This window comes from Cavia porcellus, unplaced genomic scaffold, assembly GCF_034190915.1.
Source record: "Cavia porcellus strain 051 isolate PalLab524CR breed Dunkin Hartley unplaced genomic scaffold, mCavPor4.1 scaffold_22, whole genome shotgun sequence".
NCBI lineage: Eukaryota > Metazoa > Chordata > Mammalia > Rodentia > Caviidae > Cavia > Cavia porcellus.
Genome location: NW_026947505.1, coordinates 25,455,047 through 25,515,994, shown reverse-complemented (window position 1 = coordinate 25,515,994; position 60,948 = coordinate 25,455,047). Strand labels below are relative to the sequence as shown.

Below are 60,948 nucleotides of genomic sequence, written 5' to 3'. Positions count from 1 at the left end.
TGTCAGTCTGGAGACTACACTCTTCCTTCTGTGCCATATTGGCCTGATAATGGTAGAACTGGGCTTTGGGCCCCATAGAACCAGCTCCTGTCTTAGACACGTTGCTGTCTAGCTGGATGACTTTGAACAGTTACTTAATCTTTATGACCCTCCTCTGAAATTGTGGGTGAGAAGAGCTTTCATCTTTCAGGCTTGTGTGAGAACTAAGTGAGGTGATGAGTATAAAAACTCTAAGAAAATATCCCACTATTTCTGAAATAGTTTTTGAGTGACTATATAGATGTGTTTTCAGTGCTCCTGCCAAGAGTCTATTCTTTTTATCTGACTCTTTAAAATTCAGTCCAACAGATAGCATAATAAATAATTAAAAGGACTTTTCTAGCCCTCCCCTTACAGCTGTGGTGACCATATTTAAGATGTTAGCCACAGTACAAACCTGGGTAGATGATTCCTTTTAAACTAGTTTCAAATCAGTTTAATAGCCCTTCTCTTTTAAGTCCTTTCTTTTATCTCGAGTGCATCAGTTTCACATCCCGCATACTTTTTCAAAGAACTAGCTTTGATTTGAAAACATCAGTGGTGATTCAGAACGTATTTTACGTACGACTTGACTGTAGGCTCTTCCTAGACATCAGTCTTTTGTAGACTCTGTGACATCTTGCAATTATTGAATGAACATCATTTATGTCTCTATCTTGAAGAATGTCAGTCTAAATTAAAATATGCCAAGTTTTTAACAGCACTAACAGATTTCCTAATTAACCTATGAAAACTGCCAATCTGTTAATATAGTTCTCTTGTTCTTTTAGAAACAAATTATATAACATTTATTTTATTTATCAGTTTCAGAACTAAAATGTTCCTTAGTGACAGCCAAAACTTCTTTTCAAAAATAAAGAAAATATAAGTAACATGAACCAGTTCATTAAGTTGGTTGATGACTTTTAAGGATCTAGGATTTCTTTTTTTCAGGCCACTGATGATCTTCAGTATAGATTTCATGACAAAGTTGGTGCAATGTTAATAATAATAATAATAATAATAACAATAATAATAATAATAATAAGGTCTCTAATAGCCTCCAGCACCATGACCTTGGTGCATAAAATTAAATTAACCATAGTTCTTGTTTCATGACACAGTTTCCATATTAATTCATATATGGCTCTTACTATTTATCATAATTTAATGGATACCTGAAAATCCACTACTGAACTCAATAACTAGAACTGGTATTTAAGTCTTGAACTGCTATAATCTGGAGGTGTGATGATGATATTCCAGGATGATGATGTTGGGAGATGATGGGATTTTTAGGAAGTAGGGCCTATTAGCAGTCTTTGGACCACTGGTGGCATGCTCTTGAAGGAGGGTGTGGGCTCCTGGCCTCTTCTTTTCTCTTTTGCTTTTTGGCCGTGAAGGGGGCAATTTCCCCTGCCACAAGCTTTCTGCCATTTCCATTCAGCAGCCTTAGAAGGCAAGATCAAAAGGGCCTCCCAGTCTTGGACTGAAAGCTCTAAAACCATAAGCCAAAATAAACCTTTTCTAAGCTAATTACCCAAGGTATTTTATTATAGTGACAGAAACTGATTAACACCAGAACACTGATAATAACATATCTACTTATATGCTTTTCTTCAATCCTCCCTCTCCATTCCTTAATAGGTCTTCTGGAACCAGGGTTTTTTTTTTTTTTCTTTTTCCTTTTTAGCTTGTTTTCTTAATTATTTATCATGTCCTAAGATTAATCCACATTGCATTAAGTAGCTATGGTTGGTTTTCAACTGCTGAATATTTGACTCTGCGGATATAGTATAATTCATATATTTGCTTTTCTATAAAAAGTGCATACAGTCTCCATTTTTACTGTGGCCATGGCTTGGCAAAATTATAGGACAAAAAAGCAGGACATTTGTCTCTGATGCCTTTAATATGTTTTTCCACTCTGTTCTCAGTGAATCATTTGAGCATCCAGTCGGGCATACCATAGGCTACAATAAATGTTTATTGATCCAGGATTGTAAGTGACAGATAAAATTTAGGGCAACTCTAGTCAAATGTGGTTGCCCAAAAGCATTGAGCTGAAGACTGTGCAGCCTCCTCTTGTCAGTGGGAAGAGTACCACAAGCAACAATTAGTGATGACGTCTGCATGGATGGCAGCTGGAAAAGGGGAACTTGGCTGCTGCTTATTATCACCCAGCTTCATGTTTTCCCTTCCTTGTGGACTTTTAAGAACCAGCTGGAGTCATGAGCATGGGTGAGAAACAAAGCAATGAAATTTCCATTGTAGAATTTTGGGTTTTAACCAATCTGGGTTAAGGCTGATTTGGGAGTGTTAGAACACAGGAGATAATCAGTAAGTTCCTGTGCTCTGTCTACTCACATGCTTTAAAGTTGATCCTGGTCTTTATTCTAAAGAAGACCAGTGAACTGGGGATGGGGCGGAAGCCCAGCAGTGTGCCTTTTGAAACCTCCGGGGTGATTCTCCTGCGCATTAGAAACACTGATCTGTTCTAAATCTCACCCTACAGTGCAGGAAATTGAAACAGGAGAGGTTAGTGACTGACAAAGGCTGACAACTAATAAGTTCATATTTGGGCAGTCACTTAAGGTGAGTTTATGGCAAAAAATTGGCATGTTTGTTTTTCAGTGTATATAGTGGGGTTTAAAATGGCTTATTCTTAATCTCTAAGTCCCTAGGCTACAAATATACCTAAAACCCCCATAATCAAGAGTTAATCCTTTCCTGCTATTCTGAGTATCTTTTTAAAAAAATGTAATTATTTGATACTATTGGAAGAGCCTTGAAAAATTCTCAAGATCCTTTGCTATTATTATGTCAAAACTTTTTTTTTTCAGAATTCTTTTGGAAACAAGGAATAGTGACTGTTCTTATTCAAAGTACTCCAATGTCTGTGAATAGTTTTCCCAAAAACACAGTACAGTACTTAGGTCTTGCAACATGGTGACACTAACATCTGCACATTTACTTCTTCAAAGTTTTTCTTTGTTTAAGAGAATACAACAGTTTATTGCTTTATGGTTCAGCTGAAGAACAGAGTATCATCTGCTCACCAGCTTCTCAAATGATTGAATACACCTAGATTCTTATCTCTTCCTCTAAGAAAATAAAAGGATCTAGAACCCTCTGCCTCCCCTACCTGGACACTAGCCAGGCCAAGTCCATGCAAAACTCCTCTTCCTCTGCCTTCTAGAACCAAGCAGGCCATATGGACTAGAGGATTTACGGTTTTCTAGACCTTTGGAAAAGAGAAATCTATTTTTCAGGAGTGTGGGGTGACTTTTTCTTAAAATTTTAATGACTACAGAGAAAGGGAACTAAAGTCTTTCATCCAGATCTCCTAATGCTTTTATACTTTACTGTCATTGTCATTAACTATAGAGACAAACAACTGGAATTAAACCTTAATTTGGCCTGTTTCACTCTTTGGTATCATAAACATATTGCAGAATGCATTAATTTTACTAGTATAATTTGTTAGCATTGGTCTGACCTCCTTAAAATAAACATATCAGTATGTGGACTATCATAGTTTTTAGAAAAACAACACCAACAGCATCAGTCATAAAATAAACATGAGCTGGCTCATGTTAAAATTGAGTTTAGCTATAACATTGGTGACTAACTTGTTTCTATCTGGTTCTAAACATTTTTTGCTTTCAACATTTAGGAACAAACTATAGAGTATTCATAGTTTTGGAATTCCAAAAGATTTCAAATCCAAAATGGTTTATAACATTTTAAATAATTTTTCCCTGAAATTTTGTGTATGTGACTTCTTTCTACTGTGTTGTATGTATCAGTCATTTTTTTCCTTCTTATGAGTGGAATTCGATTTCATGAGACACCATTTTATCAGTGGTTGGTGGTCATCTGAGTTGTATACAGTTTTAGCTATAGTAAACACAGCAGCTATAAATACTTAAGTATAGGTATTGGTATGGCTGTATATTTTCATTACTGCTAGGAGAATTTCTGGGTCATGTGGTAAGTGCATATCTAACTTTTAAAGAAACTGAAAAGCAGTTTTGCAAGTTGGTCATGTAAGTTTTTCTTTCTACAGCTGTGAGAGTTCTACTTGCTGTTCGAAATTGTTTCTGATGGAAGCATAAGGAGGAAGGGATAGGATGGTTTTTGTAAGAAAAAAGTGTGCTCAGCTGAGGCTGAGTTACTGTTGTTGTTAGTGGTGATCATGGCAGGTACTCAGAGTCCTTTCTTACAGTCTCAGAACGAAGCAGCTCACACTGGTCAGACTTTTACATCTGCCTCAGTGCCGAGAGCACTGCTGCAAAGAACAGCTTGAAGAGAGGGGCCAGATCTTAGTCAACTTTGTTGTCTCAACTCCCACCAATGCCTGGTCTCAGTGGGTCTCAACATGCAGTGTTTGCATTGAATAGCAAATATCTCTAGTGGTCACGCTGGTATTAGGGAAGGGAAATTTTCCATGGGTGTTGCGGTTTCCTTTACTTCTTACTTTCCATGGTGGACCATGGCCTCCAAGGTCATGGATTTTATCTAATGGGGCAGTGAATGTGGGAAAAAAAAACAGTAATGAATGTAAGAACATAAAAGTCAAGTATATTGTAATTATAAAATCAAGAAGTATGACAGACTTGTTTATAATACAATATTTTAAATGCCTCATGCTCTATATGCCTCAACGCCTAAGTGGACCTCGACACACTGGGTGAGGTGGAGGGAAGCAGAGCACTGAGGCTTTTTAGATGCTCCCTGCTTTCTTTTTTCTTTTTGGTACTGTGAGTTGAACTTAGGACCTAGCTCTTGTTAGGAAGACACTAATGCCGCTGAGCTATATCTCTGTCCCTGTTCCCTGGTTTCTACTGTGGCTGAAATGCACAAAGCTCTGCAGATACCTGCCTGTGGTTAAGTCCTACTCCACAGTGCTCCTTTCTGCATTATCAGTGATCTTGTTTCTAAGTAATTCCCTATCCTTGTCTTTTGTGTACTACGATTTAGACAGTGGAAGTAAAGGATCTAATTGAAGAATGTGTGTGTGCGTGATTCATTCTTAAAGTCAGGAAACCACTGGAGTCTCCTATAGATGTGCCCATTTAGCAGGGAAAACCATTTTCTTTCTCCTTTCTTGCTTGCCCATCTCTGCTTTTATCCCTGAGAGTAAATTTAGAGCCTTTGAGTTTTAAGCACCTTAGGTTAATTGGTACTACTGCAAGTAGTTGTGGCTGTGTGTGGTGTGTTTCTGAGTGCAGAAGGAATCTGCCTGTGCCCCGGAAGGGTTACTTATCTTCAGGTGGATTGTGTGTTGTTCTGTGAAATGCATTCCCAGCTGCCACTACTGCACCAGAAGCAGTCATACTCAGCTGTGAACTCAGAGGGGCTTACATAGAGACATTTGCTTATAGTCGTTTAAAATGAAAGTAAATCTTACAGGACAAGGTGTATGTAAATGACCACAACATGCAATGGTAGAAACAAAGAACTTCCATCAAGTGGAAGCTTTCCCAGAAAGATGTGTGTGCCTCAAAGGCCAGGGGTGCTTTACCAGGCAGCCCAGGTGCATATGGAGGAGAAAAGGGAGCATCTGAAGAGGTCACTGGGACTGCGGTGTGATGGGGCTTCGTTTCCAGAGCAAGATTCTAAACTGCTCTCTGCTCTGTGATTGTAGGTCATTCATTTAGAATTCCTGAGTCACAGGTTTCTCAAATGGCATACCTCAAATTTAAATTTGTTTTCTATTTGCTCAAATTGTTCTTTGTGTCTTGGTATCTCCTTTTTATGGATTAGGTATCTAAAAATCATTCCATGTCTTCTTTCTGTGAGCTGTTAAACTATATACATTTCTTCACTGTCTACCCAGGACCTGAAGATTACAGCAGCACTTAATTCAGTTCTAATGTAATGTTGCAATATGTTTCTTCCTGGACAATGCACAGACCATAAAATGTTTAATTGATGTTACTTTCAATCTTTCCCTTTATGCATTCTTTTCATGTCATTTATATATATATGAAAAATCCCACATTGTATCATGGCCATTGTTGTTTTTAACAATGTTCTCTTAGATTTACCCGCACAGCAATCCTTTTTCTTGTTCTTCATTTATTTCTGCACGTAGTAGACAGAATAAAGTCTCTCTAAAGGTGTCACATCCTAATCTCTGGACACTGTGAATGAATGAGATTATATGACCAGGAGTATGAAAGTTCCAGAAGGAATTAAGACTGCTGGCAGTTGCTCTGGATTGTCCTGGGTGGGGCCTGGGAGGTGTGGGTGGAAGAGGGTGGCAGAAGAGGCGACCTGAAGAGAAAGCAGCACGAGAGACTCAGCCTAACACGGCAGGCGTAAAGGCGGGGTGGGGCTGGGATCCAGCAGGAGACTTCTGAACCTGGAGAAGCAGGAATAGATCCTCCTATCTCTGCAACAGTGTGCAGCTCTGCTGGTGCCCGTGAGGGACTCCAGAATCCAAAATTGTAAGATAATACGTTTATGTTGTTTTAAGTTACTAACAGTTGTGTTAGTTTGTTGTGGTAGTATTAGGAAGCTAACACATACTGTATCTGTGTGGTTTCCTTTGGGATCATTTTGCTACAATCCAAAAGACTTGTTTTAATAATTGCCCTTAGAGTGGGACTGGGGATGACAAATTTTGTCAGATCCTGTTTGTCTGAAAATGTCTTGATTATGCCTTCAGTTTTCTGTTTGTAATTTCATAGGTTTCTGCTCTTGATTATCTCCTTTCTTTTGCTTATACTGGGTTTAATTTGATCTTCATGTCTATTTTATAAGGTGTAAACTTAGATTACTGATTTGAGACCTTTCTTCTTCCCTAATATAGGCATTCAATGCTGCAATTTTTTCATTAAACATTGCCTTAGTTGTACCCTACAAATTTTAATATGTTGTATTTTCATTTTCACCCAGTTTTAAATGTTTTCTAATTTCTCTGATGACTTCTTTGACTCATGGGTTATTTACAAGAGTGTCATTTATTTCCAAATATTTTTGCATTTTCCAGAAATCTTTCTGTTATTGATTTTTAGTTTAATTCCATTCTTGTCCAAGAGGCCACTTTACATGGTTTCTGTTCTTTAAATTTCTTAAAATATTTTTTATGGTTCAAATATAATCTGTTTGAATATTCCATGTGCACTCAGAGACACTCAGAAACACTGTATGTACTCTTTGGCAGGGTGGTTAATTAGGCCAACTAATAGTGTTGGTCAGGTCTATAATGTAACGGATTTTTTTTTTCTTTACTTGTTTAATTCTGAGTGAACAGTTCTGGAGTTTTCAGTCGTAAGTGTGGATTTACCTATTCTAGTTCCATTGGTTTTTGTTTCATGTAATTTGAAGTCCCATTGTAAGATGCAAAACTTTCGATTGTTTTATCCTCATAAAGAATTAGCCCATGATCATTATACAATGTCGATCCCTAATAACATCCTTTGTTCCTTTTTTTTTTTGTACCAGGATTCGAACTCATGATCTCACACTTGTCAGGCAGGTGCTGTGCCACTGAGCAATCTCCTTGGTCAGCTTTTGTTCTTAAGTCTGCTTTGCCCAATATTGACACAGCTATGCCAACTTTCTCTTGGTTAGTGTTTTTGTGGTATATTTTTTCATCCTTTTATTTTGTACCTATCTTTGCCTTTATATCTAAAGGAAATTTCATATAAACAGTATATTGTTAGGTCTTGCTAACTTATCTAATTTATCAATTTTTATCTTTTAACTAGAATGGTTAGACTATTCATATTTAATATGTCCTTTGGTATAGCTGGATTGAAATCTATTGTGCTGTTAGTGTTGTTAGACATTTTCTTTTTTGTTTCATCTTTTTTTAAAGACCTCTTTTCTGACTTCTTTGGTGCTCTGTAAGCATTTAAAATTTTTCAATTTCATGGTTTCCTATATTGACATGATTAGTGCCTCTTAAAATTTGTTTTAGTGCTTGCTCTAGGGTTTAAATATACATATTTAGCAAGAGTCCATGTTTAAGTAGTGTTACACTACTTTGCAGTACAAGCATCTTACAACAGTTGACCCTCATTTCCTCCCTTCATCCTTTGTACGCTTGCTGCCATATATTTTCTCTTTACATTCAAAAACACATAATACATGGCTCCAAGTTTTCCTTTAGACAGTTATCTTTTAGATCAATTAAAATTAAGACCATTTGCCGTCTCTCCATTTGTTCCGTTTCTAGTATTTATTATTTCTTGGTGCAGATCATTTCCTGTTGGGCATCACAGCGCCCTGCTCCTTGGCTGGTATGGTTCTGGGCCCAGCACATGGTCCTGCCCCCTCCTCCCCATAGGGCCAGGTGTTGCTCACCTCGTTTTCTCAGACCAGCCGCAATGTGTTTTCGCTAGTGTCTGAGGAGCAGCAGTGTTGACCTGCCCTCAAGAAAGGAAGGGTTTTATTTCAGAAAGTAGATGGCAAAGGCTGAGGGTGGAGTGTGTTCTCTCCCACTGTGGCTGCTCTTCTCACTGGGTCCACTTCCAAAGAGCTCTTCTAGGGACTCTTTCTGACTTGTGTGAACTTTCGGTGCTATCCATAGAAAAAACATGCTAGCAGGTTGCGGAGTCCCCGGATTTGATTCCTAGGGCCTTCCCACACTTGCACTGCACACCAGATTTCAGCAGTTCACCCCCACCCTAGCTGAGCTCCTCTTTCTACTGTCCATTTTGATCCACCTCAAACTAGCAGTCATGTCTAGTCTTTCCCTGAAAGTCTGTAACTGCTTGGGTCGTAGGACACTTGGTTGCTCAGCAATCTGAATTCTGATAGTTTCTAGAAAATAACAAACTGTTAAATTACACAGCCTTTCCATTTTAGTGCACATGCAGTGCTTTGTATGGCCCTCTACCTCTCTAAGCAGCTTTCTTTCATTTTTTAAAGGATAATTTTGCAAGGTGTAGAGTTTGACAGTTATGTTCTTTCAGCCTTGTGACACTATCATTTTATTTTATTTTTTACTTTTTTGAGACAGGATCTTGCTATGTGGTCCAGGTTGGCCTTGGCTCACTTTGTAGTCCAGGCTGGTCTCAAACTTGCAATGATCTTCTTACCTTAGCCTCCTGAGTGGGATTCCAGGCTTGCGCCACTACCCCCAGGGCCATTATCATTTTATTATCTGATGGACTCCATTGTTTCTTTTGAAAAGTCTGTTGTTGACCAGTCTTGTTGTAGCTACGTTGGTGGTGATACACTCCTTTCCTCTTCTGCTGATTTTAAATAGAATTTAGTTTTTAAAGCAGCCTTAAGGTATACAGCAAAATTGCGCAATGAATTTTCATATTCCTCATCATCTTAATACATGCATATCTTCTATGACTACCAACAGCCTGATATAGTAAATTAATTACAGTTGATGAATCTATACTGATACATTGTACCCAAAGTCCATAGTTTGTATTAGGAAAATGACATTAGCTGATTGATGCATCAAGCCAGTGAAGTCAGTTAACAGGTAAATGACAAAGCACTGGGGTTGCAAGAGCACCTTGCTCCTTTCTGAATGTACAAGTAGTGACAGCTACCTTCCATCTGTCTTCTGAACCTGTCACAAAGCATCTCATAATGCACTCTGACCCTTGCTAAAGATGCAAGAAAACTCTGGTGAAAGCAGCATTAGCTTGGCTAAATTTGCATGGTACAAATTTTTCTCTCACCTAATTATCTCACCCTTTTCTTTCTGAGAGTCCAGTGACACACATTAGACATTTTCTTTTTGTTTTGTGTCCTCCATGCTCTGTTTTATACTTTTCATATTTGTAGATCTTTTTTCTACAGTCTGGATATTTTCTTATTAACTATTTTCTATTTAACTAAATTTCTTTTTTATTATTTGAATCTGTTGTTAAGTATATTGAGTTTTAAATTTGATTATTTTTCTGTTTGATTCTATTTGTTCCTTTTTAAAACCATTTGTAGTTTTTAACTAAAATTTTCCATATTTTGTGAATGTATTAATGACATACCTGTGTTATATAATTATATCAATTTCTTGAGGGCTTGTTTCTATTTATTTTTGTTCCTTTATTTGGCTAGTTCTTGTCTGATTACTGATTGAATCTGGCTACTTACTTTTTATTAGATTATAGGCATTATAGTTAGGAATTATACATACTATTTGAGATTGGAATGATTTTTTATCTTCCTCTCAAGAGAACTTTATTTTGGCAAGCAGTAAATACAGACTTTAATTAAAGGTTGAGCTGATATGAGCTCAGCCTTGGTCTTTATAAGAGATTCTATATTTTCATGAATTTCTACATGGGTGAGTAGGGATGCTCCTAAGTAAACTTTTAGGGGTCTCCATTGGAAGCCTCCTTTTCTGTGGGTCCTAAGTGCCCATTTTTGCTTTTCCAGCTCTGTGGAACTCCTGGACTCTTTTCTCAGCTTCTCAGCCCCTCTTCTATTTCTTTTGATTACCCACGACTCAGAGAAAAAGTGATGCTAGTATCTTCCTTCCTTCCTTCCTTCCTTCCTTCCTTCCTTCCTTCCTTCCTTCCTTCCTTCCTTCTTTTCTTTCTTTCTTTCTTTCTTTCTTTCTTTCTTTCTTTCTTTCTTTCTTTCTTTCTTTCCTTCCTTCCTTCCTTCCTTCCTTCCTTCCTTCTTTCTTTCTTTCTTTCTTTCTTTCTTTCTTTCTTTCTTTCTTTCTTTCAAAAGAGCTTGGTGTTTCCAGTCCTAGGAGAGTTGGTCGTTCTCTAATATTTTTGAACAGATATTTCTTGCATTTGTCCATATTACACCAAAGTGACATTCTTAAAAAATCTCAACATTTATTTCCAGTTCTTTTGGTTAATATTTAGTTTAGGGATTATGGAATTGATCATCTTGGAAGGTAAACTGTCTTCTGAATTCTGAGCTGTGACACTCTTAGGTTTAAGTAGTAAAATGCCCTCAGTGAAATTTCCGTGACCTATTATTCATTTAAAAAATCAGTTGTACTGTGCTATGGGGTAAGGAACTCATGTTTGAAACATTTATGTCACAGAGAAAAGAGACATCAAAAGTCTGAGAACAAGTTGCTGATGTTTACAAGAGACAATTGAAAAGCTGAAGAGTTTGGGTTTGTTAGTTACAATCTTAAACTCAGAAAATCGCACCCCTTTTGGTTTTCTCATAGATTTTTCTCTTTGTTCATACATAAAACATTTTTATTAATACATATTTACAGTGCACAGTGTTTACACTCCTTATGGGAAGTTGGCGCATGTGCATAATACATCGTAACTGTTTTCTTCATCCCCCTTCTTAGCTCCTCATTCCTCCTTCCACCTCTTGAGTCCCTATTTGGGAAAGATCTATCTCTCTACTTTCTACTTTTTATCTTTCATTTTGTTCTATATTTATATTTTGGGTTTTTCAATATTTATTCTTGTGTGTTTGATTTATTTATGGTATCAAGGTGTATCCATCAGTGGTTACTAGAGAAACAGATTTAATACAAGATGTATGAATATATAAGAATTTACAAGCTTGGCTTACAACGGCTGCCCAGAGTCAGACGCGGAAGAGCACGAAGATCTTTCTGAGCATTGGAGAATCAAAGGAGCCAGTCGAAGGCCTGGAGCTCCACGTAGTGTCCCCTGTGAGTCTGTATCAGGAGGCCGATGATGGGTCAGTGATAAAAGGCTGAGGAGTGGGTGCCAGAGGCTGGAGAGTTTTTGCTGGAAGCCAGGGGATAATGTCCAAGGTAAAGGTGAGGCCTGTCTGGCTGGGTGTTACTTACTGATTTTGACACAATTGGTTAACTATCACACAAAGTGCATCTATTTTCCTGCAAATGACTCATTTATCTTTCCTTATGGCAAAGTAGTACTGAATTTCATATAAATACCACATTTTTCTTTATCTGGCTATCTGTTGATGGACATATACACTGTTTCCAAGGTTAGCTGTTATGAGTTGTGCTGCCATAAACCTGGGTATGGGTATATCATTGTAATATGATGCCTTTAACTCTTTTAGGACGATACCTGGAAGGGATATAACTGGGCTGAATGGAATTTTTAGTTTTAGTGCTTGGAGGACTCTCCGTATTGATTTCCATAGTGGTTGTACTTGTTTACATTCATATTGACAACAACACTTTAGATTCCTTTTCTAGTACTGCTGGGTATGCTTTGGACTGGGAATTTGCTGATGTTTTGGCTTCTTGAGCTCCATCTCTGCGATTAAGAAGATCCTAGGTATTTCATCATATTAAACTTGCTAGATCATCTTGAATAAACTCACACCCAATAGAAAAATCAGCATATACTCAAGTGTGTGGAGGGATTCTTGGAAATGATTCCACTTTTCCTAGCTATTCAGTCTTCAGGTTTTAGTTTTATTGAATTCCAGTTTAGCTCTTCTATTTGTGGTCCTTTCCTCTATTGTCTAATGTCCTTGTCATCTATGATCCTAATTATATTCCTCCTTTGCAGCTCTGCATGCAATGCCCTCATGTGGTAACTTGGGAATGACCACTTTGGAATTATTTACATCATGGATTGGAAAACACTAAAAATCAGGTCTTTTATTTCCCATAGAGGAAGTTCTCTAACCTTTAGTGACACACCTGTACTATCATCCCTTCTTGCAAAAAACTACTATCAGCTCACAGATGAATGCAGGTCTTCAGAGTGGAGTTGGGTCACATTGTTGTCACCAATAGCTTAGAAATGGAGTATTAGCTCTTCTTGTTTATAAAACTTCCTTGCCTATTCTTGCCTCTATGAATCACTCACTCAGTTTCTTCTATTTTGTTCTTAGTCTAGCACCTAAGTTGTTGGAGAAGAGCAGGAAGGAAGTCATTCCTCTTGTCTTTTGTATAACCACTGCAGCATCACTCTCAGTGTACCGTGTTCTATAGCTTGTGAAGGAGGGAGGGTCTCCTGACAAAGCACAGGCCAAGGTGCGGAGCCCACATCGCTGTTCCCAGTAACATGCTTACCAGATCTGCCTTGGTTTATAATGCCATTAAGCTGGGGTACAGATCCAACTAAGGGTCACAAAGTCAGAATTACACTGGAGTACCATGTATGGCCTCAATGTCCCCAGATAAAACATCAGCAGAGCTAATGAGAAGACTCACCACTCTTCCAGCTGCAGCGGTGAGGGGAGGTTTTCCCTGGGTGCCCTCCCAAAGCATCAGTAGCAGGTCACAGTTGGGGCCAATATGTGGCAAATGATCAAACTGGGATGTCATTTTCCACATTGATTTGCAATGCATAAGTGAATTATTTTGTTTTCTACCTGTAAAAAGAGTACCATGTTAGTTGACTTTTCTGTCTCTTTAATAACCATATTGTGGTTTCATTACTTTATTTCATGGCTGTAAGACCCCTTTATGTAAATAACAATGAGATTGTTTTAGCAGCTGCCACTGATTGATCCTTTCCTATCTGCCATCACTGTCTTGGGTACTTTATACAAATTACCCTGTTTAATTCTCTTAAAACCCTGTAGGGTAAGTGGGATTGTAACTCAGTTTTCAAAGCAAATCAGGTGTGATCATTGTGTACTGTAAATATGTACTATAAAAAAGAACAAAAACTAAATCTACTAAACTTTAAAAATCATTTGTTTAACATATTGCAGAAGATGGTAATTAGGATCTGAACCTAATATAGGTCTTCAAAACATTAAAAAAATTTTTTTTGGTGCTGAGGATTGAACTCAGGCCTGATGCATGCTAGGCAAGGGTTCTACCTCTGAGCCACCCCCATCCCTCTTTAGTTTTAACCATAGCTGACTCTCAGGAAAGAAGAGAAAGTGGAAAAGACTACATAATAGTCCAATTTCTACCTCTCAGAAAGGAAAAGTGGCCCCTTGGCCTCCTGCTTTTGGACCTCAGTACTATGCTGTGTGACTATTGAGAGCAGGGACAGCACAAGGGCCTTGGGGGGCATTCAGACATGGCTGCTTGCCTCTTCTGCACCCTCCTTCCTCCTCCCCCTTCAGGTTTCATGCAGATGAGGCTGCTGTTCCCCAGGGAGCGAGGTGCTTCTTGGCAGCTCCAGTCTTAAATCGCAGCACTCAGAGGGGATTAGCACCATGGAATCGGTGTACAGACCAAGCTCGAGTGTCACAAAGCAAATATTTCACATTTCATGTTAAATCGTATCCTAAAACAAGTGTGAAGAATTGGGATTAAGTGAGAAACGTATATTTCAGGGTTTGAAATGGGTTTTGATCAGGGTGACAGCAACAATCACCTCGGCCAGTCCCTACCTCTTCTTGGGGAGCCCAGCTACCCTTTCCAAGTGCCCCTGGAGGCACGGAAAGGCGAGGTTCTGGGTGAGGCAGGGGGCCAGGGGGATGGAATGTGCCAGTCACATAGACTCGGACTTGGGGCAAAACAGTGAGGCTTGGGGTTCAAGAAGAGATATTTTTCTGCTTGTATATAAACACCAAGAGTAAAAGAAGACAGGGCAAGGATAGAAGCAGCTGGGGAGATGTAGCATCCCTGAGACCAATTCTGCATACTTTCAGAGTGACTAATCGTTCGGACAGCCCCAGGCGGCTTTTCTTAGATGCTCTTTTACAGAGCAGCCAGCAGGCTGGCTGGTGACACAGTTTTCACAAATGGTAGCGTGGAGATCTATGAGGTAGCCATGCTGCTTGCTTTTTTTCTCGGGTTTGGTGGTTTGGTTTCTATGAGTGCAGTGCACATCACATGCATTACCTCACTGCATGTGGTTCCTCTGCAAAGGCATCCTGGGAGAACCTCTGCTCTGAGCTCTTATTCTGCACATTTTCTGGCTGTGAGCGTGAGTACAGGGTTTGGAGGAAGGCAGGGCTCCGGATGCCCAGGAGAGCCAGAGCAATGACCCATAGTCAGGGTTGGGCTGGGAAGACACAGGACACTGTAGTCAGTGAGCCAGGCAGAGAGCCCAGAGCTCGGGGAGGGAAGCAGGTGACAGCTAAGACGACCTTGCAAGAGGATCCTCGAAACTCTGCCTGTGCTAACAGGAGGCAGCTTATTTTTAGTTCTCTCTTTTGATTGCTTAAGCATTGTCTTGTTTAACTAAAAGATTGTTGCATTTAAAAACTAAAACATATTTTATGTTGTAATTCTAGAGCAAACACTGTTAGAATAATTTTTGGAAAAGAATTGTTTTCAATTACCTTCAAAGTGTGAGGTTTCCCGTGTATTGTTATGTGCTTGACCCATAAATGCTCGGTTGCCTTAGCATCCTGATTGATGCCTGATGTGTTATCGATTGCCCCAATAATATCAGGGTTCCCTTCCCTTGCCACTTAATGTCAGTCTTCAGTCATGTGGGTGTGCGTACGTGACTCCCATCAGAGGGAGGCTCACCAATTCTTGGATGTCCCTGTCATCATCCTTATCATCCAGGAGGATTTTGCAGAAAACATGGCTCCTGTTCAGCTCTCCTATTGAAAGATCCCCGGAGGCCCCCACATACTCCCACTCAGGCCAGGTCCTTTAGCAGACTGCCTCACCCTCACCCTCAGCCTCTGGCCCTTGTCTAATGGCTTTTTTACATCTGTTGAGCTTAAGCACTAAGGCAGTCATCTGCCTAGGGTGTAGAACAAGGTTCTAGAACTGGGCGGACTTACCAGATGTTTTTGTTTGTTTATGAATGTATATTTGCAATCCACCACAGTTGCATTTGTTTTGGGAGCTGATGCATGTCTGTGGTATGGCTGGATCATTTTTCATCCTTTGTGTCCTCTTCCACCCACCCCCACTTCGCTTCCCCATCTCCTCAATGTCTTTTTGTTTCCTATCACCTCCCCTTTATTTTTACTCTTTTATTTATATTTTAGGTTTCTCATACAAGAGAATATGCAATATTTAACTGTGTGTCTGACTTATTTCATTTAAGATTATGGTCTCAAATTCTATTCATTTTCCTGAAAATGGCATGATTTGACTCTTCTTTGTGGCTGAATAACACATTCCAGTACAGATCACATTTTTCCTACTCATTCATCTGTTGGTGGGCAGCGAGGCTGTTTCCAGACCTGAGCAATTGAGAGTTGCACTGTTCTAAATGTGTGTGTGTGTGTGTGTGTGTGTGTGTATGTGTGTGTGTGTGTGTATCAACGTAGTATAATTCCTGAAAGAGTTAAAGACTTCATGGTTCTGGAGTTTGGAAGTTCAAGACTGAGCTACCAGCAGAGCTGGGTTTCCTGAGGTCTCCCACCTTCTTTTGTGAATTCCAAGCCTTCCTTCTCCTCCCTTCTCCCCATGTCCTTGGTGGTCTTTCCTCTGTGTGGACACCAGTTATACTGGGTGAGAGCCCCTCAGGTGACATCATCACAACTAATTTCTTTTTCAAGATCTTATCTCCAAGCACAGTCCCGTTCTGAGGTACTGGGGGTTAGGACTGCATTTGGCAGTGATGAGGGCGGAGGACACAATCGAACACTAACAGCAACAGCAGAATGGCCCGGGTGCCAGGAAGGAGGACAGGTAGACCGCTGAGGGACTCCGAGGGAGCAGGAAGCCAGCTCCAGCCCTCTGGGGTCACTCGCACCACACCTCGTGTCATTCCCTCCCTGACCACTGGCCGCCTTTTCCTTTGCTGCCTTTGCCTCCCTGACCTCTTTGGTATGCCTTGCTATCTACTTGGGACTCCCAGGAAGGGGGTCTTGGTGACCCTGAAATTCCAATTAAAATTGTAATCCTTTAGCTTATGGTGTAGACCCCAGTACACAATCCCTTCCATGCTGTCATGCTGTTGTGCTGGTTGTGTGTGAGCCTGAGTCTGAGCTAGTTTTGGTAGAGTTGGGTTATAAGTGGAAAGGGCTGCAAAGGGTAGAGTCCCCAATGTGTGTAGACCCCTCCAACTCAGTGTTTGTGGAGGCAGCCTTCTCCTGGCTGACTCAGAATCCCCTGAAACTGGCTAGAATCCTACCTCCTTGGCTGAATCAGAAATTTTAGAGGGACCCAGAAATCTGTGTTCCTAAAGAACCTCCCAGGCATTCTGTTGTAAGGTTGGGTTTGACACCCACCACTGCAAGGCCATGTGATACAGTGGAAGATATTGCTTACTGACCTGCTCTTCAGGGGCAAGAATGGATTGACATGGGAGAAGACAGACGTCCAAATTGTGATAATCTAGCTACTGGTGTTAAATGCAAACATTTAACTCAATTGTCATTTGACTCAACTGAGTAATGAGAAATGCTTGTTAATGATTGTTATATTTAGATTTTATATTATACTTTTAAGCTGTAGTGTTTGGCCTTTTATGAATCACTTATTCATTCACAAAAATGTATTGAAGATCTATTAAGAGCCAGTGATTTGCTACGTCTTGGATTCAATAATTAGCAAACTCAGAAAGGAAGGTTTTTTTTTTTAAACATTGAGAGTTTGTGGTGGGTGGAGAAGGGACAGATATTAAATGAACAAAGAAAATTGTGATAAACTCCTTAAGAAAAGAGGTAGCAATTGAACATCGAGGAAAATGACTATAAAATTATAAATCTGTTGCATTCTGCAAAGGAGAGCCAGGTAGTGGATTAACTAAGGGGCCAGGCAATGCTTTCTTATAAGAAGCCACTTTGAAGCTGATGCTCCAAGGGACTCCATAAGTGACTCCATAAGAGGTAGGGGTGGGTGCTGAAGAGGTGAAGAGAAGCTTGGCACACAAAAGCAAGGTTAATGTAAACAAGTGAAAGTTGGGTTTTTACACTAGATACAGATTTTGGGTTTTAGTTTAAGAGTAATGAGAAACTACTAATTAGCATTCAGTAGGCAATGCTGTGTAAAAAATGTGGGAAAAATAATCTCAGCGGTTCCAAGTAACAAATGCTTATTTCTCACTCATGTTACATTTTGTTGTTGTACTAGAGATTGAACTCAGGCTTTACACATGCTAGGTAAGTACTCTGCTGTGCAGCTATATTTTTAGCACTCTAATTTTTAAAAAAAATTTGAGACAATGTCTCACTGCATTGCCCAGGCTGGCCTCAGACTTGTGATCTTCCTGGCTCAGCCTCTCTAGGAGCTGGGTTACAGGCGTGTGCCAGCACCCAAGCTTATAGAACGTTTGACTCAGGTCAGCTATGGCTTTGCTCTGTGGATCTTACTCATTGTGATCCAAGATTGAAGAAGCAGCTTAAATCTGGGCATTCCTTTCTTATGGTAGAGGCCAAAGAGCCATGGCCAAGACCTGGGTTACTCCACAGGTGTGTGCCATCTTTGATCACATGCCACTGGCCAAAGCAAGTTGCTGGCCTGAATCTCAATGTGGTGGGAGGTTAGAGCTGGGCAGTGGGAGGGGGATTAGGTCCCCTTCCTCTGGGCCTTGAAAAGTTTTAAGTGTGTATGGTGCTGGTAGTAACATGGTAAGATCTGTTTCGAAAAGTGTAACGTTGGGTTGAAGCTGGCTTAGTAAGTAGTGAAATAGTATCTCACTACTTATGGTTACTACTAATGGTCACCTGGATTGAAGAGGTGGGGGGATAGGTGGAGAAAGAAGATCTGAGAAGTTTTTCAAAGGCAAAATAAATAACAGTATGGGTTTGGTTTGAGTGTGTTCAGGTTGAGATACTTGAGAGCCATTTATGAGGTTATAACACATCAAGTATAGTTGGGCACGTTACTATACTATTTGTAAGAAAATAAATTTCCAATTTCCTTTGGAATATGACTTAAAATTACCCTGAGAGTAACTTTCCTAGTAGAAATAGCCTTTGTGTTTTCATCTTACTCTTAAAGTACTTAGATATTAAAAGAAAATGTTCACCGGTTACAACTTTTTCTATTTTTGCCTCTGGTTATTCACAGAAGGTGAAGTACTCTTTATATTTTTCCTTTATTGCTACAAGTGTTCTTGCTTCAACACACACTGGAGAATATGCCTTTTTTTCCTGAGTGACGTACTGGGTGGGAGCCAAGGGAATCGGGGTATAAAGATGGCACCTCCTCCCAGCCTGTGTGTCTGTAGCCCTCCCAGACCTTGGGTCCCCGTGAATAGCCCAGGCATTTTGCTTTCTATTAGAAAATTGGCAAATATTGTCAGGGACAGGGAGCAACAGAAACTGAGAAGGATTCTGGATCACTGAGAGGGATTTTCTCCCCTTTAGAATCAGTCAACCTTCTCTGAATGTTGCTTCATTTTCTGTTTATTAGTCAAGTTAAAGAACATCCAGTATTTAGAATATGAACCAGGATGGATCTGAGCTCCTTTTCTTTTTCTGCATATTCCTAGAGCAAATATGGTCTCAGAAAACACCATGTGACTTACAACATCTCTAGGTTTGGAATCTTGATACCAGCTCTGGGTCCCCAGATGATGCCCTTTAAGACCTGACATTTTTAGAACAAGAGAGCAAATCTTATGGGATATCAGATATCTCTGCAATTATAAGTGAAGTTCGAAAATGCTTGGGCAGAATTTGTTAGTAAAAATTGAGGTACTGTGTTTTTCCACCTTATGCTATCCAGTAATATTTCTGGTTCCTTCATACTATACTATATTCAAAACTGCCCCATGATCCAAAACATAAACCCAACAAGTCACAGATAGAACTGAGCAGGTATGTATCAGGTGTCAGCTCCAGGGGGGCTGAGTCCTCTTCTTCTTGCTGACTCTTAGAGTACCTGTCAGGACTGTACAAAGAAGACGTCCAGATAAGACTCATTGAATGGAATCAGGGCTGCTGCTTTGGTTTGGGGACAGAGAATTTCCCTTCCCAGGGCAGCTTCAAGCTCCTGGCTAATTTAGCTCAGCAGTAGGCAGTTTGGATGGGCACTGAGGTCATTTCACTTGAGCGGAGTCCTGGCTGGTGTCTACCCTGTGTAACCCTGAGCTAGTTATATAATTTTAAATCCTGTAGTGTGTGTATAGAAATTAACTGATGTTGTGTGCAGAAAGCACATAGTGGGCTGGGAATGTACAAAGGCCCTGGTGTCAGTCTTCGATACTGGAAAAAAAAGCTCACAGATAACTAAAACTAGAGATCATAAACTATGATCATAATCATAAACAAAAGCCATAACGAATTTTGTTCGTAAAACAGATAAATATGAGAAATAGTTCACTTGTGAAATCAATCCCTAGTTGTCTGAGGATGTAGTTTTTGTTTGTTATCTGGCCAGGAAGCTTTACCAGTGTAAAAATATCTGGCAACTGTGTCTTCATTCTGTCTAGAGCCTCGTGGTTCAATCAGACCTCTCTGGCAAAGAGCCTGGGCATCTCCAGTGCTTGCTGCATACGTTTGTGATGGGATGAGCTGGCACATCAGGGTTTTAACTTTGTTAACCCAGCATGCAGAAGAGCTCTGGGAAGGGCGTGTCCCTTCAGGTCATAATAAATATAGTTATTTCTTCCTAGTTTTGTTTTTATCTCCTGCTTGGTTCATCCCAAGTGTGTTCATGAAGCGGACTGGATGCTCTTCCAAACAAGGAGCAATTTCTGCATGTCGCTGTGCAAAAGAGGCCCAGGGGGCGCCCAGGACGGAGGAGAGCAAGGACCGTGGGATGGAAGCCAGAAGATGGGCGTGTGAGTCTGAAATCTGTCCGGATGTTGTGTAGATTTGGGGAAAGAATGCGAGGCTCACACTCACAACTGAGAGTGACTGGAGTCGCCTCTCTGTTCTGTCTTTCTGTCTTCACCCTGGGACCAGCTGTAGGAGGGAAGTGGCCAGAGTCCTATTCAGCCACAAAAGGGGTGCTATTCTGACACCAACTGCAACAGGGCCGCACCTGGAGGACAGCTTGGGAAGCGAAGACCTCCAACAGGAAAGGCACACACTGTGTGAGTCTCCTTACAGGCATCCGGAGACTGACAGGAGGACAGAGGGCTCCTTCTGCACCCCAGGAGGGTGGAGGGGAAGAAGGGGGGTTAGGGTTTCCTGGGTCCAGAGTTTTAGTTTGGGGTGATGAACAAACTCTGGAGCTGGAAATGACCAACTCGCAGCTATGTGAATATATTTACTGCCAATGAAGTGCACCTAAACGTTGTTAAAATCATTAATTTTATCTTGGGTATACTTTACTACAATAAAACATGCAAAAATGGAAGGGTGTAAACATGTGACAGTATGAAATGTCAGGTGTCGTGTTTGCGTTCTTTTTACTTTTTTTGGCATGGGAAGAGGGACTGGCGGACAGATGAAGAGGAAATTGGGGCTCACTGGTACATCTGGTCTGGTAGAGCTGGATCTGATCTGGACAGGAGAGCCCGGGCTGATTCTCCATTCCTCGATGGTGACTTTGTGAGCTCTCTGATTCCCCTTTCTTCATCTGTAAAGTGAAGAGCTCATTGCAGCCGGTCTTTATGTCCCTCCCATACCCCCATAGCTCTGCAATTCTCAAACTTCACCTCTTGATCGAATTCCACTGTCATCTTTGCTTACTTTTATAAACACATAGGAGCAATTCATATTTGCTTACTGACTTAATTTAAAAAAAAAGAAAATAACCGTGTCGGTGCCTTCCGGTTCTGGAAAACACCCTTCCAGACACTGAACAACCCGAGGCGGGGCTTGTGCGTCCAGGCGGCTGGAGTCGCTGGCCCTGGAGGGGGCAGGCAGAACTGCTCTGCGGCGCCCTCTGGTGGCCGCTCTCCGGCATGGTCATCATGTACAGAGGGTTCTCCTTGGGCAGGTCGAGGGAGGACACAACTTAGGAAGAGAATTATTATGAAAAACGTGTGTCTGGTGCTTAGGGTGGAGACACAGAAAATGACATCCTTGTATTCTGGAAGTCTCTCTATTAGTGGCCGGTGATGAAGACGCCGGAAAAAGTGGCCCATTCATTATATTTATGTTGTATGATATTGTACCTCAGAGGGTAAAGTCAATGAGAAGAATAAGTAATTGAAACAAGCATTTTCCTTCCCTTGGCAGAAATTCAGTCATTAGCAATATACCTACTTTACAAGGGGAGATTAGATAAATTAGAGATTAAAGAAAGTGGAACAGATGTTTTTCCTCTGATAAGCATCATTCTATAAAAAACTCCAGAGAGTTAGAATCTGGCCAGGAAACATGAATGCCTGCTTCTTTTGGGATGTTTTTAAATTTTGAGAAGGCAAAGAAATAGTAGGTGGGAGAGAAAGCTGACGACCAGCACAGTCCCTTCCCCGGACAGCACAATGACACACCCTCAGGGCCATGCAGTCTCTTCTGGCTGTGCTCAGAGCACACTTGGTACCTGTGTGCTCTGCTGTAGGTGCATCTCAGACTTCACCTTTAATCCCTTTGATGGCAGCATTGCTGCAGCCAGTGCTGTCTCCATTTCAGGTGAGAGAGGAGGTGGAGCTCCAGGACTGATGACCTGAGGTGCAGGCCTGGTTCTCAAACAGCTTGCGGTGTCACCTGGTTAGAAACTCAGATCCTCGGCTGCGTCCCAGATCTCCTGAATCAGAGACCTGGTCACGGGGCACAGCCATGGGTGAGTATGATGCTGTGAAAGATGGACGATCATGGAGCACCTGGAGTCCTCTAGGAAGCCCAAATGACAAGACCACAGATGTGTGGACCCCAGTCTTAGTCTGGGAAGGGCACAGGTGGTTCTGCTGTGCGGTCCTTTGCAGTGTCAGAACCAGTAGGGTAGAGGAAGACCAGGAGGACAGGAGCTTAGGTCCGTCTTGTCTCGTTCTCAGACCTCTGCTCGGAACCTCTGCCTGGCTACGTCAGTAGGTCACTGCCTTGGTGGAGAAGAGAAGGAGGAAGACATAAATCTGACTCTCTAGACTGCAGAAAGGGCCAGTGCTTCCTCATGGGTCTGTCATCCAACCCAGGTTGGCTCCAGAATTCTCCTGTCACTCAGTGTGGTCTCATGACTTAAGGCCACCCATCTTCTGGGCCACCCATTTTCCTCTTAAGAGAGAGCCCCAGGGAAACAGCGCACACCAACTGTACACTGTCTGGTCTTCCTCTAAACCTATCTGTGTCTGGGAGTGGTGCTTGAACTCTTTAATTGCTGGGTTGGTGCTGAGCCCATCGGAGCGGGGCAGAAGAACGGGTCTTGATGGGGTGACTGAGGGCATAGAGGCCACTCTGCTGGTAGAGGAGAGGTCGCCTTCCCTCACTGGGCTGGACACCCAACCCAAGCAACCAGACTTCTCAGAGAACCCACCTAAGTCCCCTTAAGTCCCCTAAGTCTCGAGGCTGCACTTCCCACTCTGTCAGGTTCCCCAGCCACCAGGACTCTGGCTCGGTTGTCATCTCACCCGTCAGCTTGCCCATTCCTCTCACCTCCTGCCTCCAGCTCTCTTTCGCTTTGTGGTTATTTGTGGATGTGAGGCCTGAAAGACGTTCTCAAGAGACAAATGAGGAAACGGTGACCCCAGAAGGAGCAATACTTAAGGCTGGGTAGGTCCCAGGAGGGTGAAGGTTGGATTTCCCTGAAGTCAAGGCTCCTGGAACCAGACTGGGCCTCTAACCTTCTGTTTCCTTGATTGGATCTGAATTTTCTGGAAACTGTAATGTTGATTGATTCTGTGTCTCTCCAACTTCTGATGCCTGGAGGCGATTTACCCACATGTGCCTTTTCATTCTTGAAGGTGCCTCTTCAACGCTTCCTTCCCAGTTAGGAGGGAGCATCGTTTCCCTCTGGAGCCTTCGTAGTCGGCAAACTGTTACTAGAGAGAACCATTAATGATAATGGCAACAATACTAGTTTATTCATTGTTTGTTCAGTCATTTATAATTCAACAAATGTTTATTGTAGGTCTGCTGTATGTCAGACACCCAGTCCAATGAATTCGCGGGAAATTAAAGTGTGATTTACAGCACTGTCTGATAATAGGTTGTTATAAAGTCATTAAGAAAAGCTCCCAATCCAGGAATGGAGACACTGGGACTGTGCTGGAAGGCACGGTGGGGAGTTTTCAGGTGACACAGAGGGAGGGGACTGTAAGATCAGGATAGAGGGTGTGAGGTACGATATGGGGAGGACCTCATAGTCCAGGATCATTGCAGCAGAAAGTCAGTGAGCAGGAGGCTGGTAGAGGGCATCATTCTTCCATAATGAACTTTACTCTGAGTGCATAGGAGCCATCCGAAGAGTTAGAAGAGGGAGCCATACAAACAGGCTTTGCAAAGCAGAATGAAGACTAGAATTGATCTGTGAGTACCCATCATCCAATTTTGATACTAATTCACAGCCAACTTGATTTCTTCTTTCACCCCTCCGTCCTTCACTTACATTATAGATACTCCTTGAGGTAGAGTTTCAGTTGATTGGCTTGGGGATTCACTCCAGCGGATGGCAGAGCACACTTCTAGGTGTTTTTGGATGAGTCACAAAGACATGGGCTTGGGGTCTATTTCTGGTTTCCTGCTCCTGCTCTGGCACTGATCCTCTGTGCTGCTTCCCACCCACCATATACTAAGTTGCTTTGCTGTACGCTGTCTTTCCACTATGATGATCCTGCCTTGGAGCCAGCTGACTATGCACTGAACTTGCTCCAATCCAATAGCTAAATTAAACCTTTTTTCTTTTAAATCATGAGTGTTGGGTATTGTGTTCAGCAGTGGGAAAGCTGACTAATAAACTCCTTGATTTATGATGGGATTACTTATTGATGAGCTTAAAATTAAAAATATCATGATTCAAAAATGCATTCAATTCACCTAACTTAGCAAATATAAGTTGACTGAAACTGTCTTAAATGTGCTCAGAATACATACATTATCTATACTTGGGCAAAATCCAACACAAAATGCTATTTTATAATAAATTGCTGAGTATCTCATACTTTCTTACGATACTGAAGATGAAAAACAATGATTGTATAGATGTGCTGTTGCCCTGTTACAAAGTTGAACAACTGTAAACTTCACCATCATAAGTGGGCATATCTATATTGTGAAGCAAATCTCTGATATTGTCTCTTCTGTAAACATTTTAATATTTGTTTCTGAAGGAGAAGACCTTGGTAAGTAAAACAGAAGTGTAATATTGTATTCAAAAATTAACAATTCCTAAACAATAAACACTTACTGACTTATTAAATTTCCTCTTATGTTTTTACAATTTTTTTCACTTTGGTTGAGTCAGGATCTGATAAGTTCCACATTGGCTGACATATTTCTTAAGTCATTTTTCTTTTTGTTTTTATTTCTCTTTAATACATTTTTAAAACAGTGTTTCTTTGCCCTATATTTCTCCTCAATACAATAGATTTGATGATTGTAGCCATGTGGTGTCACTTAGCATGTTTCTCTGTTCCCTGTAATTAATGTAAACAACAGGGAGAAGGATATGTGGATGAGAATTAGGGTTTTTTTTTTTGATACATAAGCCTCAAAGGTAGTATTTTGGTCACAGCATTCTGGAATCAGTGATTGTTCTTTTCTTAGATTGCTGCAAGTGCCTAATGTAAGCAGAATGACGTGTTCGAGTCTTTGTACATTTTTTTTTTTCTTTACTTAGGGTGATGTTTTAAAAGTTCAGTCATGTTGCAGTATGTATTAGCACTTCATACCTTTTTACATCAGGATAATATTTCGTTGTGTACACATACCACATTGTGTGTACCCATTTATCTGCTGATAGACATTTGGGTTGCTTCTACCATTGGGCTACTGTGAATCATGCTACTGTGAAGACTGATGTATAAAAATCTGTTTGATTTTATCATGACTGATCTTAGTTGAATCTGGTTTGTTAGATTGCTGTTTTATATTGACAGATTTAATTTAAATCTGTTATGACTGATAGTATCAAGTCTGACAGTATGGGCAACTACACTGAAGATGACAAGATTCACTAGGATACCCACTCTGGTTTGATTATTACCTGCTTTTGAAGTTTTACACTGTCTATAATGTTTTGTTTTTATTAATATTGTTATGTACTGCTATGTTCAATTATACTATGTCTGATGATATAGACAATTCTATTGAATTGTCTCTATAACAAGAGACAACACAGTAACCATTGAAGATCACCTTGTACTGTGGTTTTATATAACTTTTTGTTTCAGGTTTTTCTAGGAATTTGTTTTGTTTTGTCTTGCTTTGTTTTATTTTTCCCTCTAACACAGAAAGGAAAGATATACATGTAGAAACTCATGAATGCGTAGAACCTGTAATTTATGAGAATGGATCATATAACACATGATGAAATGAACAACTACTTTGAAGAAAAAGAGACACTACTGTACCCAGTGCTGATTCCTTGGCGTCATGATGTGAAATCCAACAATACTATTATTCTTTGTTCAGAGTCATTTTAGCATGTTTTGTTTTGTTTAATTTCAATGTATGTGAAGCTATGGACAGCTACTTTGAAGAGAATGAGAGACAGCCATTGTTGACTTCCTTAGTGTCTGGTCTTGAAGACCTAAAACACCTTCATCATCCTGTTCAGATCAGTTCTAAACTATGTTGTTTCTTGTGAATTCTCTGTATGTGAAGATATGGACAACTATTTGGAAGAAAACAAGAGATAATATGATAGATGATGAAGATCTCTGGTTGTCTTGCTTTGAAATTTATGTTTCTTACATTGCTTTCTTATGTTCTGTTTTGTTGTGTTTAATTTTACCCTCTTTAAAATAAAAAAAAGGTAAAAAAATCTGTTTGAGTTCTTGCATTCAGTGCTTTCCAATATTTAAGCAGGTACTTCTGGGGAACCCAACTTTGCAGACATGTGATGCCCTGAAAGGAGTGCCTCTTGCTTTAATGAAGAAAGTCACAGTGGCCCTGAGCTTGCAGTCTGGATAGTATGGAAGATGCTTCTTTCCTTTGACAGCTTGAAATCCTCTGCATGTTCATGTGGCTCACCTACAGCCTAGAAACAGTTATATTTGAAAAGACTGTTGACTTGGGGAGGGTGGGAAGCTGGTGGCCCAGTAGGGCCAAGGTGACCGTCCAGGAGGGACGGGGTGGTGACCGGGGCTGAGGCAGAGAGAGGGGGAGAGGGGTTGAGTGACAGAAGTGACACTAGTGTTCAGTGTTTTGTGAGCAGGGAGACCTGTCCAGCGATGCCCAGACTGGACTCAGTAGGAAAGTGGGGTGTGGTGTCTGCGTAGCAGGGGATCAACCCAGCGGCCATTACCTTGGAGTCTTTCTGTCACTAACCCTGTTCACTTCTTGGCTGCAGCTTGAATCCTTTTATTAGCCAGGTGAGATGGCGCATGCCTGTGATCGTAGAACTCTGGGAGGCTGAGGCAGCAGAAACAAGTGTGTGCCCATCCTGGGAAACATAATGATTTAACAGGACTGCCTTAAAATAAAACATAAGGAGGACTGCGGATGTAGCTCAGAGTGAAGGTCCTGGGTTCAATCCCCAGGAACACACACTCACACACACCCACACCCATATCCACATACCCTTTGTATGGTTTCAAGAGCCTGGACAGATGGCAAGTGAGTCCATTTTTGCTTTTGCTTTGTGTATGTTTGGCTCTTCTGCCTGGAAAATGTCAAGTATCATCAATTCCATAGAGGTAAATTCAATTTGGGGTGGAATCCTGAGATTTTTAGAATACTCTTGCTTACCAGGTTGGTACAGTGAAATTTTCTTTTATTGCTACAAGTTTAAAGAGCGAGAGAGAAAAAAACCCAAACAAGTGTTTTGTCTAATTTCCAGGAAATAACTGCAAATTGCCTCTTTTTTCTTGTCTTCTTGAGACAGGGTTTCACTATGTGGTTCAGACTGGCCTTGGGCTCACTTTGTAGCCCAGCCTGATCTCAAACCTGCAAGGATCTGCCTGCCTCAGCCTCCCAAGCGCTGAGATTATAGGACTGTGCCACCATGCCTGGCTTGAAAATTGCCTTTATGATAGGAAACGCTTAAATCAGTATTCCCCTTTTATCCTGAGGATTGTGTAAAACTGTCACTTGCCTCCAATGATGCTGTTAAAATCGATCAGATGACTGCAGAAGTACTGTGATTGAGCCAGGGGTGAGTCCTGCATGATAGGATTGAGTCCCTGCTACCATCATGTGCTACTCTTCCCCAAAGGCACGGTTTGAAAGCAGCGCTGGCTTGTGTTGTATCAAGAGGCCTCCCCTACAGGGAGAGACCAGGCCCAGTCATGAGAGCAGTGGGAACCCTGTCCTGTCCCTGTCTGTGAGGAGGCCTCGTGGTGCCCACATGACCTCCTTCATAGTGCTGATTTGGGTCTCCGGAGGATCGTACATATGTGAGTGGGATTTTGCAGAGCACCAAGAGCAATATCCTAGGTCAGGAATCCGGGGGTGGGCGCACCCTGTGAACTGCAGGAAGTCAGAGAATTGGCACTCAGGGGACCAGTGTCTCCCTGAGCAGCAGTCTGTGTCACAGTGTCCCCAGCAGCTCCGAGCTCCCTGAGCCCCTCGGCCTCCTGGTGAGGAGAGTTAGAGTCAGTGCTAATAGTGTTTATTTTAGAGGCAACACGTCCCTCTACTTCATCATGCCACAATGAGAGGCATTTAGGTTGGACCATTCCGCAAATATTTATAGAGCACCTCCTAGGAGCAAGGCATTGTTCCACTCTCTGCCACCACCAGGAGAACAAATAGATATTGTTCCTGCTCAGATGGGGCCTCTAGTGAGGGAGAGAAGGACATAAAAAAGCAACAGCAACAGCAAATAATCCCCACGCTAATAAATATGTGACTCAGGGCCATGATAAATGCTGTGAGGGAAAAATGGGCAGCGCGAAGCGAGCTTCTAACGTGAGGGCTGAGATGAGGGGCTGCTGCTTGCTCCTCGAGGAGGAGGAGGAGGAGGAGGAAGTGGCTTTTGGGCTGGGGCCTACCAGGGAGGGAGAGGCACAGGCTTCTGGCAAAAACAGCTCTGCGAAGGCAGGACTGGAGGCCAGGGCAGACGGTGATGAACCAGAAGAGCTGGTCTGGGTGAGGAGCGGAGGACAGACCGCAGTGGCCAGGGTAGACTGGGAACCAGTTAGGAGGCTCTGGATGTCCCCAGGGAGGCGGTGGCTGTAAGTGGAGAGCAGGGTTGAGAGACCTGGGCTGCTGGTGGAGTGAGAGGCGGAGGCCTTATGACAGTGCCAGGTTTCTGCCACGTGCAGCTCAGTATAGGACGCTCCACTGATTGTGGGGACATGCGAGTCCAGGGCACTGTGTCATTTATTTTTTGTCTCTGTGACAATATACCTGAGAATTAATCACTTAAAGCAGGAAAAGTTTGTTTGGTTTACAGTTTTGGAGGTTAGTGTCCCAATAGCACCATCAGCAGGGGACGGAGTCTTCAACACAAGAGCTTATGAACATTTAACATCTAAACCACACCAGGACTGTGTGAGTGTCCTGGGGATGTTCTAGTTTGGAATCTGGAAATCTAAAACCAGGGCATAGCATCTTCTCTCCAGTGTCTGCATCCATCTTAATATGTGTTTCTGTGTCTCCCATGGTCCTACTGGGTTAGAACACCAGTCCTATTGGATTAGGATCCCATTGTCCTCCAGTGTGACTCATCTTAACCAAGTTCAGCTGCAACAACCCTATTTCCAAATAAAGTCCCATCAGAGGTACTGTGGGTAGTATGGCTTCAACATCGATTTTTGGAGGTTTTAGTTCAATGCTGCGAAGGTTGCATGCTGCAACCTTTGAGATGCACCTGGTCTTCTGGGTCAAGATTGACAGTTGAAGTACACAAAGGAGGTCTGAAAACAGAGGAGATCCCTAGGAAGAGAAGGCAGTGGAGAAAGAGAAGGCCCCGAAAGTCTGGCCTGAGGGCCTGCAGAGGCCAAGGCACTTGCAGAGGAGGTGCAAAGTCAAGAGAATGCCAGATACTGTGACTTGGTTTCTTCTACAAAGTAGACAGTTTTGAGGCTTGTCAAGTTTGAAGACTTCTGGATTTCAGAGGTCACCTATAGATTAGTCATAGTGAATGCTTGATATAATTCAGGCTCTTACTATTTTAAAAATTTTCATTTGTCTTTTTATAAAGCAAGTATTTCTTTTCTGATGAGAAGAATAGAAGAATCAGCCACTCAGTGCGTCTTTTGAGTTCACGATTTATCTCTTGGTGGAACCCATTGCTGCCGCTCTCACCGGGGTGGCGTCTGGAAGATAAGGAAGGTTACTATTATTCTAAAGCACTGATAGCTGATGTGCCAAGTGAAATGAAACTAGTTGTACACAGGCCAGGACTCTGCGAGCAACTTTCCATGGTGTCTGCCCCAGGAGGAGCTGCTTTTACAGAGGAATGTGATTGTTCAGATTTTGGTTGGGGTTGAGTGGGGCACCCAGGCAAAGGGTGTGGGAACTGATACTTGGTTGATGAGTTTCGTCCCTTGCCTCTGCCATTCCGGGTCAGGTGATAGTAAACCCTGATGCTACAAATGAGGTTTTGGGTGCACAAGAGATTAAGGAATTTATCCAAGTTGTACAACAAAGCTGAGATGTTTTCTTTTCCAAATTTTGCTTTTAGTATGTTTTATTTGATGGGTGTAGTACACCCACCCCTCATCACAGTTATGAGGTATGAGTTGACCTGGCTGTGGAATACAGTCAGGGTTTTTCCTGAGCCCAGGGCAGGAGAATGGGGTGTATGTCCCAGTTTGTATATTAGATAGGTGAAGTGGGGGGTGCTTTGAGATCTTTGTCAGAATACATCACTAATGTGCCGTGCATACCACTAAGCTTGCTGAATGAAAGTCTCCTGGCTAGGAGTGTGTGGGGGAGTTATTTTGGAAGTTATCCCTAAGCAATTTTGGCATAGAACTCTTTTCCATTGACAATACAGTTGTTCCTTCTTATCTGTGGTTTTGTTTTCCATGGTTTCAGTTACCCATGGTCAGGTGCAGTGAAAATACTAACGACAAATTCCAGAAATTATTTATAGACTGGAAGTGTAACTTAGTAGTAGAGTATTGAGTTCCTGGGTTCAATTCCCAGCACTGTAAAAACAAGCAAATAAACAAACACTCTTCCCTATTTTGTATGTCTAGATTGTTCAGTGTTTGGTGTAGTGTGAGGAAATCTTATATCATCCCTCTCTGTCCTACCTAAGAGCTGGCTATCATAGTATCACAGTGCTTATTTATGTTCAATAATCCTTATTTTATGAATTGAGCTCTAGTATTGCAGTGCTTATGTTCCCTCTCTCAAAGGTTCTGTTTCTTGGAAAACCCTTTAGTCCCAGCTGAGTTGGGACCACTGGTCACTATAAGCTTAGCACCGAGAAGCTCATTGTCCTGCCTCAAATCGTATTGCATGGGTACACCTGCCTAGATGAGCAGCTTTCTCAGAAGGCAGAGCGAGGGGGCCTTCCACCTCCTTTCTGTGTGATGATGACACTCCTGAATCACCACTGAAAACTAAGCTTTTGGGGCTAGGGATTTAGCTCAGCGGCATAAGCACCTGCCTTGCAAGCAGGCGGTCGTGAGTTCGATTCTCGGTACCGGCAAAAAGAAAGGGAAAAAAAAAAAAAAAAAAAAAGAAAACTAAGCTTTTTAAATTTCACCTTTGATTTCTCTGGATTTTCTGTGCCACCCTGGGGACATGTGTGATGCATTTGCAAAGTCAGTGGCCAGTGCTAAAGTACAGATGATGAACAGGGAATATTATGGTGGGGTTTGAAGCCTCTCGCAGAAGCAGGCCTCCCTTATCAGGTGGGCAAGCCATGGCGTTCCTCTCATTTTAGGGGCAGAGTGAGGCATTGAGCTTCTAGAATCCAGATCCTCACTGTAACAGGAGCTGAGGCTGGTTAATGACACCCCTATTAGACAGCCCCTTTCCATGCAAAGAAATACAGAGCTATCCACGAGCAGTGTATGTACAGAATTAAGCTCCTGAAATTGCGCTAAATTATTTGATTTAAGTACTGGTCTATCTAGGGATGAAGACCTAGGCAATGTAGATTCCCATTAATAATGAATGATTTTCCATATTCTAATCCTGTTAAGCATACAGTTCCTCGGTAAATGTATTAGAGGCGATGTGTGTTTGTGAATTAAGCCCTTGGTGTATCAGGTTTATGAGCCTAATTGTCTATTCAAAAGGCTATCACTTTATCACCTCATGAAAATTAAAAAGGTCCCTTTTGTTGGAGTGTTTTGTTAATCCTCTGAATGATATTTTCTCTTTCCTTCTCATTTTCTTTTTATTGAGCTTTATTATAGTTTAAATGCAACTGAAGCAAATCCTGCCATTACATTGAAATTGATTATTAAAATAACACTGATAATTATACATAGGTACCAGAAAGTAACAGATACATGCACTCACAGGGAGATTAAACATCCCCCTCCTGTTATGCTGGAAAAGATGCAGGGGACTAAAAATAGGAGAACAGTACAATATATCTCCGAAATGGGTTAAAGATTTATTGACTGCTCTACCTCAAGGAAGTTTGAGTGATTTCTACTAAAATTATCATCTGGGTCCAAAAATGACATCTAACGAGAAGGTATGAACAATTCATCTGAAGATATCTGAATATTAGGCTCTTAAATGGTTGAAGGACTTTCTTATTTAGCTCCTTTATTCATTTTCTTCCAACTTTATCTTTCTGTTCTTTAAAAGGAAAAAAAAAAACCTTTAGATGAAAAAATTTTGGTGCCTGTTCTCTGTAGCAAAGTTAGCACTCAGGGGGAAAGTTTTAGCTAAATTCTGCTTGGCTATATTTGAACACCAAAAGGAATTCTCTCTCTCTCTCTCTCTCTTTTTGGAAGTTAAAAAATAACCTTTTCGTTTGGTATGTGTTTAGAAAACTCAAAGGTATCTTTGTTTTTAAACTTCAACTGACTAAGGACTTGCAACTTTTGTTTGAAGTAATTTGCTTTTGAAAAAGCCAAGTTTGAGGAGGTGAGAAAGTGCACGCTCAGCGCTCTGCTTTGTACCCCATGTGGGTCTCCCTTATGCTTTTAGGAGCTGTGCAGAGTCTAAGTCTGAATGCTTGTAACAGTGAGCAGAGGGCCAGGTGACCACCTGCACACTGAGCAGAGATGGCACTTGAGACATTGTAAAAAGAGGACTTCTTTTTTTAAACCTGGGTGAATGTTCTTCCTTTAGAAATAGTCAGAGATAGTTGTGTTGGAAGACTAAACCTGTCTTCCGGTTAGGCTCCAATGAGAATTAGAATCGGAGATACTTTGGGTGGAAGGGACCTAGTTCAGACAAAATCTATGTCTTTTAGTATGACTGCAACTTTTTTCCTTGAAAAATTGATTAGGTATTTAAAAGTTGTCAACACCAGTTGAAGTCAAAGCTGGTAAATAAATTGACTCATAGTTGAGGAGAGCTGTTGGCGTCACCACTTAACGTTTGTTTCCCTTTTTCTGGTGAGACTCCCTGACATTTCTCTGGAAAAGCACACTGCTGGAAACCTCAGTCTTCAGGGAATAGCCAGGACACTTCCGCCACGCACTGGGCACGTGCCCCCACTAAGCCTGTTAGCAATTCTGTTGGTGGCTCCATACTGATTGTTCAGAAGGAGCGAATGTGACCCAAGTGAACCAATAAGATTTGGGCTGGAGTTGTCACCCGAAAGCAAGAGCCTGGGCTGCTGCTGGCTTTCTTGCCACATGAGGGTAGAGGCAGCTGGAGAATAAAGCAAACACAGAGGAGCACAAGGTGCCTGCCCCGCCTACCCTTAACTTGTCTATCTTTTTAATGTTTTTGCATTTATGTTTTTGTTCAAGCCTGTCTTAGTGGGGGTTTCTGTCATTTGTACATGAAAGGATTCTAAAACGATCTTCAAAGTGGATTAAAAAAAGAGACTTAAAGTAAAATAATAGAATGATATTTTTGCCTAACGTATGCAGTCTCTGGGTAAACACTATAAAAGATGTTGACTATCAGCTGGTATGTTCACTGGAGAACCCATCTTGCTACTGGAAGAACAACACTGTTTTGTAGAGGAAGGAGCAGAGTGTGCTTTTCTAGACTTAACAGAGACATGATTTTAAAGCGTAGTGGAAAAGAGGGATTCTAGGTGCATATAATAGGTGCTAAATCATGTTAGATGTTTATCTGAAGCTCTTACGCAATCCACAGAAACTCCTACATTCCCAGTCGCGAATTAGTGTACATCAGTTTGGGTGTCGAAATGACATGGTCAGGAACCACAGCCCTGTGGGGCATGCGCTTGTTACAGATTGATGTGTAACAAGTAATTACAACCCTGGTGGCCTCAAACAACCTACATTTAGCGTATCAAGAGTCTCCATGGGTCAGCAGTGTGGGATTACCAGGCCACAATTGAGGTATGGATGGGACACTCTGAGTTCCCATCTGAGGTTGATGCTGAGGTTCCCAGCTCGTGTGGCAGAATTGAGTTGCTTGTGACTGTGGGACTAAGGTTCTATTTCCTGGGTGGCTATCAGTGGAACAGTTTTCAGCACCTCACCAGGTGGCTGTTCTGCAACATGACAGTCTATTTCCTAAAGGCCAATGTGTTAGTTAGTGTCTTACTGCTGCTCCTAACGCATTATCAGAGACATAGTGGCTTAATACACCGCGAGTGTGTCCTTTCATTCTGCAATATGGCAGGGCTGGGGTCCTTTCGGGAACTTCTAGAAAGTAGCTGTTTCCAGCTCACTGCATGATTCAGTTCCTTGCCGTTGTTGAACAGGAGTCTGTACACCCTTCTTGGCTGTCAACTACGAGCTTCTTTTGGCTCATAGGGACCTTACTCTGGTCCTTGCATGTGGCCCATGTGCCTTAGAAACAGAGTGCTGAGTTCTTCACACCCTGGAAATTGCTCTGGGTTCCCCTTCCTGCATCTCACCTGCCCCTCTTCCTGCTACAACCAGAGACTCCAGCCAGAGAGTACACTGTTTTTAAGGCTTTATGGAATTAGGTTGGGTCCTCTTGAATAAGTTCAAATAATCTTACTATTGGAGGGGATCTGTATGCTTACTGATATGCACAGAATGTTTTTTGCCATGTAATATCACAGGTTTCTAGAATTAGGGTGGGAACATTTTTCTGGACTAGGGAGCATTACTGTGTCTGTCACAGCCTGCAAGTGATTCTCATTCCAGTCTGATAGAATGGATTCCTGTTTAAAGTGACATAGTCACAGGAAGAACTCTTACTGTTTTCTATGAATCACTTCTACCATTTTCTATGAGCTAGCCTCAAGTCATAATTTCTGCCTGCATTCAGGGAGGTGATTTTCCTTATGGTGTGTCTACCACAGAGTGTTAGCCAGTAGCTGCTTGGTACTGGGTTGTTGGTTGCCTCACAGTTGTTGGGCTGGGCGGCCATTAGGACTTGCATTGTAGGGGACAGAGAATCCAGTCTTTCCAGGGTATTCTTTCCCCACTGCACGTTGATCCCAGCAGCCTTCTCTTGTCCGACTCTCTTATCTCTCATTATTGTCCACCCACTATCTGGCTCAGGTATAGAATCTGCTGGAAATTTTGAGATTTTTCCTGGGAGTCATCTGGTCAGGCTTCCCTTTTACAGTGTAGACCCAAAAAGTCTGTTATTTCAGGCTGAGAAACAGTCCTGTGTGCTGATGTCTGAGGTTGTGCCGGAGGACTTACAGGGTAGGAGCCCAGGATGCACTCTTGGCCCCCTACCTGGGACAGGGAGGTGACTAGTGCTGAGAGGATGCATAGAGGCCACACTGTGCTTCCTGGAGGGGAATGCCTGAGGCAGGCTTCCAAAGCCACAGTGGGACAATGTTCTGATTGTCCCTGGCCTCATTCTTCTTGGCTGTACTTCTTAACTCTCTTCTCTCCATTTCTTCAAGAACCATTTGCAAATTGAGACATTCCTTACTGATGTTCCCAAGCAGTCACCAGGCGCAGGCACATATCTCTTCTCTGCATGTGGAATGAGCCCAGCTTAGTTACTGGAAACTATGCCTCTTTGTTAGGTGCAGGTTTATCATCACCACAGCGAGAAGGAGCAAAATGCCATTAACATGAGAGCCCAAACGTGTTTCCTGGATTTATATTCACCCACCAAACATAATTATGTTTCTCCCCAAAATAGTGATACTTATTTTGTATCTTTTCTGAAATAGACTACTTTGCATTTTGTCTTATCTAGAAAACAACCAGTTTAGTGCAGTAGTTCTCAGCAAAAAATATTCTGTCTCCCTTGCCATTTATTTAGTCTAAATAATCTACTCTATTTCACCTCACTGGGAGTTTTGAATTGTGCTTGTGCTGTGTATGTGTGTATGTTTATAGGTAGCAATCTTTGTGATAGGTAGGAGTCCAGAAATTGACCCTAAATGAATTTTATAACATATTAAAATGTTGCCCCCATCCATTGTCACTTGTTGTATAAAGAAGAGATATTCCACAGTAGTAGCTCTCATTTTGTGTTCAATTTAAAATTCAATTCAGTTCACATAGTTGCAATTTAATAGTTCTGAAAACGTTTTCCCATCTCAAATAAGTCAGAAATCCACACTTCTCCCATATGTGGAAAGGAGAGGAGAAACACACACACACACACACACACACACACACACACACACACACTGTCAGTTCGGGGTGTAAGTTCTGCTAGCACCATGAACTTGCTGGGGATCAATCTCACAGGTCTAATTTAAGCTGCAACACTAAGATAGAAACTGTAAAATGTAATGTGACTTTCCTGGTTCAATGGGTTTTTTGGGCAGATTAATTCTGAGATGTTTTTAACAAGATTGAAGCATCAGAGATTTTGATAGGTAAGAATAAGAACACTAAAAGGATCCTTTCATAAATGAAGACTTATTTGGGCATCTTATTTTGGTCCTCTGACAGAGCCATTTCATCCAAATGTCTAATCTTTTACCTTCATAACTGTATCCCTCTTTAGAAAGACGGTCTTATATCATTTTAGAAGTCCTGAACATTAAGATTCAAGATTGTTCCTGGTGCTGCTACTTCACGTTTCTGTCTTTTCCTGTAAAGACTAGTACGTGGCAGAGAAACTCAATTGGGCCCATGACTTTTGTCCAAGATTCCAAAGTTCCTGCATAAACACAATACAGAAATGTGTTTGCTGTTCGATGTTTACCGAGATGCATTTGCTGACTTGTTAGTAAATAGCCAGTTATGCCCCTAGCAGGGTGGAGTGAATCTGGGGGAAGAGGCTCCCTGGGGTGCCCAGCTGCCCCATGCAAGTTGCCTAATGTCCTAGGCTCTGCAGAACTTTCAAAAATTAACTTGCTCATCAAATATGTTTTTCTTGCTCATTAACTTGATAAAGCTTGCTGGTTTTTTAGAATCACAATAGCAAGTTGTAAATGATGTATGAAATGAAAAATCTTTTTTCACTCAGCAAGCAGGAAGAGAGCGCTGACAATGCTTCGTCACTGCTGCTGCTGTCATTTGCAATGACATCTAGTCATGGAGTGGGCTCAGGACCAACAGTGACCTCAGAAGGAGTCGGGGATGAGCAGGCAATAGATTCGCAGGCAGACCCCTGAAGTCTCAGGGGTCCACGGTGCCGTGGAGCTGCAGACACAGTGACGGAAACAATGCAGGAGGGGAGCCGGTGGCCTGCTCTTGGGGGACAGCGTGGCCTGCCCCTGTTTGTGAGCCAGAATGATTCTCTTGGCTCTATTGATATTTGAAGCTTTACCTTTGCATTTGGCTTAGTTTGTGTCACAAACTTGATAAACTAGCAAATATTTGCACACTCATATGCCTAAAATCAGGCCAGCATTGTGAGGTGAAAATAAACATAAGCACAGATACGTAAAATATAGAAACAGCCTCTGCGCTCAAGATGTCTGCTAGTCAGTTGACAGATTCACAGTTTTCCCCTGAGTGGAATTTTTTATTGATATTTTATTACTCTTTATTTTTGAGGTGCTGGGACTGGAAACCAGAGTCTCATGCATGCTGTGCAAGTGCTCACCACTGAGCTGCATCCCATCGCCTTGTTTGTATCCTTACTGTTGCCCTCATATAGTATCGCGATGCTTCTGCAGCATGACTGAAAATTATTGCACATTTACCAAATTTTGTAGCTAATATTTGTTCTTCATCCTAAAAAATGGGAAGACTCACAATGAGAAAGAGCAGCTTGCACTGGATCTGTCTGATGGGAATGGGTCAGTATTAACTGAACTCGATGCCAGGGCAGAGTGTCTAAACTTGGCTTGTGTCTGCTCTATTCCTAATGTCTATAATCAGTGATTAGAAAGTACAGTGGATGTTTAAATTGGAAAAAATTATAAGACGCATTGCCATTGGCTGTCCTCAGAATACTTCTCCGTGTTTCATATATGTGTCTCCTCGCTCTTGCCACTTTCTGAAGCAGTTCTGCAAGTGCTCTTTCACGTCTTTGGTTGAGCTGCTGTGGCAGGCTTAATGTCCTGCATCAATTCAAAACATTTACTTTTCACAGTCATTTTGACTTTGGGGAAAAGAAATACCATTTGCACTATGCTGGAGAGTACAGGACGCTGAATCCCGGGTAGGATTTCTGGAGGTGAAAATGGATAATGGTGACAGCCAGGTGTGGTGCTCACACTTGGAGTCCTGGCACTCTGGAGGCTGAGGCAGGAAGATTGCTGTGAGTGTGAGACCAGTCTGGGCTACAAAGTGAGCTGAAAGCCAGCCTGGACTGCGTAGTGAGACTCTATCTCAAAAAGATAAAAAGCAAAAAACAAAAAACCAGTCATGATGACAAGCCCTTACGTGGTTAAGTGCTTGACAGAAATGAGTGGACCTTACTTTAAGATTGCAAGAAAAGTGGGAATTAAACATGACTGTGAAGGTGCAGAGATTACATGAGGCATAGATGTATTACTAAGAATGTGTGTGGTGTCTAGATGCCTCCTGCTGCCTGGATCAGGTAGGGTTTTGGTTTTATTTTACCTTTTAGAGAAATTATGAAAGAAGATGCCTTGATGTCTCACCTATCAGTACATTGAATCTGCTCCAGAAAGCACATTGGGTTTTTCTATTTACATATCTCAACAAACTCAGTCTCTGTGGAAAATACACAGAGAACCAGCTGGAAAGAGGGAACCATTCACTTCCAGGCAGACTCGTCTCTTGGTCCAAACTAACAAGATGCTGCCTGTGTGCATGTTGAAGCTAGCTGGAAAGTTAGCTCACTGTGGAGTGCCCTGTTATCAAAAGGGACATTGCCCCTTAAATTTAGAGAGTATTGCACACGCAGACCACCCAGCAGTCGTGCTAACAGGGAATCAGAGGCACATGCATATTTATGACCCTCGCTTGTGTTTCTCCTGCCTTTCTTCTAGGAACTCAAAAGCTTCCTAAATGGTACCTCAGGGACTGTGTGCTAGGGAGTCGCAAGAGATCACCTGCTTGCTCTTCGCCTCAGGCCAGGTTGCCTGGATTTTTTTGAGCCTCCCAGCCGCTCTTATTCTGCAGTTTCCCAGGAGGGAGACCCACAATCCCCGTAGTAATCCATCTAATCACGGAATTGCTCCTTTCCCCTTGGAAGCCTGTTTGGTTTTCTGTCTCCGAAGAGACTTTAATAGCCTGATCACAATTTACACCAGAGGGACAGCTCTAAATTCACTTCAGCATTTTTTCCTAAAGCCTGCCAAATATTTTTCTCAGTTCTTATTCTTGGAATCATCTGGTTGATTTCCTTGCTTTCTTCTGCCCTGTGTGTGAATGTTGGACAATGTTTTGTTTGGGGCCTAGAGTGTGAGTGAATTTCAACTCACTGGCTGTGATTTGGGGTAAATAACGTGGCCTTGTTATGCTTTGGTTTCTTAGTTCTAAAATGGGAATAATACTGTATGTGTCTTAATCATTGAGTTATTACGAGGGTTCCATGAGATGATAAGGACTTTTATCAGGCACAGTGCCTGGCACAAGGAGCTGTTTCCTTGCTACATTGCTTTGAGATACACTGTTCCCTGTACTCTAAAACAGACATATTTTTGAGAAACTGTGTAAGGGTGCCAGTTTGGTGAGGGCAGGGGTGAGGAGTGGGCCATTTGTGGTTGGGAACTGTTTTGATGGATCTTGATTGTTTTCCTTGTGGTCAATGCTCATGCCATACCTACTGTTAAATATTTACAAATGAATGAATTGTAAGTCTGGCTGGGAGCCAGTTAAAAGAATATGCAATCATCTTGAGCACATGGTACTATTTGTGCAAGAAACTTGTTTCAAAAGGATGGACACTGATTTAATTTATATGAGGTACGTAGAGTAGTCGGAGTTATGGGGACAGAAAAGAGAACAGTTTACCAGGGGCTAGGACAGGGGATGCAGAAGTATTGTCTAATGGGGGCCGAGTTCCAGTGTGGGAGGATGGAAAGGTTCTGGAGATGGATGGTGGTCATGGCTGCACCTAGTGACCACAGAAGCGTACATGTTTAAAATGTCAGTTTCATTTTACATATATTTTACAATAATAAGAAAAAGATACACGACAAGTAATTTTATGAAGAGGAACTCCTTTGGATGCCACAAACAATTGGCTTTTTAGATTTACTGTGGCATATTTCCTACATATCAGGGAATCCATTCATCAGTGACAATGTGCTCCATACTCACTCTACACTGGGTATTTCAGGGGATTGTAAAAGTGGTTAAAGTCACAGCCCTCTGCCAGTTTTCTTGAGAAAAGGGGAGGGAATAGAAGATAAGGGTCTAACGATACACTGTGTGCTCCTCAGGATGCCTCAGAGGCAGAGAAATGACCTGGATGAGGAGAAGTCTGTGAGTAGAGGACAGGGGACAAGGGAGGCCAGGCAGGATGGGGAAACGGCTGGGCCCACGGCAGCGAGGTCCGCAGGAAGGCCGGGCTGCCTGGATGAGCAAGTGGGGAAATTAGAGACTTACAGGGGGGCTTGAAGACCAGGCGAAAAGCCTTTAGAACTGAATCAAGAAGGGGCCAGTTTTGAGAGGAGAAAATAACAGCATTCATGGAACCTGCTTTTGGCAAGGCCTGGTTTTCAGAGACGGAAGCTCAACTCGGTGGCTTGTGTTTCTCCTCTCTGTGGGTGCTGCTTTCTGCAGGGCTGTGCCCCTCTTTCTACATCGATGGCCCTACCCTGCCCCATGTGGGTTTCCAGCTCCCTAAGCACCTGCCTGGTGTGTCTAAGACTCTCCCCAAACCAGGCTTCCTCTCAGCTACCAAGTTTCTGTTTTGACAACACACTCCAGACGCACACAAAATACTAACAGTTCTCCTTCACCTGTGCCTTTCCCTCAGTGTTTATAATGTGGATATTGAATAGTTTTCTTTTTTCTTTTGAATGAAATACACACACACACACACACACACACACACACACACACACACACGTTTTACAAAGACCTGGAGCGGTACCCCAGTGTCACAGAAACTATGGAGAATAAGAATTTAAAAGGAGCCAATGGTTTTGGCAATGAGGTGATCACTGGCAACTCTTTCGAAAGTGCTCTCAGTACAGTGATAGGAGTGTCTCCTGTGAGACCTTAAATGGCAGCACAAAGCCTCACTAAGTGGCCTGTGGCTGAGCGGTATGATACCTCACCTGAGTCTTTTCTGAGAGGTTGCTTGTTTTTTTGCAGGGGCAAAAACCTGAAAGGAATCTTTTCATCACAGTCACCCAGCTCCCTTGTAACCGTGCTTCTCTTATTTCTCTGTGCTCCGGGCTGGGGATGGTAGAGGCAGACAGGAGTGTTCTGTCCCCACAGGCTGTAGGCAGTAGTGAGCACAACCTGAACTTCGCAAACCACTTGTTGGGTGACGTGCCTTTAAGGGCAGGTGTGATACAGGGGATGGATGTGAGGAGCCGTGCAATTTCCCTTTCTTCTGATGCTTTTATTCAGAATATTTGCCCTCTTGAATTAAATATTGATTAACTTTGAAGCCTTATATGAAACTTGTGGGTTTTTTTCTGCCCATTTTTAATAAAAACCATAACTATCAATGACCCAAGAAACAAAAGAAAAAAGCCTGAAGATTCTGTTTTGCTGTGCACTGCAGGTCTCACTGCTGTCTGTGCTGTGGCTCCCGCCCTGGGGGCTGACCCTGGTGAGGACCTCGGGCAGCAGTGTTGCTCTAGCCACAGCCAGCCCTCCAGGTTGGCTGTCTCTGTTGCCTGCCCTGCTCTGAGGCACTGGCTGTGACCACTCAGACCCCCGTTGAGTTCTTGGAAGAAGTTTCCAGTCATTTTGCTTTCCTGTCATCCAGTGCTCTCTCTCCTGAGAGGTCTCCAGATGTGGTCTTGGGAAATCTGCCATCTGGGCTGCCAGGCTCTGCCTCCTTTTCTCTTGGTGGAGGTAAATCTTAGGATGGGCTGGGGTTCAATTTGTTACAGATATTTGTTAAGTGGCTTTAAAAAATATGACAGACTGTGTAATTTATGAATCTAAAACTCTTTCCTGGGACATTTCTTCCTTCTGAAGTCCTTTGCTCTGGCCACAAGCCACTCTAACCTGCTTTAATACCCCAGATGATTTTATATGCCTCCTGTCTCTCACCATAGAGCCTTTGCAAAGGACTCTGTCCTCACCCCCTCAACTGCCACCTAGGAGGTCCTCATGGCACAAAAGATTATATGAAGTCAGGCCATGCAATTAAGCTGGGCCAACCAACTTATGTTCCAGATTCAATATGAACATGTGTTCATGGGGGAAAGGAGTGATGTTTGGTGTCAGGTGTATGGTGGGGAATCGCATGTCTTGGCAAGAGGGATCTTAAAAATGAGCCATGCAAACTATTTCCAGAGTCTCCAGTTTTTGGCTGCAGAACTGTGAGGTTGCTGCTGAGTTATTACAAGACGCGTATGAACCCATGCCAAACCTTGCCTATACAGAGGATAAATTTTTCTTTTACATGTAAGTCTCTCAGATGTATATTGGTATAACAATTAATAAAACAAATTTATTTTAAAATATAACTGAATTCATAAGTTGGTTTCTTAAAAATTATAGTGTGTTTCCTCAAAATGTAGCTATTACATTGTCAAGTAAATGTACTCAGATTTCAATAAATCTAGCTTTTAATCCTAGTGTCAACATTGCATGATTTTTCTTAGCCCCTCAATTCTTTTGCCTACAGAGTGAGATTTATAAATTAGAGTCCTCATACTTCTGTGAAGTTTAATGACACCAATACCAATGGCATTGAGTGTGTTCCAGAGCTTTTGCAAGAAACCTGTGAGTTTCCTTTTTTTTTTGAAAACCAAAAGATTTAGCCCAAAAGGCATGCCATTCACCAAAATTGTATGCAATTCCACGGCACAGTCAGCTGGATTCTCTGATAAGCTTACTGTAAATGTGTAACAGCTGGCACTCTGAGTATAGTTTTGATACGCATATTGGTTGATATTTTTGTTTATGTTAATGAGTTTTATGAAAATAAAGTAACAAAATTATGTTTCAGAACCACATTAGTCTGCAGCATCACTATATGTGAACATTTTTGTTACTGAATTGATAAAAATGTTGATTATTGGGAGAATATTTCTTTAATTTTTTTTCTATTCAAACACAACTACAGGCCATGAGTATGACACACTTTTATAGCTTAACTTGTATTATTAACATTTTCCCCATACTTTCTTTTTCTTAAACTTGTTTTTTTTATTTTAATTGTCCATATGTATGAGGCACGTCATTATAATTTGATACATATATACAAAGTATAATGGTTAAATCAAAGTAGTTAATATTTTCTTCTCAAACATTTCAAAATTACTATTTAAAATACGAGTCTATATGCAGGCAGTACGTCCATCACTGTCTTAAGTTTAGATCAAAGTCAGCAAAATTTTTCTGTAGGGAGCCTAATTTTAGGCTTCGCAGGCTGCAGGCTGTCTTTCACCTACCCAGTGATTGTAAAGGAAACAGCAAAAGCAGCCAGTGACGATGCTAAGTGAATGGAATTTGTTGTGTTCCATAAAGCCTCTTTTACAAAACGAGGGAATGTCTAGGTTGGTCCCAAGGGACACAGTTTGCTGACACCAGACCTAGAAGAATAAATCAAAGTCTGATCTGAGGGTTTGCAGACCCCTGTGGGGTGAGCACTCTCATCAAGGTTGATGGCCAGCGATCAGTGTGACATCACCACACGCTGGTGGCAAAGACGTGTAGCAGCGCACTGGGTAGGGAAAGTCCTCACTTCTTCACTTCTGACGCCAGTGCGTGGGCTCCCCCCGCTGCTAAACAGTTCTACACTTCTTGGTGCGCACCTACTGAGTGACTCAATTCTGATACCCACTACTCGGAGATATTCTCAAGGCCAGGCTGTTTCCTGCACTTTTGGCCCACTAACACTACATTGGAAGTTCCCAGGTTTGCTCAATCTCTAAAATGGGTCACAGAACTGAGAAAAACATTTTACTTATTAACTCATTATCAAAGGATACAATTCAGGAATAGCCAGTTGGAGAGACGCTCAGGAAAAGGTATGGGGTTTAGGTATGGAGACCCCATGGTTCTCTCCAGGTACACCACTTTCAGCATGTGGAGGTGCTCAGAGACTCTGAGAACCCTGTTCTTTGGGTTTTTGTGGAGGCTTCCCAATGTTAGGTACAGCCGATTACATCCCTGGCCATTGGTGACTAGGTCATTCTCTAATCCTTCTCCCCTCCCTGGAGGTCCGGGGTGGGCTGAAAGTTCCAACCTCTAATCACAAGGACGGTGCCTTTGGCATCCAGCCCCCATTCTGCGGTTACCTAGGGGCTGGCTTTCCAGAATCCACCTCATTAACATAAACTCAAGTGTGGTTAGAGGAGACTTGGGCTGAATGATAGAGGATCTTCTCATCACATAGGAAATTCCAAGGTTTTCTCTGTGCCAGGAATGGATGAAAGCCCAGAAATGTATTTCTTTTTCTTTTAAAGAGCACAAAACAAAATAAAACAAAGCAGATCAGAGCAAAACAATGCAATCAACACAAGGTATCAAAACAAGACATTAGGGAATTAACAGTAGTTACCATAATGTCTCTTGTTTTCTTCAAAATAGTTGTCCATATCTTCACACACAATGAATTCAAACAACAAAAGTAGTATAAAAGCATTCAAAACAAAAGAATGAAAGTGTTACAGGTTTTCAAAACCAGAAAATCAACAATGACTACCATAATGTCTCTTGTTCTCTTCAAAATAGCTGTTCATACCTTCATATACTGAAATTAAACAACATGAAACAGACTAAAACCAATCAAAACAAAGAATAAAAGCTTTACTGGTCTTCACAACAAGATGATAGGAAATCAGCAATGGCTACCATAATTTTTGTTTTTCTTTGTAGTAGCTGTTCATACCATCACATGTAATAAAATCAGTTCTTGTAAACTCGTTAGGACAAGTTCTAGTCTGTATAAGTCTATACATGTACATCTATCATTTCTGTATTAGAGGGAAAACAAAATAAAATAATTATGAGAAAAACAAGAAACAAAAGAGAAAAATAAATAACAACAACAAAGAGCCCAAGTGGTAGGGACATAACCAAGTTTGTTATTTTGCATAGTTATCTTCAAAGGAGTAACTCAGATTACCAGATATAAACAGGCAAAATTGAGCTAATCCTATGAATGTTAACTGTTGTGTTCTAAAAACTAATAGAATTAGTAGCACAATAACCTTAGCTATGTAAGTGTGTATATACAAATTTATATCTTTTTCATTTTCCCTGCTTTCTTTTCTCCTTTTCCCTGAGTTATTTTTTCTCCTTTGAGCAGTTTCTTACCCTTTCAAAATATTTATTGAAGATCTTGTATCTTATTTACTCTTTCAGTTTCTTACACTAGAGAGACAGTACGGCGTTTACATATGTGAGTTTGTTTTATTCCACTTATGAATGTGGTCTCAAGTCGCATCCATTTACATATAAAAGCCTCAATGTGATCCTTCTTTATAGCTGAGTAGTACTCCATCATATAAAAATACCACATCTGTTTTATTCATTCCTCAGTTGAAGGGAATTTAGGTTGTTTTCCCAAGATTTAGCTATAATAGACTGTGCTGCTATAAACTTGAATACAGTTGTATGATGTTTTCAGTTCTTCTGTGAATATGACCAGAAGTGGAGTAGCTGGGTCAAATAGGACTTCCAATCGTAGCTTTTTGAAGGACCTCCAGACTTCACAGTGGTGGTACCAGTCCCAACAGTGTAGAAGAGTTCCTTCAGAACTGTATTTCTTACAAATCACAGTATCACATACTTCATCATAGTATTCTCAAGATGCAGATCTAGGAAATGTGAAAAACAGCAGCACAGATTATAGTAAAATGTGGGCTAATACTTAGGGAGCGCTGACTTTTGAATATTCACTGCTTTTGTGTTTAGTACAATTTATTTAACTTTAAATTTATTTGGCTTAGTGCCTATTTAATATCATCTGGATATTTTTTTCTTCTCTTTCCATTGGTTCTATCATGCAGTATCTTACTGGATTTTATCATGTGTGGTAGTATAAACAAAATTTTTTTATGGACAATGAGATAATATAGTAGCCATTGTTCATTTTCTGTTATTTGGTTCTGAATGTCCTGTAATACTTTCATTTTCTTTAATGGTTTTATACTATTTTGTTATGTTTGATATTACTATAGTGAAGGTATGCTCAACTATTTCAAGGGAAGAGACATTATGGTAGCTACTATTATATTGGGTTGTCTTGTGGTGAAATACTGCATTGCTTAAATTGTTCTGTTCTGATCTGCTTTGTTATGTTCTCTTTTATCTTAATCTCTTTAAAATAAAAAAATTAAAAAACAAATTTATGTGGCTTATATTTAATTAATGACTGCATTTAAAAACTTCACAAGATTCTTAAAAGTTTAACAATTGGCTCTTGACAGGCAGAATGGGTGGCTTCAGCATGGCACTGGTTGCCTTCCTGTATCAAAGAGTCATCTAAAAATTCCAGGTTTACAAGGTGTCAAGAAAAAGGAGAAAGTGCTCTTAAAGCTTTCCATACAACAGTGTGCATGCGATGTCCTAGTTCAGGTTCTGTTATCCTTTTATCTTGAAATTTTGTTCTATGAGCTGGGTGTGGTAGCACACGCCTGCAGTCCCAATGACACTCAGGAGGCTAGGCAGGAGAATTGTCTCAAGTTTAAGAACTTGCAGCTTGTGCTACAAAGTGAGCTCAAGACCGGCCTGAACTGCATAGTAAGACCCTGTCTCAAAAAGACAACAACAAAAAATTATTAAGGTATACAAAATGATATTTGTATATACCTATAGAGGATACAGTGGTTACTATTGGCTTTGGGGGTGATCTGAGTGTTCCCAAGGGACCCTTTGTAACTGAAGACTTGGGTAGCACTAGTTGGCACTGTTGGAAGTGGTGGAACCTTTGAGGAATGAACCTAGTGTGAAGTCCTTGGGTCGCTGAGTCGTGTTCTTGGAAGGTAATTCTCATAGGATCTTTTGAATTTTTACAATATGTTGTTACAATAGGACCAGGCTTGGCGCCTTCTGTCTTCTCCTGGTTTGAGGTCTAATCACTTGCTTACCCTGATATATGTTCTTGTCCTTTCGCCCACCATATGTTGTAAGGCTCTGACCAGAACTGAATTAATGTGAAAATTAATTAATGAATTAGTGAATTAATGAATTAGTGAATTAATGCCAAAAAATGTGAGCTAAATAAACCTCTTTTTCTTCATAAGTAGCCAGTGTCAGGTATCTTGTTACAGTGTCAAAAAGCTAAACAATATGGTTGCTATAGTCAAGTAAGCTAACATATGCATCATTCCACATGACTATCATTCCCCCCCCCCCCCGCCCTTGTTTCTCCTCTGCCTGAGGAGTACAAAGATCTTACCCAGCTCCTCAGGCGCCTCTTCCTCCTTCTCTTCCTTTCCATCTCCCCTGTACTTTCCCGTTCCCCTTCTTCTTTGTGATACTGAGGGTTGAACTAAGGGACTCTGCAGTAAGTGACATGTCTAACCCATTTAAACATTTTGAAAGCATGAGGAAGGGTCTCACTAAATCACTAAGTTGCCCAGGCTTTTGCAGTCCTCCTGCCTCAGCTTTCCAAAATGCTGAGATTACAGGTGTGTGTCGTCGTACTGGCTGGCACTAGTCCTTACTATACTGTCTACACAGGGCTCTTCCCAGCCTCATCGGAGCCTTGTGTGGACCTGGCTCCTTCCGGAACTGCCCCTACTCAATCATCGCTATTTCCCCATCTCTGAATCTTCCCTCCCTCTCCTTGGGAGAGCCACCTGTCTCCAGCTTCAAGGTGTCTCCCCTTCAGCTGCACTTGCAACCAAAGCTGGGGAGACTCACCATCCAGGTGCCTGGACAACTTCTGTTTCCCAATTTGGAGAACTATCAGAGCCCTGCCTCACCCAGACAGAGAAGAAGGAGAAAGGGAAAGACACATTTCTTATTCTTTTGAGATGCCAACCATAGTGAGAATGAAGCCAGTACTGCACATCTAGAGCGTTACCTGCTTGCTAGTCTCTCCTGTTTAGCACAGTGCTAGGTTTTTGAACTAAGCTCTTGATAAGGTTAGTTCTCACTTGTAGCAAATATAAGAAATTGTCAATCTAGGTTGCATAATATATTTCATAGTGGACTTTAATAAAGAATTAGGTCAAAATAAAGGGAAAATTGACTCATGCTGTATATTCAACTTAGATTTCTAAAAATGCCTAACAAATTCATAAATTTAGGTTTAGGTCTGTGTAATGGATGGTGATGACCTAAGCCCATTTGCAGTTTCAGAAAACCATAAAAACCAGTAAGGGAAGTGCCTGCTATCTAAACTGCTGGTCTTTAAATTTCTTTATTATTTTAATGTAAATATCAATATTCAGGAGAAATTGTAGAGTTTTTTTTTTATCACTCTCAATATCTTTGAGAAGCATATTTGTCTTTCTGTCTTTTCTGTACTGTGATAAATTTTATTGCACCTTGAAAGGTATGCAGACAAAGAACCTCTGCTCACTAATGCTAAGAGCATATGTTGTGATGCAGTGCATGAGTCTGGAAAAAGTTAAATATATCGTACAGAGTGCCTGATTGCTAGTCCATATATCTTGGCTTGACATTGTACAAGAGGTGTCAGAGTGAACAGTGAGTATCCTTTAAAAAAATTATTACAGAAAAAGATACATTGCCAGTAACACCCCTGGTCCCTGCCCTTTGGGCTTCAAGTGTATTTATCTCATCATTCTTGCCACTTTCTGAAGCAGTTCTGGAGGTCTTCTTTCCTGAGTGTCTTTATGAGGTGTGATGAAAAATACGGTGAATGCTGCTGCTGTGTGCCATGCAGCAGAAAGGCAGTCTTGTGAAAACATCACGGTGCGTCCTCATCCACCTTCTTCAGTGGATCGGACACCCTGTGGTGTCTAGCTCTTCCCCAAAGTTGAGATGACCATGAAAGTTAAACACGTCATTGTCAGTTCAGGACACTGAGGTAGCCATGACAGCACCACTAACACAGCAGAGGCCTTCCAGAACTGCTTCAGAAAGAAGAATGATGGGAGAAGTGTGTCCTAGGGAGATTAGTGATAATGTGTTTTTACTGTAATACTTTTTCTTTTAAAAACTTTAACACTCACCAGACTTTTCACATATGCCTTATAAGCTCCTACAGTAATTCAGAGCATGTTTTCTTCCCTGTCTGGATTCGCTGTTGGTCTCCTAAATTAAAATGACTCCTGTATTTCTTTCCTTTCATTCCCAACCCTGTTAAAAAATAATTGATATAATGTTTTTTGGAGCAGTTTTCAGTTTATAAAACAACAAACAAAGAAACAAACAAACAAGCAAAAACTGAGCAGCAATTGAATCCCCATGTCTCTCTCTCTCTCTTTCTTTCTTTCTTTCTCTTTCTTTCTTTCTTTCTTTCTTTCTTTCTTTCTTTCTTTCTCTCTCTCTCTTCTTTCTTTCTTTCTTTCTTTCTCTTTACTAATAACCTCTTGAATTTGTGTGCTACATTTGTCACAAATTATGAACCAATATTGACCTGTTTTTGGTGCTAGCAATCAAACTCAGGACCTTGCACTTGCCAGGCAGAGGTGCTTGTGCTGCTGAGTTATATCCCTGGCCCTATTGATGTGTTTTTGCTAACTAAAGGCCATGGTTTAATTGGAGTGAGCATTCAGTTCGTCTGCTTTACTATTCTATAGGGTTTTGAAAAATGTATGTATCATGTATCCACCATTGCAATATTCTACAAAACAGTCTCAACTGTGCTGCACTTACACCTCCCCTCCTTCCTCTTTGTGAATCCCTGGCAATGATTTTCCACTGTCTCTGCAGGTTTGTCTCCATCTCCCTTTTCTGACTCCTAGATTATTATTGCTAATTGGGTAGGCCAATTAACTAACTTCTTGAGATGGTTAAGCTTAATTTTCAGTTTGACTGCCTTCAGAGACTCCTGGAGAGGTGATTGGCTCATGGGGATGCTGTACTCATCAGTGGATTGTTCCGCAGATGTTCACAGCTGAATGTGTTATTGGAGGGGACCATGTTGGAAGTGGGTCGCTGGGAGTGTGTCTTCGGAAGGTACATATCTTGCTGGTGCTCTTACCTCTGCTTCCAGCCACCATGGGGTAAGCAGCTTTGCTCCACAGTGCTCCTCCACCATGATGTTCCATCCTTAGTGCCAGAAGAACATGGACTGAAATCTCTGAAATCATGAAACAAACAAACCCTTCTTCCTTTAGGTTGTATATGTTGGGTATTTGGTCCCTGTGACCAAAAGCTGATGAATACACGTCCTCTGTACTTTAAAATCCAGTGCTTCCAGAATTGGTTTCATTATTCCATTTTTAAAAATAAACCAAGAGTTCTACATAAAGGAACATACTTAAATTCTTCCTAATGTAATAATTCTTATGTCTTTGAGGAAGCTTTTCCTTGAATTTCTGCCCACAACTCTAATTAGGTGGAATAAAGCATGTCAAAGTTGGGAAGCAAATCTGAAGTAGACGTATTTTGCAAGTCTGCCTTTTGTCCTTTAGTGATCTGAAGCCAAGTTTTCCAGCATCTAAATGTGCCCCACTTCTATACACAGGGCCTCTAGAAGACGTGTTCTCTCTTTGAGATTCCTAAGGCCTTACTGAACCGCAGCTTGAGCTAATTGAAAGCATCCTGAGTAGGTCTGGAGAAGAGGCCTTACTTCATCCCCATGTGCTGAAAATGAATTCTCCATACTGAATCAGCCAGCCTGCAACTGTGATTAACTCATGGGTAAATAACAGTAATCCTGTTTTCTTGGGCTGTGAGATCTGGTCCAATTTGGAAGTCCAGGGGGAGTTCCTTAGGTAAATATACAGTCTGGAGAATCACCACAGAGAGGAAAATGTTATATGAAGCTGTATGCCATATTTAATTTTAATATTAGTCTATGAGATTAGCAGAGATGAAATTCACCTTGGGAAAAAGTGCTGGCAAAGGTCACCCAAGGAGCAGGGAGAGCTTTTGACTTACAGGTTTTGTACAATAAACGATTTCTTTTTCTTTCCTTTTCTTTCTTCTTCATTCCCTTCTTATCTGTGACTCTAAGCTGTTAACCTTAAGAGGCTGAGACTTGGGAACTGTGGTCACACGTGGGATTTTCCAGTCTGTGGAAATTTTCATTGATTATAACCTTGGAATTCATCTCTCGTCTTCTTTTTTACTTCTCTTTCCTATCTTCCTTCTTTTCGCAACCCAGATCCCCTCACCCTTTTTTAAAGAAACAGAGTTTGTGCATGAACGTCACCATGCGTGATCTATGACCTTGTAACTTAACGGCCTGCTTTGATCTTACTAGATTTGCTCTCACTCAGTGGAATCTCATTTTTTTAATTTGAGATTTTAATAGTGTATATGCTATGTTTGGTGAGGGTTTTGAGAGAGTTTAACAAAACCTTCAACTCTCAGAATCCTGACTGGCTGGGTCAGTGGTTTTTCCTTGGGGCTTATGGACAATCGTCTCCTTTTTGTGTATTTTTATGCAGTTTTGAGTCATCTTACTAGGTCTTTACTGAAAACAAAACTCTTATTTTTGGCCTAGTGAATTTGTCTTGGGAGCTTCTCCTGGTTGGGCAGACCTGAGAAGGTTCTGGAATGTAGCAGGAAGCTACCACAATGGGTTCCTACACATCGGGGCAGACTCTCAGGGTTGTTTATGAGTTTCAATGGCTCTGGATTCTTTTCTGTCTTGCCTCAATGAGCTGAGGAATTCTGGCTTGGGGTTGAGGCTTGGGATATGTTTATTTAATGTGCCACTTCCTCAAACACTGCATGGCTCTGGTTTCTGGTGGAGCTACCTTGGGGAGCCTGGTGTGAAAAGGTCTATGCAGGTTACTCATTAGATTGTGCTTACATTTTACTCATTAGATTGTGTTTACACTTTATCCATTCAATTGTATGTACATTTTGTAAATCATTTTCTATACTTACAAGGGAGTAATTTTACCTTTTATTAGACAAAACAGCAATGCCATGACAAATCCAACTATTTTTACGCTGAATAATATACTGCTTCATCCCACATAGCACCCCAAGTTTTCTCATTTCTATTTATACTCCAACTTGAAGAACGTTTATAGCTATCACGCTTTTGGCATTTGAATTACAGAGAGATGTCTTCAGTGTACGTCTGCAGTGCCAGGGAGGTGCTGTCCTAGGAATGAGTGACTGGATTTAAGTGTAATAGAGTGCCGCTTCTGTTCCGGGCTCTAGGCTGTGCATGTGACCTCTGTTTCATTTGTTTTAACATTGCATAAAGTTAGCACCAATGAAGCAATCAACTGTCAAGAGCTGTCTGGATGGACGCGGCTGGGAGAGAACCTCAGACTGGTCCCTGTGCCTTTGCCTTCTTCCGCCTCTGACTGCCAGCCACTTAGCTTTCTTCAGCAACCTGACACAGCAATGGCTGCTCCCCAAGTTCACTAACCCCTAAACACTAACCCCTAAAGCAATGGCACTGGAAGACTGGTCTTTAGGGGGTGATCAGAGCTCAAGGGTAAAGCCCCTGTGAATGGAATAGTGTCTGTATAAGGAGAGACACAAGAGAGATTGCTTCCTCTCTGCTGTCTGCTGTGTGGATATACAATGAAGACAAGATCATCTAAAAGCCAGGAAGTCGACATTTATCAGAGACAACCATGTTGGCACTCTGATCTGGACCTCCAGGTTCCAGAACTGTGAGAAATAAACATTTGTTTTTAACTGCCCAGTCTGTGTTATTTTGTTACAGTAGCCCAAGCAGACTGAGATACTTGCCACGGGGCTACTAGGAGCCCCAGTATAGGCATTCAGATAACTCACCATCAGATCAGTTCAAATTTTCTACTAGCTGTTTTCTTATTTCCTTTGATACTTCTAGTAACCAGGCATCTCGGTCCTGTAACCAAGCCACAGTGCCAGATCCAGTGAGGCTTTGCCATGATTCATGTGCCTGCATGTTGTGCCAGTACCCAGGTGTGCACACTTGGAGGTGGCATGTGCCAGCTCTCTTTCTCTCCCTCAAGTTACTGCCAATCTGACCCCCACCATTTACCTGCTCTCAGAGTCCTCAAGGTGATGGTTTATATGAGCAATGGTCCATAATCACACTTTGTTACGTACTGTTTGAATATCTTTATTCAGGCACCAGCTGTGTTGTTTTTATGTGTATTTCCTTCAATAAACTGAGCTATTTAAGGGCAGCTCATGGATCATTTCCCTATCCATCCACATGTCAACTCCTCTGCCTCTTACCCAGCATATATTGAGTACCATTTTGTGGAGGAGTCCATATTTGATACTGGGAAACATGCAAACAGCATAAGATTGTGTTCCTTTCCCCTGCCTGGGAAAAACTGCTAGCATAATGCCTCCAACTGGTAGTGAGTCAATAAATATATGTTGAGAGGTAGAAGAACTAATGACTTATACAACTTATTTATAACGCAGTGATCTCAGTCCTTATATGGATTTCTTCCAATTGTTTACAGTAGTGTTTGCTTCTGGGAGCTACTTTTCTCTTCTGGATATATCCAGTCTACCAGAGTTCCAGAATATTAACTGACCCAAATTTTGGTTTTGGCTCAGAGGATTGGAGGTGATTTATGCAGCAGAAGATAATTTTTCTTTGGGATTAGGAATTGGGTCAAAGTGTAGCCCCCTTGAGCCCCAACACACTGTTGCACTGGTGCCCTTTGAGAACCTGCAGTTGATGAGTTTAATGCAAAGTAAACTCTAGATAGTCAATTTATTCTTTTTAAAAAACTCAGTGTAGATGAGTGGTCTCAAAGTGTTGTTCTAGGATCCCTGGGGTCCACAAGACTCTTCCAAGAGGGTCATAAGGTCCAAGTCATTATCATAACAATATGAAGATGTTATTTGCCCTTTTCAGTCTCTTTCTGTCATGAATTTACAGGGGGAGTTTTCCAAACCTCCATGACATGTAATATTGTCTTGGTTAAGTGCAGGAGATGTAAGTATTCAGCTCTCTTCTGTGAAGCTAGACATTAAGAGGTCTGAAAAGAGATTAAGTAGGATGGAGGAAGGCAAAGTATATGCAAAAAGGAATTAAGATGTGTTATGTATGTGTACCAACTCCATGTATGGAATGTAAGCATTTTTACTGTAAATATGTACTAATAAAAAATAAATAAATTTAAAATTTGACAATTTTTCACCAAGTTTTTTGGTTTGAAATGGAGTTACTTTTATCAAAATATATTATTTATGTTAACATAGGATATATTCATCATTATTTTAAAATGAATTAAATATTGCTCAGTTTAAAACATTTCTAATATGGTAAATATCCATAGACAGCAATAGAGACAGCCTACATAAAAAAGCTCTTTGTGGGCAAAATCAGTAACTTTTAAGATAGTAAAATATTTGGTCTTACTATCATTGGTATAGATTAATCTCTGAGTGTGGAGACTCTGCCATCACTGACTGGCTTTGCATCCTGGCTTTATTGTTTACAAATGTATAATTTGGATAAATTACTTACCCTCTGCAGGCCTTAGTTTCTTAGTTGGCAGAAAGGAAGTAATAACACTTATTATCTAACTCATTGAGCTATTGAAAGTATTAAATGAGATAATAAATACTAGATACTGTTAACAGGGCCTGGAACAGCATAAGCACTGAATAGTTAGTAGCACATGACAAATGTAACCTACGGTATCTCCTCATATCCACAAAGCATGCATTCTGTGATTCCTAGTGGATGTTTGAAGCCTTAGATAGTATTGGCCCCTATAATTTAATGTCTTTTCCTATTTAACTAAACACTTAGCACACAAGTGGCTATAACTTTTGGAGTCTGAAACATGACAGCAAAAACAGCACAAATTTCTTTTTCCTTCTTCACAATTTCATGGATGGAAGAGTTTTTTTAAAAAATCATAGGTCTTAGCAATCTAAGCATATGATGTTTTTCTTTCCCTAAGTGGAGAGTCTTCACATTTTCATTTAAAGGAATTACTTTATGGGTTTTCTCTGACATGACCAAATAGCCAGAATCACTGTTCTTATCCTTTGGAGCCATTTGTTAGTAAAGCAAGGGTTACTTGAACTCAAGCACTGCAATACTACAGCAGATCTGATCACTGAGATAACTACTAAGTGGTAGTTAGGTACTAAGTGAGATAACTATTAGTTGGGTAGCATATAAAGTGTGGATACAATGGGCTAAAAAATGATTCATATACCAGGTGGGTCAGTGCAAAATTTTATCGTGTTACTCAGAATGATGTGTGTTGCAGTCAGGGCTTACAAGGAAATAGATTTAATACAGGTTATATGATTTATAAGACCCTTTTATAGTATTTACCCAAAGAGTCAAATGAAGAAGAGTACAGGAGATCTATCCATACACTAGAGATCCAAAGAATCCATTTGAGAGCCTAGATCCCATGGCAATGTACTGCATGAGTCCAGCTGAAGACCAGAGCTCATAGCAATGTCCTCTGTGAATTCAACTGGAGGCCTAGAGCCCACAATGTCTCATGCAAGTTTGTATCATGGATCTGCACTGAAAAGACCCAACGGTCCATGGTGGAAAGCTAGAAGGTCTGTAACAGCAGGATGAAGGATCTGTGACAGCAGGCTGAGGGATCTGTACTGGAACCAGGAAGCAATACTCAAGGTAAGAACTAGAACTCCCTGGAAAAGAATCACAGCCCTCCTTAGCAATAGTGAGGTCCTGAGCTCCTTAGATGATGACAACAGCTGCGTTCATATCAGAAAAACAGTGTGACAAGCTTCTCCAGGAAATCAACAGCACTCCCTCTTCCCTTCAAGTTCTCTTTTTATGCTGTTGCAGCAATCCTCAAGTGGGTCTTCCTCAGTCAACAGCACACTGATTCAGTTCACCTGCGTATTACAAGTTGACCATTAGTTAATCCACCACTTTTGACTGCAGGAAAATAAAATTGAAGAAAGCAAACTATGGATAAATAGTCTTATTTTAGGGTACTTAGAAAATGTGGAAAACTATTGAGAAAAAGTCATCCATGATCCAGATCCTTAACAATAGCCACTGGTTTCCTCTAGGTATTTTTTTCTCACATAATTTGTTTGCCTATGTCTGTATATTTGGTCTTTATATTATTTGTGCCCAATGTTGCATAATATATTCTGGGCAAGTTATTGTAAGTCTTATGAAATATAATTTCTCGTGGATATATCATAATATTTATATTGTGTGATATAGTCAATGTAAGCCATAATAAATTTAAACTTTCCCCTTTTAGATTGTGTTTTATTATCACCATTATAAAATGTACATGATTAACATTCTTATATATTAATCTTTGCTCATGTCTCCGATTATTTTCTTAGGATAAAATTCTGATGGTGTAATGACTGGAGCCAAAACTATGTGTATTTCCAAGTAGCTGTTTAGAATGTTTATATCTATTATAATATTTTCAGCTGTGCATAAGGATGTCTGTTTTATGGCATGCACATATGTCAGAGTTTAAAGTTGTTTTACTTGAAAATTAATTTTTGTTGGCTTGATAGGTTTAAGTGGCATAAAACATGAAAAGTTTTGTGTACTCATTCATTACTAGTGACTACAGTTCTTGGAAAATTGAATTTTGTCCTGTAAAATACTGTTCATTTCTTTTGAATTTTGAAAAACAGGTCATTAAGATTTCCCTATTGATTTGTAAAAAGTGTTTTACTTTTGTCTATTAGGTGCATGCCAAATATTTTTCCCAGGTGTTGGTTGACAATTCTTTTCATTTAAAAATGTGCTGAAAATACTACATGAAAATTCTGTGGATTCAGAACTATTTTTACAGAAAATTGTCTTACAATATTTTTAATGTTTTTCTCAATCCTATCTTGAATTAAACTAAATTTGTGACTCTGCTTTTTCTCATTTAACATTTAACTCTTTAATGTATCTGAATTTTATGATGGTGTATGATTGAATCATAGCTTGAACTAGATTTTTCAAAATAACCAATCCTTTGTGTACAAGTTTTTGAATAGTCCACATCCTTCTCATTTTTTATTGATGGTTTCTTTTCTTTTTTCTTTTTTTTTTTGAACCAGGGATTGAATTCACGACCTTGTGTTTGACAAGCAGGCACTGACACCTCCGAGCTATATCTTCAGCCTTTGTTGATTGTTTCTTTTTTATTTATTTACTTTTTATTTTAAAGAGATTAAGACAAAACAGGACATAACAAAGCAGATCAGAACAGAACAATGTAAGCAACACAGTATTTCACCAGAAGACAACCCATAATTAACAGTGACTACCATAATGTCTCTTTCTTTGAAACAGTTGAGCATAACTTCATATATAATAGTATCAAACATAACAAAATAGTATAAAACCATTAAAGAGAATGAAAGAATTACAGAGCATTCAGAACCAAAGAACAGAAAACGAACAATGGCTACTATATTATCTCATTTTCCATAGAAAATTTGTTTATACTATCACACATAATACAATCGAGTAAGATACAACATGATAGAACCAAAGGAAACAAGAGCAAAAGCATGGTAGGACTTCAGAGGAAGATGATATTGAATCAGCACTGGCTATTATAATGACTTGTTTACTTTCAAATAACTGTTCATACCATCACAGATAATAAAATCAAACAAATCAGGATAAACCCATTCCAACTAATGAAAATCAATATAAGGCTTCAAAGCAATGTAATGGGAATCACGATTACCATAAACTCTTATGTACTCTACCATTTTTTACACTAGGGAGACTATACAATATTTATACATGTGAGTTTGATTTATTTCACTTATGAATATGGTCTCAAGTTGCGCCCATTTATAAATATATAAATATGATCATTCTTTATTGCTGAGTAGTATTCCATTGTATAAAAATACCCCAACTTTTTTTATCCATTCCTTTTTGATGGACACTTAGGTTGTTTCCAAGATCTGGCTATTACAAATTGTGCTTCTATAAACATGCATATATATCACTGTGGTATGATGTTTTCAGTTCCTTTGGGGATATGGCTAGAAGTGAAATAGCTGGGTCAAATGGGACTTATCATCCCAGCTTTTTAAGGAATTCCAGACTAACCTCTACAGTGGTGCAACAGTCTACACTCCCACCAATAGTGCAGGAGAGTTCCTTTTTCCCCACAGCATCTCCAGCATTTGTTGTTGGTAATTTTCTTGATCCTGGCCATTCTTTCTGGAGTGAGATGGAATCTCAGTGTTGCTTTAATTTTTATTTCTCTAATGACTAATGATGATGAATATTTTTTCATGTATTTATTTGCCATTTATATATCTTCATCTGAGAACTGTATGTTCATCTCTGATGCCCATTTTTTGAGAGGGTCTTTGAATTTGGGGGCCTTGATGTTTTTCAGTTCTTTATACATTCTGGATATAAGTCCTTTGTCTGAGGGATTGTTGGATGAAATTCTTTCCCATTCTGTGAGTTTTCTTTTCACTCTGTTGTCAATTTCTTTTAAAGTGCAAGAACTTTCCAATAATATGAGATTCCAGTTGTTGATTCTTTGAAGTATTTCCCATGTGGTTTGCATTTTATTCATGAATTTTCTCCCTACCTCTATGTCTGCAAGGTTTTTACCTACTTTGTCTTCCAGTAGATTTAGTGTTTCTGTTTTAATATTTAGATCTTTGATCCATTTTGACTTTAGTTTAGTACATAGTGATAGGCATGGGTCTATTTTCAGTCTTTGGCATGTGGAATGCCAATTTTTCCAACACCGTTTATTAAAGAGACTATGATTTTTCTACTGTACATGTTTAACCCCTTTGTAAAGTATAAGGTGGCTGAGTGTCTTTGTAGTAGCGTTTGCATCATCCAATCTGTTCCATTGATCCTCTGGTCTATTTATTTGCCAGCACCATGCTGATTTTATTACTGTGGCTTTGTAATATAGTTTCAAGTCAGGAATTGAGGCAAGACTCCTGTCTTGCCTTTGTTGTCCAGAATTGGCTTTCTAGGTTTTTTGCCCAGAATTGCTGTTCTAGGTTTCTTTTGTTTCCAGACTAATTTTAGGGATATTTTTTCTAGATCTATAAGATATGTTGATGGTATTTTGATTGGGATTGCACTAAATTTATATAACAGTTTTGCGAGTATGGCCATTTTCAAAATGTTGTGTCTTGCTAACCAAGCACAAGGAATATCCTTCTGTTTTCTAATATCCTCTTCAATCTCTTTTTTAGAGTAGTATAATTTTCAGCATATATCTCTTTTACATTCTTGGTTAGGTTAATTCCTAAGTATCTGATTTTTTTAGATGCTATTGTAAAAGGTGATATTTCCATAATTTCTCTCTCAGCGAGTTTTTTGTTTGTGTACAGGAATGCTCTTGATTTTTGAGGGCTGACTTTGTATCCAGCTATACTGCTAAATTTGTTTATTACCTTTAGTAGTCTTTTAATGGAGTTTTTGGAGTCTTTTTTGTAGAGTATCGTTACCTGCAAATAATGGTAATTTAACTCCTTTTCCTATTTTTATTTCTTTTATTTCCCCCTCTTGTCTGATTGCCCTGGCTAATATTTCTAGAACTATATTGAATAGAAGTCATGATAGTGAACATCCTTGTCTTGTTCCTGATTTTAGAGTGAAGGCTTTCAGTTTTTGCCCATTTAGTATAATGTTGGCTGTTGGATTGTCATAAATGGCCTTTATGAGATTGAGGTACATACCATTTATTCTGAGTTTCTGTAGGTTTTATCTTTATCACAAACAGGTGTTGGACTTTATCAAAAGCTTTTTCTGTGTCTATTGAGATGATAATGTGATTTTTATTTTTGGCTCTGTTGATGTGGTTTATTACATTTATTGAGCATATGTTGAACCATCCCTGCATTCCTGGAATAAATCCCACTTGGTCATGGTGTATTATCTTCTTGATTATTTGATGCATTCTATTTGCCAGTATTTTATTGAGAATCTTTGAATCAATGTTCATTAGTGAGATTGGTCTGTAGGTCTCCTTTTTGGTTGAATCTCTCTCTGGTTTTGGTATCAGGGTAATACTTGCCTCCAAGAATGATTTAGGGAGGACTGCTTTTCTTTCAATTTCATTGAAGAGTTTAAGGAGTGTTGGCATTAAATCTTCTCTAAATTTGTTGGAGAATTCAGCTGTGAATCCATCAGGACCTGTGATTTTCTTTGTGGATAAGTTTTTAATCACGTTTTCAATTTCAGTAGCAGATAAGGGGTTTTTAAAATTGTTGTATCTTCTTTTTTTTTTTTATCAGTATCGGGGATTGAACTCACGACTGCGTGCTTGCAAGGCAGGCACTTATGCTGCTGAGCTAAATCCCCAGCCTCATATCTTCTTGATTGAGCTTTGGTAGTTCATATGTTTCTAGAAATCTGTCCACTTCCTCTGTGTTTTCCATCCTACATGAGTAGAGATTTTCATAGTAGGTGTTCATGATCTTTTGAATTTACTTGGAATCTGTAGTAATTTTCCTCTTTTCAGTCTTTATTGCATGGATTTGAGTTTTTTTCTTTCTTTTTCTTGGTACGGTTGGCTAGAGGTTTACCAATTTTTTTATCATTTCATAAAAGCAGCTCTTTGATTCATTAATTTTTTGTATGTTTTTTTTTGTTTCAATTGCATTAATTTCTGCTCTAATCTTACAATTTCCTCTCTTCTACGAGCTTTTGGTTTGACTTGCTTTTCCTTTTCTAGGAGCTTGAGATGTAGCATTAGGTTATTTATTTGTTCTCATTTTATTTTCTTAATGTGACTATTTGTGCTATATATTT

The 60,948-nt window shown here is 40.6% G+C and overlaps 1 long non-coding RNA gene across 2 annotated transcripts; it reads left to right on the top strand.

The window, feature by feature from the left end:
* The first annotated feature begins 17,230 nt into the window (after window positions 1-17,230).
* LOC134472076 (uncharacterized) lies at window positions 17,231-26,485 on the top strand. 2 transcript variants are annotated; one of them, XR_010041901.1, is made up of 4 exons: window positions 17,231-20,483; window positions 20,608-20,738; window positions 22,228-22,378; window positions 22,590-26,485. It is a non-coding gene; the product is annotated as an uncharacterized LOC134472076 (long non-coding RNA). The 2 variants fall into 2 exon arrangements; XR_010041900.1 differs by having other exon boundaries at window positions 22,228-26,485.
* Window positions 26,486-60,948: the final 34,463 nt, after the last annotated feature.